This window comes from Haliotis rubra, unplaced genomic scaffold (assembly GCF_003918875.1).
Source record: "Haliotis rubra isolate DU_JTF1 unplaced genomic scaffold, ASM391887v1 Scf605, whole genome shotgun sequence".
Taxonomy (NCBI): domain Eukaryota; kingdom Metazoa; phylum Mollusca; class Gastropoda; order Lepetellida; family Haliotidae; genus Haliotis; species Haliotis rubra.
This window is the reverse complement of record NW_025767308.1, coordinates 595,245-667,333: the sequence shown is the minus strand read 5'-3', so window position 1 is coordinate 667,333 and position 72,089 is coordinate 595,245. Positions and strand designations below refer to the sequence as shown.

General features: G+C 39.4%; 1 protein-coding gene and 2 long non-coding RNA genes across 3 annotated transcripts in view; 1 reads left to right on the top strand and 2 right to left on the bottom strand.

Moving 5' to 3' along the window:
- Window positions 1-20,357: 20,357 nt before the first annotated feature.
- LOC124255674 lies at window positions 20,358-38,040 on the bottom strand. The gene is made up of 4 exons (XR_006892725.1): window positions 38,031-38,040; window positions 34,920-34,922; window positions 33,808-33,893; window positions 20,358-20,371 (listed from the first exon to the last, which is right to left on the bottom strand). It is a non-coding gene; the product is annotated as an uncharacterized LOC124255674 (long non-coding RNA).
- A 1,000-nt stretch (window positions 38,041-39,040) lies between these two features.
- On the bottom strand, window positions 39,041-46,370 carry LOC124255673 (glutamate receptor ionotropic, kainate glr-3-like). The gene is made up of 8 exons (XM_046689569.1): window positions 46,155-46,370; window positions 45,337-45,486; window positions 45,052-45,192; window positions 43,047-43,147; window positions 42,864-42,951; window positions 40,898-41,168; window positions 40,129-40,343; window positions 39,041-39,304 (listed from the first exon to the last, which is right to left on the bottom strand). The coding sequence occupies exons 1-8, from the start codon at window positions 46,368-46,370 to the stop codon at window positions 39,041-39,043; spliced, it is 1,446 nt and encodes a 481-aa protein (XP_046545525.1).
- A 22,762-nt stretch (window positions 46,371-69,132) lies between these two features.
- The window catches only part of LOC124255675, a 4,879-nt gene continuing 1,922 nt past the window's right edge, over window positions 69,133-72,089 (top strand). The window contains exons 1-2 of the long non-coding RNA XR_006892726.1: window positions 69,133-69,143; window positions 69,604-69,607. This is a non-coding gene — a long non-coding RNA (uncharacterized LOC124255675). The remainder of the gene's footprint in view (window positions 69,144-69,603; window positions 69,608-72,089) is intronic.

The window sequence follows — 72,089 nt, the reverse complement described above, 5'->3', positions numbered from 1 at the left end:
AAATTATATGGCCACTGCGCCCTGTTTCCATACATTATGATCTGGCTACATCCCCACCAAATCAGCTAGCCAATTTCATTGAAGGGTAATTAGTAATGGAGTTAGTTGTGGAAATGAACAGCTATATTGCTTCGAAAGAGATGATGGGGTACAGGCTGCCAGGAATGTAATAACCTCGATCTCTGGCATCGATTTTCCGTTGGATCGTTTAGGTATTCCATTTACCTCCTGAGTTTATTTACACCTTAATAGATCACCGGTTTTGAAGCTGCATTTGTGAATGGCATGGTTGAAAATAGCTGATTTAAGGTCTTTTTGTTTCTTAAGAAATAGCTACTGATGTTTGGCTCCTCCAAGATTAAAGGTATTGGGGACGTTTACCTTCCACGTTCAGTGACTTTTGCATTCTGGATTGAATGTGGTAGACAACGTTTACGGCGAGATCTTCTTGTAGCTGGTTTTGCCAGTGTTTGGTTCACCCCACATTGTGTAGATGTCTTTAGAGAGTCCATTTCCACGAGCTGCTTTTAGATTTGATACGGTATTAACATATCTCTAACTTTCCAGGGATAGCTTCTTGGCTCATTTCTGGATATAAAATGAGAAACTGCCGGAATTGGATTCAAATAGAAGGTACTGCAGGGATTACAAATGGAAAAATGCGTATAGAGGATTAGTAGAAGTCCATGACATGAAAACCCCCAAACCATTGACATTATGGAACGTTCGAAGTCTGGTCCTGACGGATATATGACCCTCACGATAGTCTTCTTCAGGGAGAACAGATCTATTATAATCAAAAGAGGTAAAACAGCATCTACGTGATGTGTACTGTATGTCTCGTGGGGACTCGTGTTTATCAAGTCACCATCGTCATCCATGACCCTGGATCTGAGCTGTTGAGCGGTTACTCTGGCATCACGTCTCATCTTACCACATGCTCCTGTTTCTGTAGGCTATCATCCATCTAAATTCTATGGTTCCCTCTCCCAAAATACACCCATCAAAACAATTGAACTCATCCAGTTCATCCATCAAAGATTATCCATGAAGGTCCGGGTTAGAGTCCAACCTCCAGTAACCCATGCTTGTGTAAGAGGCGACTAGCAGGATCGGAGACACGGTCAGGCTCTACTTTGGCAGTTGACACATGTCATCGGTTCCAAATTGCGCAGAGATCCCGATGCTCACATGCTGTTAATTACTGGATTATTAGTTCAGACTCGAAGATTATTTCCAGCCCGCCGCCATAAGCTGGATTATTGCTGAGTGCGGCGTAAACTAAACTCACTCATCCATCAAGATCGGCTGGTACACGTAGTGCTATCCTTCTAGCCTGGCAAAATTGGCATGGATTCCGGGCTTCTTTGACAAAGTCATTAGTGATTTCTCTTTGTACATTGATCGTATCTAATTGAAGCTTCGTGATTACATTATTATCTTTGTACCTTATCCTACCTTGTGTTGTGTAAACATGTTGCATATCTATGTAATCATTATCCATTTTGTCATGGCAATGTAATCGTTCCATTTGCCATATATGTATATGCAGATGGAAAAATATTATCCTGCTTACACCAGGTTTCTTGCAGCCAGGGACCTATATCTAATCCGCATTTTATTTGTCGCTGCGTCTCACAGGAAATTTGTTTGTAGCCACAGTTACTTTAAACACTACTTTCATTAACACACAAAGCCAACAATAAAATAAAGAATCTAGATAAGGTATGGTGAGTGGTATGGCTTTACGCCGGCAAAGCCCTTACGGAGGGACACCAGAAATGGACTTCACATATTGTACCCATGTGGGGAATCGACTCAGTGGCATAATTTGATTAAACATGGGTGCTGTAGTAAGAGCTGAGAATTATGATAACATGCTGTGTCAATAAAAGTACGCTGGTCATCCCCAAATGGGTAACACAGTACATCATCCTAATTCTCATACACACAATCAACAAAAGGTCTCTACTTTCAGAAACAGAGGAACACAGACGGTATCTTGTGTAACATCCGCCCACCCTGGACGACGTTTTGAGACCCTCGTCCTCATTGCAGTGCACAAAACAGTAAAATCCGGTGTTGTGGCAACCTGTTTCCATTCAAAGTAGCAGCGAACAATTATGTGTCGGTTGTTATTCAATTACATGTTGCATTTGTTAATGTTAATCAGCTGTTGTGAAAACATACTGCGTGTATATATACCTCTACATCTGGTTGTATTCACTTTTGGCTTTTATAACGATCTAGAATCTACATCTCAAGCGACGCGGCATGCAATAAATAAGAAGTTGTCATCCATAAGTTATGTATGTTTCATTTAGAGTTGCTCATGTGGAAGCTTTCGCCAGTTTAACATTCAAGTCTAGGTGATCTCTCTTGCGTGGTCTGCTGAACCTGGCAACGTGTCTCATGGACGACCCGGCATTAACCATACCTATAACTTGCCATCCCTTAGCTGACGTTAGTTGAGGTCGCATGGAGTGGTTTAAAGACAATAGGTATGCGTTTTAAGCTCAGTTATCTGGAAAGGTGATTGATAATCAATAATCGTGCATTTTTCATGACGCGAGGGGTTGCCAAAGTATTTCATACGCTCCACATTGGTAACCTGCAGCACGTGCATCATGATAGGTTATTGTTATTTTACAAGTAGTGTTCTCCTTTCCTTGTGTAGAATAAGGTCTATTTATTCACTGTCATTGCTGCAATACTCATCATTTACCTGATGAAGGAGCACGAATTAGCTCTGAAAAACGTTGAATAAGAATGAAGTTGTTATCCATAAAGGTGTCATGCATTATATTTTGTTCTGGGTTTGTTGTTAACGCCACAGTCCGGCAACATGTCCAGCTTTATGGCGGTAGTGTGTAAATAATGGAGTCAGACAATCCAGTGATCAAAGCATGAGCATCGATCTACACGAATTATGATACATGTGTCAATTAGGTCAGCCAGCCTGACCAACCGACAAGCATGGGTTGCTGAGGAGCATTTCTTCACGCGGGTGTTAATATGAAGAACAGCTAATATTTCCATCGTTTGCGGTTTGATTACGAACCATTTCTTATCGATTTTATTCTTTGCATTTTATCTCCGAAGACGCTAACCTCTACTTTGGTATTTTTCTACATGTCCGCACCATACTGGAAACCATCCCTGATGCAAAGAGGTAAACAGTCGAAGGTTAGTGACTGACTGAAATGTTGTAAAACGGAAGGCCCGCTTTGAATATGTTTCAGTCTAGGAGTTGCAATAAGCTTCAAGTGTTTTGATCTTGTGTTTGAGGAACAAAGGTCACCGTTAACCGCTAAGAACGCATGTGAATTAGAGGCAGTGGTAAAGGTCAAATTGGTCTTCACGAACCCGCGCTATCGTAACAGGATCGAATTGGTTAGGATCACTGACTGGTTGACACATATCATCGTTTGCCATTTGCGAAGATCGATGTTCATTGCTGTTAATCACTGGATCATGACTCAATTATTTTACAGACCGCCGCCACATAGCAGGAATATTTAGTGATTGCGGCATTAATGTACACCAATAATAATAATTTTGGCAGTTTAAATGGAAAAACTTACCGTAGGAAATGTTGCCTTCAATGATGAAAAATAACAAAGATTGTCTGAATAACCTGCCTCATCATGGTGCAGGACTCCCTGTCATGTATCCTCCACAGAGTGTTCAATAGAAGTCCCTGGGTATGAGCGCGATTTGAGCCAATGTCGTCTATACTTGAAGGAAGTCTATTACTTCTGTAAAATATTCCACTTTTATTTGTTGAACAAGTGCATTAATAAATCGATACTCGGATAATTTTACCAGATATGTGTAGAGTCCACAATGACAAAACAGATATAGTTTCTGAAAACAATGAAAATGGTTTGGATGTTTTTATTTCCACACGATTCGTATCAGCAATGCCAGAAAGTATATATAGTTCCACAAACAAAACAGTGTACATATGCTGCCGCCTAGAATTTCATTTCAAATGGATTTCTTGAGAACGCATGGGCTATGCATGTGACATATTAGTCCTAACTTTGCCTTCTTGCATTCGGAGAAATACATTCAAAGAGAAAATCACCTCTTTTTTACTCTTGTATATGCACTCGACAAAGACCAAATAAACGGCTAAGTGTGCGTGTGTTGAGACCTTAACCTGACGTGTAATGAAACAGTTAAATGCTCCTTGAGGTGTTAATCCCCAGTCCGTAAAACAATCATAGTTAATCACTGTTTTGCACTGGAGTAATACAGTATATTAACACACGCCCATAGAAAGTTGACATGTCGCTTCAATTGACATGTCATCACCAGTGAATAATCAATTCGAATGATGTAACATATTCCATTGGACATAAAGGTTTAAAAAGCTGATGAAAAATATGAGGTGATCGAGTGAGTATGGTTTTACGCCAGTTTAAAAGAAATATTCAACCATAGTCGAGGTAGGGGAACACAAAATTTAGCATCACAAATTGCACCCATGTGAGCGATCGAACGCAGAGATCTTCGGTGTGACGAACCACCAGAATGCCCCAACGCCCCCAAATTATGTAATTGTATTCATCAAACTATTGGATGACTGAAGATGACGCTTGACACAAGATTATGTTAAGCAATGCCCTCTAACAGTAGGTACTACTTATGTCTTTCACAATATTATCAAAATTATGACTGCGCAATAATGAATTACATACCTACTGATCCAACACAGCTAGCAAGAAGAAGACAAAGCAAACAGAGCTCAAGATCGGTGGAGGATAGAATCAACAAAGTAAACCACGGGATGGTGGATGTGTATGTAAAGCCACAAGCACACACAATGTTGCGTAACAGCCTTATCAATAATGCATTTGAAGCTCCTCATGTATAGCAATAGCTCAAGTTACATCATGGTCGATCTCTTTCCGGTGTCTGACCTCTGTTACCGAAGGCGGTCATAAAGTTAGAGTTCTGTCAGCTCATATGTCATGTTCAAAGTGCCACGTCGATAAAACTTCGTGGTTTCCGAAAGTAAAGCAACTTGATATCTGGTTGATAGACCACTTATTTGTCTTGTCACAGGACATATAATAGCAGCATTCACCACTCATTGATCATGCTCCCAAACTTTTCAATTTTAAACGAAATATCCATTAAACATATACCTTTTAATGAGAGTTTTGTTTAGGTTTTATGAACACATCTAACCACCGTTCTTCTACTTTCAAAATTCAGTAACACGTTACTGTGCTGTTTTGGTTCTTAAGTAAAAGATCATTATGTTACTTGAGTTATTATTAGTTTTGCAATTCACCACTCAGTAACTTGCACTGCTTAACCTCCTTCATTTTTGAACAAAACAACTGCTTAAAATGATATCCATCAAGCTGCATTTGGGTTTTAGGAACATGTCACACACTTTCAAAGGGTCCAGTCAACAGAATAAACACAGTTGCTGTTGTCTTCCTCTGATACAGAGAAAGATCATCTTGTTGCTGGTGAGCGAGTTTTTCAAGACACAGCACGATGATACTGAGTGCAGTCCAGCAGCACACGATGATGAAGCCGCCTCCGACCTGGTTTAGTGTGATTTGACTTCAATATTCGCTCTTCCGGACAATGTGTCAGGTTTCTCTTGATGCTCCACTTTTCCCAGAATCGATCCCAGAAGGCCGATCGCGCTCATCTGAGACATTCTTCCAGAAGAAAACATCGTCGAATCTCATTACATAGACTTGCATTTCAATTTACGCATATAGTACTTATTCGATTTTTGTGCATAATATATTTAAAATCCTATTCTACGAAATACGACCAAACAAAAGTATAACATAAATATGTATTATCGAGACACAGCTGAGGAAACAAAGGGGTGGGGTGGGGGTTTGGATCTAATAGAGGAAGTTTAACATATCGTTCGTTGAGAATCAATATCTTTTCATATTTAAAAAGAACTTCCGGATTTTAAAAGGCCAAAACAGCTCAAAAACGTTTTGTTCCTCAAAATATGGCAGTTGATATCGATTAAAAGGTATGTGTATGCACTTTTTTAAATGCCATTCCAAGACGTGAATTTGCATCAGAGTTCGTAAAGCATTAAAAAGGAGGTTATGGAATGTGGTATCATAACTTACATCTTCTCCATGTCGGCCTTTAGAGGGACCCTTTAGGCAATCAAATGCCTGCTGTATGAATAAAACTCTCTCACGCAGAATCTCTAATTTGCAGTCATCAGCCATGTACTCCTCTAGTTCTGATGTGTAATGCAAATACGCATATTTCTCGTTCCACTTTTGCAGATGCACCTTTTCTCGGAGGATTCAAAGGAAACTGGGTCGTTGGCCTCTATCTTTGACCATAGCCTTCCATACAAACTTGATGGGTCATTTTGATCCTGATGTGGTTAAAAACGAAAAGGACAGATTAAGGTGGAGAAAATCAACCAGATTAAAACACCAAGTGCCGCCATGTATCGACTCAGGGCTTTTATTGGTCATTGTTTTTAACAAAATAACCACATATAAAAAATTTAATAAATGTTCCCCGGATTTGCTTCATCTCACGAAACCATAACTGAGCTCCAAAAAACATAATGCTTTGCAGCCTATACATTTTGAAGAGAATTTTGAGCAGTGTCAAAGATATGCTGTCAGAAGTAAATGTACCGGAATATCCCTGGTATAGTCTGTTTTAATATTATATGCAAGTCGCAAATGTATCAGAACTGTTACCTGTTGTAAAGATGTTATCTCTTGCATCAAATTTGAGTGAATGAGTGATCTAACATTTAAAGTCACGTCGGAAATATATTTTAGCCATATTGTGACTGAGAAACCTACAGATTAATAAAAAGCAATCTTAACGATATGAAACCCTGTCAACAAAGGACAGTAAAATAACTAGAATACCAGAGCTTTAGATATAATAAAACTAGCAAGTTATCATAAAATGATATTTTCTAAAACAACACAAATGGGCTATATATCGCCAACAACTGAAAGTAGACCATCAAACTAGAGACCATGGAGACATCCAGTGCATGACCCCTAGCTGGATTTACACAGTCCCCTCAGCTGTTGGCGTCATTAAATAAAATGACTTAAATTCTATGATTAAAGTTCCTGGTAGCCTTAAATTTACTTTGAAGTACATGGTCTTACATTCACTTCCATGAGGACAATGATTTCACGGTACTTCAACCCCTACGAGGATACAGCCGCTAACAATTTGTTTTGAATTTACTCTACCCACTTTAAAATAACATACATCTATATACAAATGGCATCAACAGTTTCCAAACAATTCTATCTCTCTTTCAAAATTAATAATTAAAATGAAAATGAAAAAATCATCCTCAACTGTTTTACACACTGAAATACGTATCCCGTTTGATAGAACAAATAACAAGCAGGAGACATAAAATGCGGTAAAATGGCCTCTCGGGACTAGTGTCATTTCATGAAGATCTCTTAAAATTTCAGGTCGAACCAAACGCTTTTTCTAAATCGAAAACTATTGGTGATAGCATTCTTAATGAACGTTTTCAATCTAACTAAATAGTTCTCTTGTTGGCATTTAGCATTTTAATTAATTTATTCCGGAATTATGGACAGTTCCTCGCTTTCCAAGCTGTTTTACAATTATTGCTACACCTTGACTGTCATACATGTGGACTTGTAGAGGACCTTTGTATGCACTCATCAGGAATTTCATTTAAAACGTCAAAATATACCTGAATAGGATCGGCTGGCTACCCATCATTGGAGAAAAATTCGGCTTGTAGTTTAGAAGTGTATCTTGTTTTGAAATAAGGGTCAGTTGGCCTTAGAAAGATTCCGTCTTGTTGAAGGTGGAGTATCGGTGTATTTCTGAAAGGACAGGCTGGGAAGTGGTCACTTCCACCAAGGTTATTGTGGACTGCCCGTTCAAATTAATTGATTAGGTCATCGTCTGATCCACCGTCTGCTGGGCATAAACTTCAAAATAGAAGCTACATACTTAGAAGTCGAGTGAAATGTCATTTCGCCAAGACGTTTTACAAAAACAATTAATATAATACTCTGCAAAAAAGAAACGCACAGGTGATAATGAAATTTAAAATTTTACTTTTATTTTATTTCTATGCAAACAAAACCCGGTTACTTTAACCAAACATAATGTATACTTGTTCATATCCATTAAATAATCGCCCAAACACACCATTTCATGAAATATTGTTGTTTGATGATGGTTTTGTAAATATCATGAAATTTTTCACGTGTAAATGACACTTCGAACGATATGCACGTGAAAGTTGCTTCACCTATGCACCAGTGTGTAGGGTATATGAGGAAGGGCAGTTTAACGTGTTCAATTCACTTTCAACGCCAGTTTACTGACGAATTCAACATGCCACGACTTAGCGAAGCTGACCGGAACATCGCCATCGGACGTCTTGGAAGCTGGCGAATCTCAGTCATCAGTTGCAAGACACTTCCAGCATTTTATCCGCACAATAATTTCCCGTTTGTATGGAGGCGCTACAATCAATTGGGCTCGACCCGCGACCGACCTCGGAGTGGTAGACCACGGGTAACCAATGCTGCACAGGACCGCTACATCCGGGTGTTCCATTTACGTAACCGGGCCGTCCCAGCAACACAAACAGCAGAGAACGTCCCAGAAGTCTTCGCCGCGTCTCCGCCCATAGACCATCAGAAATCGCCTCAGACAGCACGGGATACGCCCTCGACGACCCTCACGTAGGATGCACACTACGACCTCATCATCGCCTGGCACGTGTTCGATGGTGCAGGAACGTCCATGAGATGGAATTGGAGACATTGGCAGCGAATTTGGTTCAGCGACGGAATCTCGTTTCCAACTTCAAAGACACGATGGTAGGACGAGGTCTATAGACGGAGAGAAACGAACGTTACGCCCGTAATTGTGTAGTTGAAGCCGGACAGATTTGGAGGGGGAAGTGTGATGGTATGGGGGGCCATTTCTTACAACGGGAGAAGTGACTTGGTGCACGTCCGTGGTAACCTGACTGCAATTCGTTACAGGGATGAAATTCTGCAACGTCATCTTTTACCTGTCATCAACCCTCAACGTCACGTTTTCCAACAGGACAACGCCAGACCGCACGTGGCTCGCATCACGATGGACTACCTGACGAATCAGAACATCACAGTTCTTCTCTGGCCTTCAAAATCCCCGATTTGAACCCAATAGAGCATTTGTGGGACCAGCTTGGGAAACGCGTTCGACGTCGTCAGCCTCAACCCCAAACGTTGCAACAACTGTCTCAAGCCTTGCAGGAGGAATGGAGGAGGATCCCCCAAGCACGGATTCAAAGACTGATCATGTCCATGGACAGGAGGTGCCAAGCTGTGTTGCAAGCTCGAGGTGGTCACAACAGGTACTGACCTCCACGCCATCTGTACGCCCGGTGCAATGGTTTCAGAGACAAATGATAGCTGCATGTTGTAAAGCTGACTCTTGACAACATCCATGTGAAATTTTACGTTCGTGCGATCATTAGTTAAAGTTTTATTTGGAAACAAAATAAAGTGTTTACATTCCTGAGTTTTCACCTGTGCGTTTCTTTTTTTGCAGAGTATATTTGAAAAAAAAGAACTGGTGCAACACTAAAACACACAGGGCGTGACGTAACAAGCAGACTGATAGAACCGGGGCCATTCCACCACCCTTGGTGTCTAGGTGCAATAAGGATCGAAGTCCTGTAATGGGCCAAGGCACGCTATTCCTGGAACCAGTGCCCCTCAAACACCAGAATTCCTTCCTCCCCGACACAGGCGCAACCCACGGCAAACTGGTTACCCAAATTGGTCGCCTTTTACGACCAGCAATTGGAGCCTAATGGACATATGTTGATCATGTAGTTTGCGTACAGAGGCATATTAATATTAAAGATTCCTATCATAAATAGTCGATTACTGATACTTTCATAGGCGGAATTTTGTTTTAAATGTGAAAACTGTTATTTTGGAGACGTTAATTTGGAATGTGTTTCTTCTTACAACTATTTCGGTGTCCTCCTATGGTTAAGTACTTCCAGACTGGTCGAACCGTATATGTCCTTCCGCACTTAAGACCAAGCACTTTTGTTGTTTAAAAGGTGCTCACAAAGATAAAAGAAATTTGTATTTGATGTTAAAATCACTGTTGTTTTATGAAGCTGAAATTGAAAAGATAATTCTGTAAGGTCGTCAACGCGCTTTTGTTATAAAAGGCAAGTGGAGAATACATATTATTATCCAGCATACAAGCATTATTCGATTCTAATGTTTTTCAAGACATTTCAGGCTAAAAATAGCACCAAATATTGTTACTAAAATTCGGCAGTTAAATATGCAGAAAGAAAATTCTTAATAATTTATACGAAACTATATATATATATGTCTGACTTTTGTATAATGATGAGCATCTATTCATGAAGGGGGTAATGGCATTGAAGGATTGCTAACAGTCCTATATTTTGTATTCTAAAATCAGTATTGAAAAATGTTCCACTGTACAGTATCCGCTATCGTTGTAACTCTTATAAATGATTCTATTTTGGAATGGGCAGATGTCATGATGTCCCACGAGACCAAAGATTATGTAGCCCCCTGCAACGCAGTTCTTATAAAAAAGACCGAATATCATTTTTCGGTTGGTATATAAAACATATAATAATCTTAGACGCCAAATATACATTTTGGGAAATACTACACCCATCCTACATTAAATAAGTTTATCGCCTTTGTGTCATCATGTCATGCTGGAACCATAAAATACCTTTCACTGCTCCTTTATATGCTATGAATGGTGGAAGCTAAATATACAATGGGAAGATGGCATAAAAAGGAAATATGTCAAAATAGGATGTCGATAGTTCGAGGATGAACAAATACATTACCGTGAAGCGAAAGGCACACATCTGATTTCATTAAATGTAGTCTCGTGTGATATTTTCCAGGGTTGTCATGGCGAGCATACGCTTTTTGTTACTGACTGGTCTCCACTATTAGCATCTTTTCGATGATTAGAACGTACTTAAATTACATATTAAAATGCAACATTCATAAAATCCACATACCTTGTGTTCCAATAAAGGCGAACCTGTCCTTCAATCCCCTAACCTGATATGGGCTTTTAGTGACTGAGATCCGATTATAAATCAGATCGGCAAAATTTCAGTCATAATGTGCCTAAAACTAGTTCTAAATTCATGATAAAATTACGATACATATCATGTAAAAAAACCCTGTCAACAAAAGGACAGTAAAATTACTAGATTATCACAGATTTGTTAAAAACTAGATCAAAGAAAATTAAAATCATATACTAACAATTAACGATACGAGATAAAGAGGAGTGTAGAGATCGCTAGCAACGAAAAGTTAGTCACCAGCTACTAGGGACCGTGGGGACTTGCAATAATTATGTTTCACGTCAGCTGCTAGCGATTGTAGGCAATTGTAGTAATTTTTCTAAAACTACACAAATATTTTACGATTTAAAACGATTCTTAATATCAATATTCTGTGATTAAAGTGGGCTTACATATCCTCTCAAGGGGAACATAATTTTACAGTTCTTCAACCCCAGGCAAGGGTGAGGGCTTTTAGTCAGAATAGCGGTAAGACACCTCAGTGCAAATAAAAAGAAAAACCCCGGTATTTAGAAGATTCAACACACCTTCAGTATATGAGAGTCCGATACCATGTTTTTGCATACCCACAGAATAATCACTGTCCAGTAGCCCCTCTAGGTCAGAGAGCGGTTTAACATCAGTCTGTGCAGACAGAGCAGCGACCAGGTTGGCACAGTAGACTGTGGTTATCACCATCAGCAACATCCACAACGACGTCATCAAAACCTTCCTGGTAGGTTTCTGGGATATTACTAAAAGCCTGCAAATTACATTAGGCATATTACTAAAATTGATTACTCTCATTGTTCATTTTGTCAAAATCATTTGAGTTTTCTACTTTGTACAGGACTACACAGGACAAACCTAAAGGAAAACTTCATTTCACGATCAAAGGGCATTTGTCACAAGTCAGTGAAGACATACTTACAGCAATATCTATCTTGTGAAAAGATAAGTTTTACTCAAATGTTTAATGAAAAAATCAATATGGGAAAAGGGTCACTGGAAACATGTATGTAAATATTTTGGTTAAGACATTTAGCCATGAAATTGCCATTCCAACAGGCATATTGTGCTCCTCGTCTTACTGATCTGTTTCTAAATGCATGTAAATCAAAATGAGATGTCTGATCGGAATGGAAGGGTTAAAAGAGGCAATTTGCTAGGAAGTTTACTTTAGCTTCAGGTATTTGAATGAACTAATATTTGATAATGGTCAAAATGTCATTTCCCTTTCACCCAAATTCACCTACCCTGAGTTTATTTCAAAAATATATATTCACTACTTTGTCATTTTAAAAGAAGAAGAAATAGCATCAAATTTAAAGGCAGGCAATTTGTTTGATCACATTTCACAGTTACAATTTATGATAGTTACATTTCACAGTTACAATTTATGATACAGATCAACTTCCCTCAGGTAGTTATCTATCAGATGAGCGCTAACTTGCGGGAGAACAGATTTTTGGGTTTGTTGCATCATAATGTGAGTCCCTTGCAGACGATAAGTCCACGCATTCAAGCAGAATAGCTTGATGGTGAAAAGCCTCATCGCAAAGAGACACATATGGGGGTCCATCCCCATCCGTTTTCAGCAGATAGTCATGAGTAAATCCGACTGTGGCCAATACGACTTCGTCGTAAAATTACCTCATCACGTCTTGACTGACAACCCAAGTAGGTATAACCAATTTTTGGTTTCAATTCATACAGTTTATTTCTTCCTGCTTGAGTGTCCCATCGTTTTTCATGAGGTCCCGAAATTATAGCTTTTGATAGTGGGTTTGAAATCACTGTACGGGATCAGCAGTGGAGATCAGGGCTTGTCCAAGAGCTGCTTTTGGTGTTACCTGCTATGCCGACGTGACCCGGCAACCAGCAGAGGACGATGTCACATTGGCCAGTAGAAAGGTCATTCCTAATATGTCCAGAATGATTGGGTGACTTGAAGTAACATTTTTTGAAGTGCTTGAAGGCAAGATAATGAATCTGTGAAAACGATGAAGTTTTGGGAATGATTCTGCTCTTTAATATAGGTAAAAATGAAAAGATGAGCTTTGGCCTGGGCAGTGAAAATGGAACTGTTGTTGGGAATCCTAGAGGAGACAGTCTTGGATCCAATGACTGTAGCACTGGCAACTTGGCCCTCATCCTTGGATCCGTCTGTGAAAATGGATCTATGGGTGTCATACTTAGAACGTAACTGGATGTATTCCTGCTGCAACACCAAAGGATTTGTTTCAGACTTTTTTGAATTTAGTGAGGGTAAGATCGACCTGTGGTTTCACCATCTGCCAGGGTGGTGGAGACATGGAAGTCAGTAAGGTGCTATGCTATTGAGATTAATTTTAGCTGCAGATATGTGTGTTTGAATTCTGATTCCAAGTTGTGGAACCAGGCTTGGCAGTTTAGGAAACAAGTTTTCATAGAGAGGGTTGAAAACACAATTGTACGTATGCTGGAGTTGGACTGATTTGAGCACAGTTTAGGGATATACTGCAGTGAAAGTTTAATGCGGCGTTGTTCAAGGGAAGGTTCGTTAGCCTCTGCATATAGACTGTCTACCGAAGAGGTCTGAAGGTTCCCAGGCAGAGCCTCAAGTCTTGGTGGTGGACAGAATCTAATTTTTTTAAATTGCTTTTGCAGGCTCCACCATAAACAATGGAGCCGTAGTCTAGTTTAGAGCGAACCAAAGATCTGTACAGAGTGAAGGAAGGGGTAATCTGATCCCTCCCCATTCTGTATTTGAAACGACTTTTAGTAGGTCCAGAGCCTTCAAAGCACTTGGTTTTCAAATATTTTATGTGTAGCAAGAATGTCAGGTGGCGGTCGAATATGAGACCAGGAATTTGGCCTCTTCTACTATCTTGATGGGAGTACCATCTAAAGATACGTCTGGATCCTTCTGTGGTTTGTATTTACGACAAAAGTGAATACAATTTGTTTTGGATTTTTGAAAACTTAAAAGCCATTTTCATTGGCCCATTTTGGGATTTTGTTAAAGGCAGAGTTATAGCTGCCTTTCTATTGCGATGCATGTTCTTACCACGACATGAAATATTGAAATCGTCAGGACGTAAGTAGAGGCTGTTAATTTTGATGCTAAAAGGGTGATGAGACAGGATGCTGCCTTGAGGGACGCCCTGATCTTGGTTGAAATAATCCGACAATGTGGAACCTACCCGTACTTGAAATTGTCTGTTTTTAAAAACTGAGATATGAACAGAGGTAATCTGCCCCTCAATCCAAATTCATGTAAAATCTTTTAATATACCATTTTTCCACGTTGTATCGTATGCTTTCTAAATCGAAGAAGATAGATACAGTATGTTGTTGTTGACGATAGAATTTTTGATGAAAAGAGTTCAGACGCACCAGATGGTCAATGGTACTTCGGTTTTTTAGGAAACCACATTGGAGGTTATTGGTCTCCAGGTACCAGATTAATCGATTGTTAACCATGCACTCCATGGTTTTACAAACACAACTAGTTAGTGATATAGGACGGTAGTTTGAGGGATCAGTATGATCCCGGCCAGTTTCTCAGTATAGGGATGATAATGGCGTTGTGCCACGAAGGAGGAAAGTTGCCGGTTGCGTCCAAATGTCATCAAATATACTGAGTCAAAAAAAGAAACTTCACAAAATATAATTTGAAAAAAATGAATAATTTTTCTCTGATGATACATCTATGGCATCCGAAATGGGATCCCTATCTTTCGACTCTACAGAAGAACAGTAGCTAAAACCACTCAACCCCATCCACTCGTCGTTCAAAATGACGTTAGTGCCGAATCAGGTTTTGCACGTGCAGTCGATCACGTGATCTTCGCATCAAAAGTTTTCTTCATATGCGTGTTTTGCATTGCCCTCAAGAATTGAAAGAAACCACTTTTAAACCACAGTTTCTAACGCGGCAAATGCCATACGATTGTCAAATGTTGCAACGTTGAACGTGCCGTTGGCATCGTTGCCAGCGGAGAAGATCAGTTATTGACGATCGCAAAGCAATAGGATGCAGGCCGTGCCATTACTGTATGACTTTGCGAGGATCGTCTACAACAGACTATAATTCACTTCGAGGATCGCCAAGGATCGTAGGTCGTCCGCGTGTGACGTCACGAGTTACTGACGAAGACAAATCAAATCGTCACCACGTATCTACGTGACAGATTTCTGCCGGCTACACGAAACCCAGGGCGGAGATGTTTAAAGGTCGACTGTCCTCACAGATCATTCTTGGGAAATCGTTTGCGGGTCGCCAATCTCCATTCTGATATGTCCATATCGTGCATTAATATTGACGCCGATTTCTATTAACTTCAACGTCGCTGTGGGCCCAACGTCACTCGATGAACCCAAAGAGGAACTGGAATCTGAGATTCGTCTTTAGCGATGAAACAAGGTTTCCCCTCAGATTCTATGGACGGCAGCGCATGATCTGGGGGCGACGCATTTTGTCCCAATGTTGTATCATAGGAATGAGTCGACAGATTCAGGGGCGGAAGTTGCATGCGTAGGGTGGATTTCACCAGAATGACACCGCGTTCCCGACTCCTGGTCATCCGGTAGAAAACTCACAACAGCTGCAGCTTACTTCCTGACCAGATGTCACCCAATGAACTCGTTCAACTTTCAGCGGCACTGGCCCAGGTCCGTTGTGTCTGCGGCATTAGATAATGTTTCGGCGCATACCGTGATGTTGACACGAAATTTCCTTCAAAACGCTGGAATCTCACCGCGTCATGGACGGGCCATCGAGGTCCCTCGACCTTTAATCAATAGAGAGCACGTTTGGCATGCATTTGGGAGGGCTTCGTGGTCTTAAGAACTCAACCTCAGAATTTGCAGGAACTTGGCGCTGCTCTCGGTAAAAGTAATGGCGCAGAATCCCCAGAATCCCTAACAGCATTGGAGGGCAGGTCTATTAGGCTGACGATGTTTGGCAGTGGTGAATGAGTGCGGGGGCGGCCATACACTGATATTGAACTGAAATTTCGCGATTTTATTCTTGTGACTTTGCAGGCATTCTGTATACCACATGTTTTGGAACGTCGACGCTGTAGCCCTAATGGAACTGATTATGGCACTATCAGTATTATCGGTACATCACACAGATCTCAGCCTGATGAAACAATAACAATTTAACCATCTTGGCCTTCCCGTCTCGAACTGGTTTTTCGGTGCCCTGGAAGGAAGAATGTGAGAAGTTCACTTTTTTGACTCAGTATATATGGCTATATTTGGCGAGTTTCGAAAACTTGAATCAGGAAGTGTTTCCAGAAGCTGATAATGAAATATCATCAGCTCCTGCTGTAGTGTCGTGAGCCTGCCCAGGGGCGTGCGTAGTTCATGGAGAAAACGTTTCATTGTAATCATCCCATTACGCATTATCAGAGTTAAAATTGGGCGGAGTTTTCTTTTCCCTGTTGGGATTTTGCATTCGGTAATTTTGGTTACTAGTTTGACGAGGAGGCTTTGGTTTTGCCCAAGTTTCGCAAGTTCGTTTGTTGCTATTTCAACTTTTATTGGCGGTTTAAAGAAGTCCGCCATCTTGCGAGATAACGACACCAGGAATTTGGATCCTTTGCCTTAATCTTTTGAATCATGTTTCCACACCTTGGACATGGTGTGCGGGAAGTTGATTTTGGACACATATTTCCTCGATTGCGGCGTTTGGTTTACGTTTGAAAATGTATGCACAGCGTAAGTTTTAAACGTTTCAGGGTTATTTACATTAGCTTCCTAACGATATTTTCGCGCTGTACCTATTTTTCTAAGCTTGTTTGGTTGCGTATCGAAACTTCCTACGGCTTTACTGCATGGTTTACAAAGGGACTTAGCAGTCGACTAAAATGCCGTATGCAGTATATCAGAGAGCCTAGTTCCATGGGATCAGTCTATTCCTGAAGTTGTCCGGTATGAACTGGCGTCCAGTTTGGAATAGCCGGAACATCTAGCCGTAGTAAGTTCCAGTCTGTTGAAATCAGCCCATTCGCTGCAAGTATTCAACGAAGGTCGAATAGTTGAAGCAGTGCTCGCTTCCACAAAGGTCATCGTGGACTGACCATTCAAACCTGTTTGATTAGATTAGAATCCGTAAGTGATAGATCAAGTGCAGAAGGTATGACGTTCCAGTGGCGGGATGGAGATAAGTGTTTGATCCATCGTTGAAGATACATAGATCATTATTGCAGGAAAATCTTCAGAGACCTTTTCACTTATTATTTGTGTCAGTACTCCCCATAGGGTTATGGCCCGTCTGGTCCATGCCCATGTATCGAGTTGGGAGTTCTGAATATCTCATAGGTGGACAGTTGAGGAGGGAGGAAGATAGGAGGAGCATAGTGTAAAACCCTATGGCTATGTTCAGAGTCACGCGGACAGCAACTTGGTTTGTAGGTTGGTGTTATGCGGGAACAGGGCTATGGAAGATGCGCTGCCTCGCCACCAGGATAGGAAGTACTGCCTCCCTAGCGCTTAATTACACCGGGAGGAGAAAATGGAAATGGTAGGAACTGTACCGACGGATGTCAAATTCCCCATCTCAGTCCTTTTAAGGTACTAAGGTTTCTTTGGAGGCAAGAATCGCTGGATGGTTTGAAGTCTTGAATCAATAACTGTAATTCATTATAATTATTCTTAAGTCCTCTGCAATTCCGATTTGGATCATGTTTTCGTGGATTCATGGTGTTTCCACTGAGTGACATGTCACGTGAAACGTGAGAAAGCGTTTGATGAACTCCTATTGGTGTCTGGTCGAGATGGAGTTACCTCAATACCCAGAGGGCCAAAGGAGTTATGGACCTCAACGGGACCTCTTGAAGGAGAAGAAGCCTTTGGTTTTGTGTTTCCGGCAGTTGCACTCGGGTTGCTTTAATCCTCCTACCCTCTTTTCCTTTTTCCCTTTGTGTGTGCAGTTTCTGTTTCACTGGTTTTGGCATTTGTTCTGGTGTTTGTGATTCAGAAGTTTTTGACTTTGGCGCTGGACATGGAGGGCTGAGATGGGCTGAGCGGTGTGTTGAGTTGAGTTGGCTGAGAAGACAGCTTGACCCATGTCAGGTTAGGTTTGAGCACATGAGATAGTTTCTGAAGTAGTGATAGAAGGACGGGGAGACAGCAGAAGAGTAGGTGATGGTTGAAGGGGCTGCAGTTAAACTTGCAACCCTCTTCTTAGCTTCATGAAAGAGATATTTTCTTTGGTGCTTGATCTTTAGGATCTCGGATTCGCATACTTCGCCACACTGGACAAAAACTTGGAAAGAGGGCCATATGGTTACCACCGCAGTTTGTGCACTTCACTTACTTAGTGCACAGTCGTTTCCCCATGCTTGTCACCACAGCGGTAACAAACAGCAGAGGAACGACAGGACTTGGATCCATGTCCAAACCTTTGGCAGTTGTAGCACCGGAGTGGATTGGGGACATACACCACCACACACAAATGTTACAATAACCAGCTCTAATCGAGTCAGGAATCTTTGCTCGCGCGAACGTAAAGAGATAGGTGTTTGTTGGTTGAACAACACCGTCCTTTTAAAGTGAATCGTTTTACGGCTCGTAGACGGACTGCTGAGAGAGTTCCTCGACAGTTTGTCTTGTCAAGTCGCCATCAGACAGGCATCGAGCCTGTCCCGTACAATGCCTCTACACGAGTTAAAGTGTTTTGTGCGCTGAGACAGCGACCCTGATATTGACAAATTCCCCTGTATTTTGAGGAGATTCAAGGATTGTTGTTTCCGAGCACATTCTATCAGGAGAGAACCAGATCGGAGCTTTGTAACATTGGCAACATCTCCGCAGATACCAGCGGACATACCTTTGGAGATTGCAAATGGGTTCAACTGCAAAGGTTGCTTGTGCACAAGCTTCAATGATCAGGAAGCGTGGGCCAGTAGTCAGCAACCTGAAGGGCGTACTCTCGTCAGATGAGGAGTTGCACGGAATCCATGTGTTTTCGTTTTGAACCGGGGTGTTGGGAAGCCATGTAATGTAATGTGTTCGGATTCTGCTCTGCCGCCACACACCGTGGAGGTTAACAAGGACGATCTTATATTGCAGCGGATCTCCAAGAAGCTGCAAAGACCGGGGATAAGGGTGTTATACTCCGCGCGAATTTGATATGTAAAAATGCCAGTAGCTGCCTACCAGATTAAAGGGTCATCAGATGGTTCTGTCCATGATGACAATCAATCGAGACGTTACCCGAAATCGGAGGTCAGCATCACCAGATTGGCCCATGAGTCACCGTCTTCTATGCATGGGGTCTGCGAGGCTAATTTGTTTTGGTTGAATATAAGTTAACATTTTGAAGCATGGCCCGGAAGTGTTATGTCATACCAACTTTTGTATGTAGACATTCCATGCACACAGGGCAAGGCGTGGACTAGCCGAATGGTAGAAAACGGGCCTATTCCTACCACCCGTGTCCTAGGGCAAAGTTAGGGTCGAAGCGGTGTGTTGGATTATTGAACACTATTGCCGGTTCCGGTCATCCTCAACCAGCAGACTCCCTTCCACTGCCGACACAGGGATGCAACCCACGGCAAACGGTTGCCCAATTTGGTCGCCTCTTACGACCAGCAATGGGGGTGTTGTGGACCTATTCGACCCCGTGTCCACACGGGGCGAAGAGCCAATGAGGTTACCCAGCACCCATCACGAGGAGGTTGCTCTTCAAGGGTGCCAAATATACTAGAGCAAAGGATACTACTAACAACTACTCTAGCCTGTCAATATTTGAACATACAGGTTGAGCTTGACCAAACAAATACCCTGTATTTGAAAACGTTATTTACCTTTTTCAGATATACATAAAAGTCCCCGGAAGTTCTTCAAGAGTATCCTTGACCTGTCAGTTATCATAATTTCACTTATACATACCCTGCTTAAACAGGGATCCAGTGACTTCCCAGCAAGCATGGAACAGATTCTGTTTCACTTTCATTGAAAAACATAGACCCACATCTTCAGACTCTGCAGGCGTTTTGTTCAAGAAGATATCCACACTTTCGAAGAGAGCAAAGAGAAGTGGGCAAAGTCCGGCAATCAGAAACAGAACGAGGTACACGTTGGGTCTGAGTGGAAGTGACAAAAGATAAAGAGAGCTACTTCCTTTGTTTGTCATGCCTCTTATACACAACACCAATGTACTCCGTGCTGATTGGTGGATATATATAGTCTATGAGCTTTGAACGGCCTTCATTTATTGTCAAGTCACAAGCAGCAAGTGGTCCACTTCCTGCAAAAGCACAAACACAATTAGGCATTGTAATATATAGATCCTTTCTTTCACACATGTTCAGCCTGAGGCCTACTATTGGTAGTACAACCCAGAATGGTTAAATTGGTGCGTTACATAATGAATATACTAGGCTTTATCCCTACAAGTTCAGACAGATCAAGTCTGGCCAATATGACACATGACCAAGCTTCCATCTATACAAGTGTGGATACTTTCTTTCCTGCCTCTTACAACTAACAAAGAGGTGATTTATTTTGTTTAATCTGTCTTCAGACAACTAGAAACCAGTACTCCACCAAATGGTATAATATAGTCTGTATGTCCAAATTACCGTTCTGTTTAGCTGCCCCACAATTCCATCATAGGTGTTGTTGACAGGGAGTCCCTACCGACTGATCCTGTGGTTCTGTGATACTGTAACTGTAAATAGAACTGTTATAAATGGGGACTACACTACATGGTCCCGGCGGAAATAAACTCACCCTTTATTAGTGGGTGAACTATGAAATAAACTGTTGACAGAATGTATTATAACAGACAGATCCTCACCTGAAATTAAGAACATCGACGATAGTGTCTTAAGATATCTATTGCATATCCTGTGTACCGTGTCGTTCCATTTTTGACGGACTTCTAGCAATGTAGATCGTTGACTGTAACCGAAAACAGTGCAGCATAAAGTGTGTACATTTTGTCTGAAGTAAAAAGGCATTCTTGGCAGACAAGTTTGGCGCAATAACATTCCGTGTGAGGTAACATCAAAATGGAAAACATTTTCTCATTCAAATATCTAAGTAAAAGCTTATTATGATACATGGTGATCAATGTGTAAAGTGAGTCATTAATGCATGTTTGTCTATACATCGCTATAGAAAGAAACATAAAATATAATTTTGGTCATTAATGGACATTGTTACCCTCATCAAGAACTGTCACCAATAGATGTCGGTTGTTGTAACCATAGGCAACATTAGGAAAGTAGCATGACATGGTGGTTCCTGAAGTACAATCAGCCACTGGTACCAGCTCGGTTTTAGTAGAATGACGTCTTAAGGTGAAAACGTTGCGTATCCAACACTAGATACGATATTGTGAAAAAACACATACAAGTATAACATATATAGACGTTATTACACGAGCAAGTGTGTCATTCGAGTTATACGAAACGAGTATGACATTTTGTATACATACATCATTGTGAATGAGTTTCCGAAAAATTGAAACATCCAGAGTCTCCTTCAACAACGAAGGCAAAGTCAGTCCCATTAACCCACAGGGCGATCGTTTCACCTTTACTGACAATCCATATGAAATCCTAACGGCACAACACCTATCGATTAATCGGCAATGCGTAAGAGAATCGTGACTGTAAATGTGTGTGAACCTAGGAGGGCTATGGTGAAAGCCGTTTATCAGCGAACCCCATCAACACATTCCATCATAATCAGTACAACTTGTTGGATGTCATGATGTTGCAAAATCAAAATAGCAGGATGACACATTTCTGTTACATTGTTGCATACATATTCCCATGGTATCACGATGGTAACTATGTCATTGCTAAAGTGAAAGGACCTTGACTGACCCATAAGGCAAAAGGATCATGCTTACAACCAACAGAAAATCGTAACAGATCTAATAATAACTGCCTGCTTAGATACACACCTTTAAGGTGATGAAGTACAACCACATTTTCCAAGTACAGGGTCTGCAGCTCAGGGACATTGGTTCCTTGATGAAGAAGCAGCCACTTGGAATGATGTCGAAAATCGGTCATCCCCTTTGTCTTTGCATCAAAAGTATCTACCTACAAGACAGAGTCAGGTAATTTTTCAATGACATGATACATGGCAATGTAGGTTTGCATGAATGAAGTGCATATATACTAGCGGGATAAAAGTAACATAACATAAAATTGCATAAAATAAAAAAGTTATTTCAAAATAACCCATATCAAACATATGGCAAAGCATGTCATGTATCGCGCGTGGACATGCACAATGAACCTACTCCCTTTTTTCAAGCTTTTGGGTACCTGAAGGTCAGACACCTTATATTGAAAATTGAAGAACGACTGACTTTTCTTTATCCTCTGATTTTTGTGGAAATCACGTCAATTTCAACCCTAATCTGAGCTGCATGCGCCATGCCACGGCTTACAGAAAATCAGCGCATCAGCGCCTTGGGTATGCTAGAGACTGGAATGGTCCAAAATGAAGTTGCCAGACAGTGTCCATCAAAACGCAATTTCATCTCCACTGAGACGTTTTCAACATGATGGGAATACGAGATTTGCCTCGACCTGCCGTCCACGCGTGACGTCACGTCTGCAAAACAACCACACTCGGCTAACCAATCTAAGGAATCGATTTCCGACTGCCAGTTTGACTGCTCGGACTATTCCTTGGCATTCGTCCAGTCAGTTCCAGGACTGTACGGAACCGACTGAGGAAGCACAGCATCCGGTCCCGGCGGCCTGCAACGTCACCGACAGGCACGCCTTGTCTGATACAGGCGGTATACGGCACAGGAGACAGGATTGAAATGGTGTTTTGTTCATCAAGAGAAAGGGTAAATACTCACCATCGTGATTAAGCTCGGTCATATGCCCTTGACTCTCAGAAGCAACCACATGTATGTCAGGGAAGAGAGCCTCGTGGATTGTCTGTAAAGTATTATTTGCGTCCACGACACTGAGGTCAAACACAAGAAACTGAGGACTGTAGTTGGTGAATGACTGGCCAGGTACTTGAACAGTCTTCCTGCAAATGATTGACAAAACGTACACAGTATATCTATGTTGATTTGGTACGTTCGTTGATAGTGCAAACGAATGTTCTAATTATTTGATTGTTGTTTTAATGACATGTTTTCATTTCATGTTATGTAATCTCATTGTTGGTCGTTCACGAAACTGGAAACAGACGATTAATACATCCTTTGATTGAAATGCATTCGAAATGCATTAGTCAAGTACATTTGTACTTTGGTGTGCCCAGATAAACAGTTACGAGGAACCCCAGGTTTTTACACTGACTGACTGACTGAGTTTTGGTTTTACGCCTCTTTTAGCAATATTCCAGCAACATCACGGCGGGGGACACCAGAAATGGGCTTCACACATTGTACCCATGTGGGGATTCGAACCCGGGTCCTCGGCGTGACGAGCCAACGCTTTAACCACTAGGCTACCCCACCGCCCCCCGGGTTTTTACAAGGCGACTTAATTACCGTTCTTTCCATGAAGTAAAATAGCAACTTTTTTCCACTGAAGTCTTTGCAGGAAATGATGAAAGGGTTCACCGTTCTCTGGAGTCATAATTGTTGAAAGACCTGAGACAATGAGAGATTCAGCAGTTAATTTTGAGGTATCTATGTAGCATATCTTACTGCATATGTTCTGCTATTATGATCACAACGAACTTTATACAGTCAAGTTCTTACTGATCATTTAGGTACTTTAATCATACACTCAGTTTTCCAACATTAATTGTAGAAACATCTGACGGTCGACTCGTTTCATTCCAAGATTGACCGTGTCGGGGTCTGCCACAATCTACATTTGCCTTTTATCTTGTTAACATATATTTTCTGTAATCGCCCACGTGAGCGGTGATTACTAACACTTGTAATCACCACAGGTTCATGAACAGTATTTAAAATGTCCTCATTGTGACGATGTTCTTCATTTGGTGAGTTCGTGCATTACTGACTATATTGTGATGATGCTAACTGAATCAATTATCAAAGATTGTGGTACAGACGTTTTTGGTTATTCATACACTCCTGTTAGGCTATGGTCCCTAAGTATGGTGATCTACCTTCAGTTGTTGGCGATCTATAGCCTATTTTATATTATGTGTTGTCCAAATTGTGCTATTAGTTTTAACTTCACATGCTAGTTTTAAATTCGAACTGTGACAGTCTAGTTGTTTTACTGTCCTTTGACGACAGGGTTTTATAATATATACATATTTTCCATATATTCGTCAAATTTGTTCTTGTGACGATATGACTGAAACATTGCTGATGTGACGTTAAGTTACCACACCTCACTCACTCCTGTGAGGACAACCCTATTCTGTGATAAGCTGGTTGTTTTTAGGCAAATGGATACTCAAGTCTACCGTCCTACTCATACTTCCTAAACTGTGTTGAATTCTCCATCATAAGGGATAGATATTTCAATGTGAAAACAGTTAAGGATATTTTACAAATGTTAATTTTCATTTAATTATTGGTTTATTTGATGGATTTTGATTAATGTGTTTTGTAAATAGATATATTTTAAAAGATTGGTAGTTTAGATTAGTAACTTAGATTATTAGTGGCTGTACCCTCAAAGGGGTTAAAGTATTGTAAAATTATTGTCCTCCTGAGAGGGTGCAGTAAGTCCCAAAACTTTCAAAGTAAAATATATGTTTACCACATTTATTTTAACTGTTGGCTAACTTTTCCTACAATCGCCAGCGGCTGGAAGGAATGGTGTAAATCTAGCTGGGGTCCATGCAGGTAGCAAAAGTAATGTAAGTCCCCAAGGTTCCCAGTATGGTGATCTTCCTTCAGTTGTTGGCGATCTGTAGCCCGTTTTTTACTGCTTCATCATGCTTCTTTAAATGGAATGTTTTAGCTTTGCTCGCTAGTTTTATAATCATATCTGTGATTCTCTAATATTTTCACAGTCCATCGTCGACAGATGTTAATCTTCCGAATGTTTTCACATTTTATTGTATTAATTGTTTTCTTCGCGATATATCTGAGGTATTGCCGATGTGACGTTAAATGTTAACTCACTCACTCACTCATTCTACCTAAACATGAAATCGAAGGTTAAAATTGAAAGCATATGGATGCATGACCCGTTTTCATCACTTTCGTGAAGTATCACCCCTCTGTCAGACCACAAAGACCCGACTTTCTGTCCATCATTGTCCAATCACATCCATGAATGAGAACCGTGTACCAGTTACTGTGGCAACTCAGCCAACTCAACTCAACACAAATGAGCCCATCTCAGCCACTCCATCTCCAACGCCAAAAGTCAAAACCTCTGAATCACAAACACCAGAACAAATGCCAAAACCAGAAACAGAAACTGCGCGCAGAAAACGGGGAAAAAAGAGGGTAGGGAGACTAAAGCAACTTGAACAACCGCCAAACACAAAACCAAACGCCACCTCTCCCTCAGAGGTCCCCATCGAGGTCCATAACTCCTTTGGCCCTCTGGGTATTGAGGTAACTCCATCTCGACCAGACACCAATAGGAGTTCATCAAACGCTTTCTCACGTTCACGTGACATGTCACCAGTGGAAGCACCATGAATCCACAAAACATGATCCAATGGAATTGCAGAGGACTTAAGAATAATTATAATGAATTACAGTTATTGATTCAAGACTTCAAACCATCCGCGTTTTGTCTCCAAGAAACCTACCTAAAAGGACTGATAAATTTGACATCCGTCGGTACAGTTCCTACCACTCCTTTTCTCCTCCCGGTGTAAAAGCAACAGGAGGCACTTCTATCCTGGTGAGGCAGCGCATCCTCCATAGCCCTGTTCCACTTAACACCAACCTACAAACTGTTGCTGTCCGCATGACTCTGAACATAGGGTTTACACTATGTTCCCTCTATCTCCCTCCGACCTCAACTGTTCGCCTAACAGATCTTCAGAACTGGGGGAGTACTGATACAAATAGTAAGGGAAAGGTCCTTGAAGAGTTTCTCTCCAATAACGATGTATGCATCTTCAACGATGGATCAAACACCTACCTCCATCCTGCCACTGGATCATACTCTGCCCTCGATCTACCACTTACAGATTCTTATCTTTTAAATGAGTTTGAATGGTCGGTCCTTGACGACCTTTGTGGAAGTGACCACTTCCCAACAATTCTTACTCCTATCAACCCCACGGATGAACCACCATCAACATGATGGAATTCTACTAAGGCCAACTGGCCTTTATTCCAAACCCTATGTTCAGAAAAACTTAAGCCAGACAACTTCAGGAATGTTCCTGACGCCATGGAACTATTTTCAGACGTCCTTAATGCCATCGGAGACAAAACTATTCCTAAGTCTTCTGCAAACCCGGACATACGCAAACCATGGTTTGATACAAACTGGAAACAAGCTAGGAAAAATAGGAAGAAGGCGGGAAAATATCTCCGACAACATCCTACAGTGCATAACCTGAATGCTGTTAAAATGACAAATGCCAGGGCAAAACGTACCTTCAAACAAACTAAACGCCGGTCATGGAGGAAATATGTGTCCAAAATCAACTCCCGCACACCCATGTCCAAGGTGTGGAACGTGATTCAAAAGATTAAGGGTATAGGGTCAAAATCAGGAGTTCACCACCTGAAAGATGGTGACTCTCTCCTAACAAATAAAGTTGAAATTGCAAACAAACTTGGCGAAACTCTGGCAAACCACTCCGCCTCATCAAATTATAACCCTCAGTTCCAGAAATACCAAACCCAACAAGGATTGAGGGGTAGACTACCTCAATTCATATCTCAGTTTTTAAACAACAGACAATTTCAAGTTCGGGTGGGTTCCACACTGTCTGACTATTTCCACCAAAATCAGGGCGTCCCCCAAGGCAGCATCCTGTCTGTCACCCTTTTTAGCATAAAAATTAACAGCCTCACTAACGTTCTGAACAGTTGCGTTGATGGGTCCCTTTTCGTGGATGACTTCAATATTTCATGTCGTGGTAAGAACATGCACACAATAGGAAGTCAGCTACAACTCTGCCTTAACAAAATCCCAAATGGGCCAATGAAAATGGTTTTAAGTTTTCAAAATCCAAAACAAATTGTATTCACTTTTGTCGTAAATAAAAACCACACAAGGATCCGGACCTAACTTCAGATGGTACTCCCATCAAGGTAGTAGAAGCGGCCAAATTCCTTTGACTCATATTCGACTGCCACCTGACATTCTTACCACACATAAAATATTTAAAAACAAAGTGCTTGAAGGCTCTAGACTTGCTAAAAGTAGTCTCAAATACAGAGTGGGGAGGGGATCAGACCACCCTCCTTCACTTGTACAGATCATTAGTTCGCAGTAAACTAGATTATTGCTCCATTGTCTACGGTGGAGCCTGCAAAAGCAATTTAGAAAAATTAGACTCTATCCACCACCAAGGGCTGAGGCTCTGCCTAGGAGCTTTTAGGACCTCTCCGGTAGACAGTCTATATGCCGAGGCCAATGAACCTTCCCTCGAACACTGCCGCATTAAACTCTCACTGCAGTATATCACTAAATTACGTTCAAATGAGTCCAATCCAGCATACAATTGTGTTTACAACCCGCTCTATGAAAACTTGTTTCCTAAACTGCCAAGCCTGGTTCCACCACTTGGAATCAGGATCAAACCACACATATCTGCAGCTCAAATTGATCTCAACATCATTGCACCTTACGGACTTCTGTCCTCACCACCATGGCAAATGGTGAAACCACAGGTCGATCTTACCCTCACCAAACTCAAAAAGTCTGAAACAAATCCTTTGGTGTTCCAACAGGAATATAACCAGTTACGTTCGAAGTATAACACCCACAGATCCATTTTCACAGACGGATCCAAGGACGATGGCCAAGTTGCCAGCGCTACAGTCATTGGATCCAAGACTGTCTCCTCTAGGATCCCCGACAACAGTTCCATTTTCACCGCTGAAGCCAAAGCTATCTTCTCAGCTTTGACCTACATTAAACAGCAAAAACATTCCAAAAACTTCATCGTTCTTACAGATTCATTATCCTGCCTTCAAGCACTTCAAAATGTGACTTCAAGTCACCCAATCATCCTGGACATATTAGAACGACCTTTCTACTGGCCAATGTGACATCGTCCTCTGCTGGTTGCCGGGTCACGTCGGCATAGCAGGTAACACCAAGGCCGATGCTGCAGCAAAAGCAGCTCTTGACAAGCCCCTATCTCCACTGCTAATCCCATACAGTGATTTCAAACCCACTATCAAAAGCTATACTCGGGACCTAATGCAAAAAAAGGTGGGACACTCAAGTAGGAAGAAACAAACTCCATGAATTGAAGCCAACAATCGGTTATACATACTTGGGTCGTCAGTCAAGACGTGATGAGGTAATTTGACGACGATGTCGTATTGGCCACAGTCGATTTACACATGACTATCTGCTGAAAACGGATGGGGATGGACCCCCCATGTGTGTCTCTTGCGATGAGGGTTCACCATCAAGCATATTCTGCTTGAATGCGTGGACTTATCGTCTGCAAGGGACTCACATTATGATGCAACAAACCTAAAAGATCTGTTCTCCCGCGTGAGCGCTCATCTCATAGTCAACTACCTGAGGGAAGTTGATCTGTATCATAAATTGTAAGTGCGAAATGTAACAACCATAAATTGTAACTATGAAATTTGACTAACAAATTGCCTCCCTTTAAATTTGATGCTATGACTTTCTCTGCTTTTAAATGACAAAGTAATCAATATATGTCTTTGAAATAAAACTCATTCCGAGTATTTACTTACAATGTTTACTAATGCAAACTTGTTCTCGTCACTATATGGCTGGAATAATGCCGATGTGACGTAAAGCCCAACTGAACTCAACTCTACTGTGGCAACACGCCTCCATCATCCCACAGTCTCCGCTCCACCATCGCCCATCCAATACCATGGATGGGAGCTGGAATATCAGAATTGGCAATGTGTGCCCTTTTCTAAATGTCAGCTGACCCTTGCAATGTGTTCCGCAATACTCTTTTGATAGTGAGGATGTGTTCCTATATTAACATTGCAAGGGGGACAGGGGACACCATTTTTTAACACAGCGTAAAATTTCAGTCGTTGGGAGTGTGAATCATTGACATTTTGCTCACGAAGTTCCACACCCCTTTCCCGCTGTGAAGATGTGTTTCCAGGCCCCGGGATCATGACAAAATCGTACGTCTAAAATTTGCTTAGCACAAAAAATCTTAAGTCTAAAACATTTTGCTTAGCTAAGATTTTAGATAAGACTGAATCATGAAACTCTCTCAGCAAAATCTTAGCTAAGACTAAGACTAAGACAGTTACCATCGTAATTTTAGAATGATGTAATCATGTCCGGTCACTCTTAATTAATTGAGGAGAATAGTATAGTAGCAGGCACCTGCTGAAATGTTCCAAACAAGTCAACTGACGCTTTTATCCCTTTAATGGTGTCTTTACGGTTGGGATGTTTTCGAAAATACACCAACACGAACACCTAAGTGCGCTCTCTGCCATATTGCATTGGATAGTGTTTACAAAATCACGTTTCGCGAAGGCCGGTACTGAGACGCTATGTATATTTCATATTCAGCTGCGACAAATGCATCACTGAATTCCTCATTCATTTTAGTACCAAATAAGAAATAGTCTTTGTCACTAAAACTAAGTGTCTAGGTGATATGAAGCGAAAGATATTGGGCATGAAAACTAACGCTGTGCGCGAAAGACAGCACTTGTTGAAATGTAAACAAAGAAAAATTCAGACTTCACACTTCACAAAATTCTCAAATTTCAGACACCCATTCGTCTATTCGTAGCATGCATAGGTTAATACTTTAAGAACATACATGGAAATAGTATCGAAGCAAGAAATAGCAAATTAATAATAGATACAATACAGTAATTTGATATGTTTATATGAAATTGTCCAAGTTTCTGTGCAGCGTGACGCTATGACTGACGGAAGACCTCGCAGAACGATAACGGTAATGATCGGCATATCTGCCTTCTTCTCTTACTGGACAAAAAATAACATATACCATATAACAATACACAGATAGTCAGATTCTTTCTGATTACTTTCATCACACATTTATGTACAAACGATCCCCGAATCAAGGGAAAGGTCCTCGCAAAATCCTGTGTACCCCTGTCAGCGAAGCCGCCATTTTGTAAGAAATCGGTCAACTGTAGTGATGTCATACGTCAACATTGTTACTAGTACATATTTGGCACTTTCTTTGAGGTGAAGGTAGGTTGAAAAAGCGTAAACACAATTGCCATGTCCCACCGATTACACTTTCAGTGTTATAATGTATATTTTGAGTATCATTCAGACACTTTTTCATGAAACTAATTTCATTATCTACATTTAGCCTTGTTCTATATCATATCCGTGGATATAGGGTATACGGTTTATATTTTTGGAAGGTTTTTGTTTGTTTGATAATAGTACACCACATTTTAAACCCTTAAACAAGTATTAGAAGAACAAACGTAGGCATATACTGCAACATGTACTTTAGTTCCTATCATGTGCAATATTCGCAATTCGGACCAATATTACAGTTTCATATGAACACGTTAATGAACAGCGATTTAATTTAACCTTACAAGTAAAACTGACATTATTAATGAGAATGATTTAAATATTTTATGAAATGTACATGCACACATATTTAAAGGAATTGTCTTGTTCATTGAAGTTGGTTATTTCGTTTTATTGACAAAACAGTGATTGGTCAGGTGCGTGTTTGTTAAAAACATTTTACGATTCACTTTCATTGTTTTCGCTAATATAATCAGTTCATATTCGAAAAAATATATCGTAATGACAGTATATCAAACTGTAACTATATTTCTACGAAAACTGTAAACAAAATATAGACGATGTCATGTCTTACATTGGACAAACTTTAGATCATTATTCTGATAGTTCCATACAAAAAGAGCTATGTTTTTGCATCTTTATTGTATACTTATGACGAGAAAAGCCACATAGTGATAAACAAAGAAAAGTCTTATCCTGAAAAATATATATTTAGTTGTTGCGAAATATTCTTTTTCATTTACGTTAAATTGATGCCAAACAGGTTGTTCATATTAAGATACACACTCAAACCAGATCTATTCAGGACATTATTTAAATGGTAAAATCAGTCTTTTTAAGTTCTGTCGAAGGGTGTTAAATTCTGACATAGAAACCGAAACCTTTTATACAATTCATGGAAATTAGGTTAATATATACTAATCAGCATACCAATGTCGTCTTTTTCCGACGTCGCAAAATACATAAAACAAGCAATGACGTCAACTACAATGTTGTAATCTTTCCAGTAATTCAATACGTTTGAAGATATGGCTAGTACTGGGTTAATAATGATGCAAAATTAGTCAAAATACATCTACACAAACAAGAGAATATGTGAATCAAAGAACTAATTGACATATCAGATAGGGCCATCGAAATCGCTATTACGTGCTTTCTCATGTGGTACATTGTCATCTTTACTTATAAATTATGAAACTACCAAAACGTATCCGCTCACATTGGGGAACTTTGTACTGAATAGTATGGTTCACCGTGAAAAAAACATAACGAAAACATAGCGTCCATATCCACAACAAATTCTCTCCAAGTGATCTGAGTTACATTGACCTAGTGCTAAGCATATATACTTATGTCGTTCAGAAATCAGGCTGCACTTTCTTCGCTCACACTTTCCGTAACGATGCCAAATTAAAAAAAATATATACATCCCCCTTCTTCATGTTCCATTCCTGCTTGACAACGGTACAAGAATCTGTATCAAAACGTCGCACTCACGAATAGAAGAAATTGTTATCCATAAAGTTTGTTCTATATTGTACTTCCCAAGTTCTACTAAAATGCCACTCAAAGAAGTTCTTTGCCAAATGGTAGGTTTAGTCACCTGACGCTGGCAGATTTTATAAGAAATACTCGCCATTTCCGAATACTCCGATGTTAATTTTAACAATCCATTCTAATATTAGGCAGTTTTAAAAGGAAAAAAACTTACCATGAGACATTCTGTCTTCAGTAATGAAAGTTAAAACGATGGTCAGAATAACCCGCCTCATCATGGCACAGGACTCCCTGTCATGCCTCCTCCACAGAGAGAGTGTTCACTATGTCCCTGGGTGTGAGCGAGGTTGAACTTAATGGCATCTAAATTTGAGACGAAGACTCTTACTTCTGTAAATATTTCACTGTCGCATTCTTTACCTTTCTGTTCATCGTGTGTGTTTATAGATCAATACTCGAAACTGTTCATGGTCTATGCACGTGGCACCGTATTTTCCGTTATGTACACTAGTGCTAAACACACATACAACACATATATTCGAAAACAGTCCTGCATTTGTTTTTTATAAAACTGTATGTTTTGATAACTTTTTATATTTCGTAATAATACTCACCTCTTATTGGGCCTATTTATTATTGAATATACACTCGACTATGCCAAAGTTTTGTCTTACTAGAGATAGGGCCCAATTTATTTGTAATCCCAAGTCACGTTTTCAGTGATATTTAAGTCTGCCACAGTGAAGTTCAATAAACAGTTAAGTATGCGTGTGTTGATATATCAAGCTGACGCAATCCAGCAATTACATGTTCCATGGTATTAATGCCCAGCCCGTCTCTCTGCATCAATCAATAGTTAATCACCGTTTTGCTTTGGGATAACACAGAATACTAACATTCGCTCATGGGAGTTGGTATGTCCCTCCGAATTGATGTGCTATAATAAGTCTAAATATTTGATTCCACTGGAAATGAAATTAACAGAATGTGTAGAAAAAACACTGCATACAATATTCGAAAATAAGCAACTTGATTTTCTGGTTCACAGATCACTTATTTGTCTTGTTTGTTCACAGGTCATCATATGGCCGGAAAACCCCTGTATGGGCTGAAAATACTTACAGTTGCCAAAGCATATTGTATGAATGGTGCTGTCGATAGGAAACACTTTTTGCAAACATTTGACGTCATCACTGATTTTCAGTAGTTTATTCATATTTTTCATATACTTATATTAAACGAATCACTGAGTGGTTGAGGGATCGGATATCCCCCATGTGTGATTCTCCACCTTACAATGTGTGTGGTTCGTATGCTGTGCCTGCGCAATGATACAGCTGGACTACTGCTGAAAGCAGCGTTAGTACTTTCCGTTTGGATCATACCAGTGAAGATCCGGGTTAGAATTGATTTTCAGTAACCCATGCTTGTCGTAAGAGGCGACTAACGGCATCGGGTAGTCAAGCTCGCTGACTTATTTGACACATGTTATCGTATCCCAATTGCGGAGATCGATGCTCATGCTGTTGATCACTGGATTGTCTGGTTCAGACTGGATTATTAACAGACCGCAACCATATAGCTGGAACAATGCTGAGTGAGGCGTATATCTAAACTCGAAACTGTTTGGATCTACTAACCAATACTTGCGTCCACTGAAAATAATCAAATTTCAAAGACACGCATAACCCAAACTGCCTGTTTGGCGGCAGAAAGATTTGCATTTTCACCTCCTTCTAGTAGTGGTGTGGTTTTATTACGGTTGGTATTTTAATTTATATTTAGATTCGGCTACAGTTGCTAATATCTGAAGGGATGGTGTAAATCCAAAATGGATCCATGGGGAACAAAGTGTTCTTTTGGTCCTCACGGTCCTTAGTATGGTGATCTACCTTCAGTTGTTAGCAGTCTACAGCCTGTTTATATTGGTTTGTCTTTTGTGATTGAAATGTGTTAGATTAATTAGTAGTTTTACATTTATAACTGTGTCCTCAGGGACTTCAGGGTCACCTGTTACCCCCTCTCCGCAGGCTATGGCTGATGGATAGGGAAGCGGCAGACTCATCCAATACAACAGGTGATTATGATATTTCCTATGATATTGGTCACCTTTCAATACTTATTTGGAACGTAGATGCATTAATGTCCAAAATACATGATCACGGATTTCTTCATTTTCTAAAGACATTTCACATAATATGTATTTAAGAGACGTTAATTGACAGAATTATCGACATCCCGTAACTATCGGCTTGTTTATGCTGCTAACGCTCATACACTAGCCAGTGAGCGTAGATTATCAGGCGGTGTTTATATGTTTATACATGTAAACTTGAATATCGACAACGCTGAGGGCATTAAGACAAATAAATCCCTTATAGAATCGGATAAAGATGTCCTCTTAATAGGGATGTATGTTTTCCCCTCTGGCTCTTCCGTTTACAATTCAGGAGAACGGGTGTCCGGCGTGGAAAAACTCGACCAGTGGTTGACACACACATCGTCGAGGTAATAATAGGTGGGGAGGTGCTGGGTGTGGTGTCATCGACTATTTCATATCATCTGTAAATATTCACGATCTTTGTAAATAGGTTCTAGTGCACTCGAGAATTGAATCAAAACATTTACAGTTAGTCTGAAGTTCAGCTGTAAATATGCAAAACCTGTACAATACTCAAGATCAATGTAATAGTAGCCATTTTATAGATACACATGGAACGATAGACATGCCAGCGAGTTCCTAGATTTACTTAATACCTATTTGTAAATTCTTTAACTGAATTGATAAGTGTCGATGTAGAGTCATCATTTAATTCTTGCGCCAGAAATCTTTTAAATGCTGCAGAAGTGTTTAGAAAAAACCCAAACAAGTCAAATAACCAGATTTTTTTATAATAATAATTGTCGGCATGCAAAACGAGAGGCAAGACGTGAACTTAGATGTTATAGAAGTACCAAACCATCTACCAGTAAACAACGTTATTGTGCATTGCGTAATATATATAAGAACGAATGGAGAAAAGCTAAATATCTGTAATAAACGTGAAAAGAGTTCCAAGTAATGTTCATCAATCAACAACCCATCTGCATTCTAGAAAGAACTTCGAAGTATCTCTGCTAAAAGACAAGCTCATGTCTCAATCATTTAGAGAGGGGTAAAGCAGCTGGACACGACGGAGTTATAATTGAATCATCGTAAAATCATCATGCCTTTCCGTGTGAAATTGTTTAATATGCTTTTGACAAGAGTATTTTTCCAAATGCCTGGAGTAAAGCTATCATAGTCCCTCTTCATAAAAAGGGCGATCGAAGCAACCAAGACAATTATAGAGGAATATCCTTTCTATGGGTACTAGGGGTAGTTAAGTGAACTATAAACATCTGTCTTGAATATTACGAACTGGTCTAATATAAGAGGCAAGATACCAGAGAGTCAGGCAGGGTATAGACGGGGATAGTCAACTGTAGACCGTATTTGTACTTTAAATGGAATTATAGAAAAGTGTCTCCTTAAGAAGAAAGGGATAGTATCAATATGCACCGGATACCCAGGATGCTGACATCAGGGATACTGGGGTGTTATATATACTCCAGAGAATATTACATGAATAGTAATATTTATGTAACAATTTCAAGCCAGACTGGTTCGACCCTTGACAAGATCAGTGATCATACCGTCTGATGAATCCTCAACACTTTTTTCCAATGTAATCTGTTATAATATTACAAATATGTCGAGTATTCACTGGCGATGACATGCCAATGCAAAGGAACATACAAGCATCCAATGGGCGGATGTTAAATATTTGTAATACTAGTATTCCAATGTAAAGCGGTGACTAACTATTGATTGATGCACTGATACTGGCTAGGTATTTACCCCGAGGAGCATAATTATATCACCACATACATAACAGACTGACAGGCTGAAATTGATCCCCCAAAACATGGATTATTGATTCACAACTTCGTCTCGAGTGTCTCAGGTGAATTTCCTGAAATGCCATGTACCGTATAGCGGCTCGTGGGTTAGTGGCTGATTTGTGTACTGCGGACGATACAACAGAGAATGTCGTGCGCGATGATGAGGCAGTATATTTTGACAATCTTTGTTATTGTCATCATTGAAGCCGGAATATCTCATGGTAAGTTCTTCTCTTCAAAACTGCCTAAATATTCAATGATAATTCGGGGATGGCAAGTATTTCGTTTAAAATCTGTCAGTATTAGGTGACTAAATATGACATTTTGGGTACTTCATATAAGACATCATATTAAATACACCAATCTTCATCTAGGGACGGCTCAGGGCCAAGTTGACTTTGGTTACCTTCACTAAATGTTAAATCGGCATGTTAACCTGCATGTTAAGCTTGTCAGCGAGATATCTCAAGAACCATTCGCTAGAGTTTCTTCATATTTCACACCAAACTCCTCACCATATCTTAATAGCTCAAGCTTCATCGTGCTAGATCTACATACGGTGCTTAACCTGCAGTACAAGGCGGTAAGAAAATTAGGTTCTATTTAGTTCAAATATCAGTGAGTGAGTGAATTTAGTTTTACGCCGCTTTTACCATTATTCCTGCAATATTACGGCGGGGGACACAACATGTGAACTGGGGCGGTGGGGTAGCCTAGTAGTTAAAGCGTTTGCTCGTCACGCAGAAGACCCGGGTTCGATTCCCCACATGGGCACAATGTGTGAAGCCCATTTTTGTTGCTCCCAGCCGTGTTATTGCTTGAAATGTCAGAATTTCTGCTTTGCAAAATTGACACTTGGAGTCTTTGTGCTTCTTATTGACCTTGCTCCTGTTAGATTTACAAATCTGCCGATCGATCTCAAGCTTTGACCTGCTCCATTTCCGCTCTGCTGGACGCTTTCACATTTGGCACTGTTCAGTGTACCACGGACAGTCTGACAGTCTGACAGCCTGGAGAAAACGTCATATTTTATCAATATAGTTTAAACACCATTTTTTCGATAAAACTCAGAGACTCGATGCGGTGTGTCACATTACTTAAACTTGTCCATGAGCTGTAATTAGTACTACGCTCCTTGTATATTACATAAGCAGACGGGTTGAAATTGAACTGTCGGTTGGTTCGACATGTCGCGATGTGATCATCGCTCTAATGCACCTAAGAGATTATCAAGTGGACTGCACAGGTGGTGAAAGTTGTATTTGTGTTGAATCGGTTGTATCCTGTTGAATTGTTTCGCGTTTTGCTCTCCGATTGTATGTCATGTGTGATTGAGGAAGCTAGCGTATTGTTACTTTGAAATTAAGGTGAACTTTATATTGTTCCATGGTCGCAGTGTTGTGTGTACATACGCTCATATATAATATCTAAACTGATAGTTAAAAATCCGACCGTTTGTAAACATAGTCACTGTGAACGAAAATTATTTCATACTTCAAAACGAATTGGAACAGTAACATTTTTTATATTATCATTTACAGCTTAAAAACATTGAATGAGATAAATACTGTGTGATGAAATGGGTGACAATGGCATAAATGACGTTTTAATGACATATGTAATTGGGGGAAATATATACCATAGATCACGGTAGATTTATGTCTAATATGTAAAGATTGGGTATTTCTAAGGAACTGAAATAGGTGCACAGCAAATATTAATGAGCTTTTTTAATCTGAGATCTATTTGGACGATAGCAAGTTACTAAAACACAACTTTACCCAACTTCAAAAAATTGTTCATTCACAAACTGCTCATGCTCAAGCAGATCCCGTTTATACTGCAATAACAATATGGAGATATATAACGAAACTTTACCACTTTAGCGATAGCAAATTCCCATGTATTGCATAGAGCGGCGATGATTGGATGATGATTGAATAGTTGATTGAGTCCATCACTTGGACGATTGAGTGGATATCGACTTTGTCATGCTGTTCAATTAGCATGCAATCAACCTGTTTACAACTTGTTTATCTTACTTTCCGGCTGGCCCAATCCAACGGTGTGAAACTTCCTAAATTACCTGCAGGTAAATTACCTGTTGTTATTGTTATCCTGCTCTGCTTGTCACTACATGTATAAACTTCTAGTTACCTGGTTGTAGTCACTTTTATCTTGATAACCGTGTAAGAATAAACATAGGAACGCCCCTCTTTGCATCAACTAGAAATTGGTATAGGTGAGGTCGTACTGTAAGAATAGTGTGACCATCAAGGGATGAACATGCAGACGTCATTCATGATATTTCACGTATGCATCAATTGCATAACACTGTCGCTCATCACAAACCTAAACGGCTGGTCCCTTATGGCAGGTGTTAATTAGAGAATGTATAGCCCTATTATTATGTCACACACAAGAAGCATTATGTATTCGTACAATGTGAACTCAAATAGAGCAAATAATGCTTAAAATTAGAGGCATTGAAACAGGGGATCCTTGAGAACCGTGAAAACTGATAGAAGTAGCGGAAAAATCCATCCTAAAGTTATATAAAAGAGTACAAGCTTTGTAAATATCATCTTTTTTGTAAAAATGAATTTTACAAATTGTAATTGTTTGTAAATTATCTTTTTTATACTTGTGTACTTTATTGTTTCCTTCTGAAACTCTGTGGGGTACAAGCAAACTCATCTTGTTACTAGGTATATAAGTTTTTCAAGGCACAGCACAATGATACTGAGTGCAGTCCCAGCACACACGACGATGAAGCCACCTCCAATCTGGTTTAGTGTGATTGACTTCAATGTTCTGTTTGGTGGACAATGTGTCAGGTTTCTCTTGACGATCCACTTTCCCCATAATTGATCAAGCAGCCCGATCGCACTCATCTGAGACATTCTGTCATAATACAATAACTGATATGAAAGCTTATATAAATATTGATATATACTTTGAAACCCCGACACAATTCCCATTTTCACTTAACAATTACTTGTGCACGACGCCTTCAAACAATCAAACTACAGCGTAAATGAGTTCTTTTCAGACACATCCGATGAAGGTACATCGGATGGAAGTTTAACATATCATTTGCCGATAATCAATTTTCATATCCTCTTACACCATGTTCAGAAAGGTTGTTCTGGATAACTTACATCTTATCTATGTCGGCTTTCAGAGGGGACCCTTTGGGCAATCCAAATGCTTGTTGTGTGAAAAACAGCCTCTCTCCCAGTTTCTGTAATTGGCAGTCATCAGCCATGTGCTTCTCTAGTTCTGATGTATAATGCACAAAAGCGTATTTCTCACGTCTGACCCGTTTTAGATGGTTTTCAAGAGAGGATTCCAAGAACACCGGGTCGTTGGCTTTGATTGTTGACCACAGTCTTCCGTACAAACTTGATGGGTCTCTTGTCTGATAGATAAGACGAAAAGTGACGATGAACAAATGTACAGCAACAATTCCCCCTGCTCAATCCATATTTGAACACTACAGATAGCCTACAGAGGCACATTGATGTTCTTAAAGATTATTGGCATATATATTCGATTAGTTATACTTTATAAAATAGACTTCAAGGTTCTAAGGTTCAAAGTTTGTAAATATGAAACAGGGATCATTGAAATGTAAGTAAAATTGGATTGTGTGGCTATTTACAACTATTTGGATCAAGCCTGCTCAAACACTTCACATTGATCTGACCATGTGTGCGATTCGGCAGTTCTTGGTTCTTTTGTATTATATCACTTACGTGCGTTAACCAAATCAATTATAATGTATATTTGCAAGATATTTGGTGCTTAAGTAGCTCCTGTCTTGGTATATGAACTAAAATTGAAGAGATCTATCAGGTAGCTCATACAAACACTAATCATGTCGTAAGAGGCAAGGGCAGACAAATTTCAGCAGACAAGCGTTGAATTACGTACTAAAGTTCTAATATGTTTTTTCAAGATAGTTCATACTAAAACAGCACCAATAATTATATATTCACATTCAGTCTAGGGTTAGAATAAATAGAAAGAAATTGCAGCAACGATTGTAATAAATGAAACGACTCAAAAAGTTCATAGTCCTAAGAAATCCAAAATTGAAGATTCCAAAATCACAGTCAAAGAGTGATGATAACAAGTGTTCAGGAAAATGTGATCCTGCCCAATGGGGAACTCATCGTCGAATCGTCAAACATCACAGCATGAATAAAGAACAAAATCCGTAGCTAGTATAAAGCAAAATACCTTCAGTATATGACTATTGATACCGGTTGGTCGCATACCAACAGAATAATTACTATTCAGTAGCCCTTGTAGGTCAGAGAACAGCTTAACATCCTTCTGTGCAGACAGAGCAGCGACCAGGTTGGCACAGTAGACTGTAGTTACAACCATCAGCAGCATCCACAATGACGTCATCAAAATCTTCCCCGAGACATTTGTAGGATATCTACTAAAGCCTGCAAAATACATTTTGGCATTTAACTAAAGATTGATTGGCTCGATGATGTCTGGCTGTATACTACAGGAGTGGTAGTTAGAGAGTCTGCTCATCACGCGGAAGTCCCGGGTTCGATTCCCCACAGTGTGTGAAGCCAAGTTCTGGTGCCTCGATCCCGCTGTAATCATACTGGACTATTGCTAAAAGCAGTGTAAAACCATACTTACAGTTCAGTTCTGTCAAAACATTTGAGTGTTAAATTTGTACACAGCTACTCAGGACAAACCTCACGGAAAGTTTATATCTTGATCCAGGGGGCATTTGTCACTAAAAAGGCTCTGCTAAGATACATTTACATCTCTAGCACATTTAGGACAATTTACCAAAATTGAAAGCATATGTTTACTCATAGGTTTACTGAGAAAGAAATGCGTAAAGGAGTCACAATCCGTTACCTGTCATTCATCGTGAATCTCATCTTATACATACCCTGTTTAAACACTGATCCAGTGACTTCCCAGCAAGAATGAAACAGATTCTGTTTCACATTCATCAAATAACACAGACTCACACCTTGAGACTCTGCAGGCGTTTGGCGCAAGAAAATATCCGCACTTTCGAACAGAGCAAAAAGCAGTGGGCATAGTCCGGCCATTAGAAACAGAACGAGGTACACGTTGGGTCTGAGTGGGAGCGCCAAAAGATACAGAGAGCCACTTCGTTGTGTGTCATGCTTCTTATACAAAACATCAATGTACTCGGTGCTGATTGGCGGATATATGTAGTCTATGAACTCAGAGCGGTCATCGTTCATTATCAAGTCACAAGCAGCAAGGTCCACCTCCTGCAAAAGTACACAGTAGTGTCAAATACATTCTCCTTGATTGGTAGATATATGTAGTCCATGAATTGAGAGCGAAGACTATACTCAGCAATACCTACGGCTTCATCATGACAGTTTGAAATATTCAAGTTCAATCTGTAAACAATGGCTTGAACATGTACCACTATCGGGGCATTATGACAGGTGATCAGGCATCTCACCATGTAAGTGATCCTGTCTAGCTATTTAATGCGGCACTCTTATATGACGCTGAACTCCACCTTGCACGGGAATGCCCTGAGCGCATACAACAGTTAGATGGTTGTCCGTAATTTTGGAACAGATTGGTCTTTAGACCAAGTTTAATAGCAGACAAGGAAGATGAGCATATGAGGTGAAGGAACATAGAGTTCCATGGCACACCACAGCACGTTGGAATGATCAGACACCGAATGTCTTTGATAATTCACGGCAACCCGTATAAAGGTACAGAAAGGAAGAATTTGCTAGATTCAGTTTCTGAAGGCTGACACACCACTCTGAGTTGGAAGACTTGGATGGGAGAAAGTCGTAGCCAGAGAAGTGATATGAATACCGGCTGGATGTGTTCCTTTGGCTAAGTCTTATGAACTAGCCTTGCAGATGTATTCTGCAAGTATTGCAGTCACAGAAGACGTGGTTGCAGTTATCCAGGCGAGAAAGAATAAGTGGTTCGTAGTAGGAAGATGACAAATACAAGTGACAAATACAAGTTCTGCAAAGGTACCTAATGTCATCTTCCATGTTAGGGGCGAGGCCAACACCTTTATTGAACTGTGATATTGGAAAGGATTCCTGACCAATTGTTAGACTGTTGACACAACATTTCGGAGAGGAGTAGAACATATACATAGCTACCACAGTCTTAACTTACGTGAGCGAGTGAGTTAAGATTTAAAGTCACATCGGCAATATTTCAGCCATATCGTGACTAAAACTAGTTCTAAATTCATAATACATACATATAATATATAAAACCCTGTCAACGAAGGACAGTAAAACCACTAGATTATCACATATTGAGTTAAACCTAGCTAGCATATATCTTTAAGAGTAGAAACTTGTTTTTGGACAATACAGTGTAAAAAAGGGCTATAGACTTAACTTAGGTTTGACAATGTTATCCTATATCCCTGGCTTCACAGTAGGACAGAACATACACCATGTTCGCCATCAATGTCATTATCCAGATTAAGACAAGGGAATAAAACATTATATCCTATGGTGTCAAATGTGGCTGAAAGATCAAGTAGCTCCAACACTGCATATTTATCTTTACCAACAGGAGATTGTTTTTCACAGAATGCAAGGCTGTTTCTGTGCTATGGGCAGTCTGGTATGCTGATTGGTATCACATCACATACACACAGCCCCTTAGATGCTTGCCTTATTCTCGACTTGCCGTCTTAGAAAGAGGTGTCTGAGCATTATCTAATATGTGTTCAAACAATCTGACAAACAGCAATCCACCAAATATAGTAACCGAAGTGTCAAATTGTTGCGTCATCATATGAATATACTCAGCAATACCTACGTTTTCGTCATTTCAGTTTGAGACTATTCACGTTTAATGTGGTAAACCGTGGCTTGAACATGTACCAGCATGTAATGTGTGGTTAAAACGACGTCACAAAACAGCAATCCAGCAAATGGCATGGTATAGTTTGTCCCAATTACCGTTCTGTTTAGCTGCCCCACAATTCCATTATAGGTGTTGTTGACAGGGAGTCCCCACGACTGATCCTGTGGTTCAGTGATACTGTAACTGAAAGGAGAAATGTTTTATAAGGAAACTACAGTACGTGGAAACTACCGAAATGCACTCACTGGCTGAATGTAATGGATCTGACAGTTTCTCACCTAAAATTAAGAACATCGGCAATTATTTCCAAGATATCTATTGCATATCCTTTATACTGCGTCTTCCCATTGTTGATGGACTTCATAGTGTAGACCGTTGTCTGTAAGAGAATTAAAACAGTACAGCTCAAAGTCTGTAGTGTTGTCTGAGATGAACAAGCATTCTTTCATACGAGTTTTCCAGTATTAACATTCTGTGTCAAAATATATCAAAAGTATCACTACAAATATAAGCAATGCACATATTAAAATCATTGCATTGCATAGCACCTTTCCTTTGGACGATGAAGGCCGAAATTGAAATTAGTCCTAACCAGTTATTTTTTTTAAATAACACAATCCAAACAGTAAGCTGGTAGTTGAACAATACAATAAAATGGTTGTTTGAATTTGATCATCAATTGTGTTATTTTCTGGACAAATACTATGCGTAAAACATAATTTTATTGTTACCTGCTCTGTAAGAACGGTCACCAGTAGATGTCGGTTGTTGTAACCATAGGCAACATTAGGAAAATAGCATGATGTGCTGGTTCGTGAGGTACAATCAGCCACTGCAACCAGCTCGGTTTTCGTAGAATGACGTCTTAAGGTGAAAGCGTTGTGTATCCAGCACTAGGAAATCACATGCAGGTATAACATATTACATGAATGCGTCTGCACATACGTATTTTGTAATAACAAAATGGGGACGGTCTAAACTGTCAGCTACAAAAGGGTGACTGAAAAGTTCTGAGCTGAACCTCGATCCATGTTTGGCACTCTTTCGCCCGTGTACATGTTCAATACGCTAAATGCATTTAAACCATATGCAATACTAGAAGGAGCCATTATTTCTGCATTCACCAAAGTGTCAGTGTCAGACCTATCCACCTTCCTGTAGTAATTTTAAGAGGTTGGCAGTTCAATAGAAGACTTTCAGCAGGACTTCCAACTGTCAGCACTAAGGAAACAGGTTATAAAATGCCACGACGAGGACTCTCAGCACGTCACGCATACGGTACAAGAGGCATCTCTCGTGAGTATTGCGAATTTTCTAAGGAATGAACTTATTTCAACACGCGAGGCTCTTTGACAGTTCAGCCATGATCAGAAACGCTACAGGTGTGTCTTCTCACGGGAGATATACATTATTTTGAGACAGATCGAACTAGTTTCGTCTGAAAATAACTGAAGAGTATATGGTTCAACACAAGTTGGTACATCCCGTGTCTCATTCAACACAGAAAACAAAGACTGTTCAATCAACTGGTAGGACGATGACTTCAGCTATGCTGAAAATCCATTGAAATGTTATAATAATAAGAGTACATTTATAGTGCCTCAGGGACATACTCTAATTACATACAATCTGATTATTATTACCTCGGATAACCCAAGCTGCTTGTGAGGGGTTAGAAGGTTAATAGTCACATGCCTTATCCTACCGGGTACCAGTTTTCTGCTGGGTGAACAGAGGCAAAATTTTGAAAAACTCACTTGGCTAAGGTGAGAACACATACGTCCCATGTGCTTCGTTGTGGGGCAGGACTGAAGTCCAAGAAATTCAAGCAGCCAAACACGTCACACGTCCAAGGACCCTCCGCGCTCAACGCTGCTTAACTACAATTTACTTGTGACCTGAGCTCTAAACACAGGACCACACGCCACCTAATAACCTCCCTATAAAGTAATGGGTAAGATCACCATGGATTTGCGTGGGGCAGAAGGTATGTGAACCCTGGAGGGTTGTGTTGGAAACTGATTATCACCAAACCCCATCAATGCATGTCATTATAACTAGGCCAACTTTGAATATATCACTTGCATTAGCTCCGATACGACATGGTATTGCAAAATAAAAATTGTAGGAGGACACAGTTCTATTGTTATTGTTGTAAATATTTCAATCGTATCACAATAGTAACTATTTCTAAAGCACAAACACCCAAGACAACAGAGTCATGCTGACAACCGACCGAGAATGGTCACATATCTAATCATAACTGCCCATTTAGATACACACCTTATGGTGACTAAGTACAACCACATTTTCCAAGTTCTGGGTCGACAGCGTAGTGACAATGGTTCCTTGCGGAAGAAGCAGCCACTTTGAATGATGTCGAAAATCGGTCATTCCCTTTGTATTTGCATCAAATGAATCAACCTGAATAACAGAGTCAGTTATTATTCGACACGACGTTTGGCAAATTTGCTTCTGACATGACATACATGACGTTGGTTAGCATAAATGAAGTACATAGAGGACAGTTTATCTATTCTGACGTCAAGTAAAAGGATAAATACTAACCATTTTCATCAGCTCGGTCATGTGCCCTTGACTCATAGAAACAACCACGTGTATTTCAGGGAAGAGAGCCTTGTGGATTGTCTGTAAAGTTTTCTTTGTGTCGACGACACTGAGGTCAAACACAAGAATCTGGTGGCTGTTGGTCAATGACTGGGCAAGAGCATGTACTGAACAGTCGTTCTCTGCAAACAACCAAAGCATTCACTATATATCACTATGGCGAAAATACGCTGCTGATACACGTGTTGATAGTCTGACATATGTTTTAAGTATATTCTTGTTCTGATAATATCTTTCATTTTGTTTTGTTCAGTGGTCAATGCAAAACCTCACTAAAGCATGGACCAAGTTAACAATATTTTAATATTATCTTACTTTCGCCCGTTCGTGTATTTAAACAGGTGATACGTCAGAAATTGCATTACACAAATGTTTTTACAGAAAACCATATTTCACAAATCGATGCAATTACCGGTTTGTCCATGAAGTAAAATGGCAACCTTATTCCACTGAAGTCTTTGCAACAAATCTCGAAACGGTTCTCCGTTCTCTGGGGTTGTAATTGTTGTAAGACCTGAGAAAATGAGAGCATCAAGCAGTTAAAGATTGGAGTATGTTCATATCTTAAAAATAAGCAAATAGCTCTGCAATGTAGAAATTGCATCTATAGGACTGTAGTGAGTGAGTTAATTTTCAGCCTTACATCGGTAATTATTTCATCCATAGCGTGAGCAGAACAACTTTTATATATATATATATTTTTGGGCCTGTACTGGTTTGACGTCACCTTGTCCCACAACATGACCTAAATAAGTTACTGTGGCTTTCACAAATTCACTCTTGGTCAAGTTGATAGTGAATTTGGCTTGTGTTAGAGAGTCAAACAACATCCAAATGGTCTTCATCTGCTGATCCCACTCGTCAGTAGCCACGATGACGTCATCAATGTATGCGTCACACTGGTTAAGTCTTCCTGTGATTGTGTTGATAAGTCTTTGAAAGGTAGCTGGCGCATTTTTCAATCCAAAAGGCATCACATTATATTGATATAAGCCTTCTGGTGTAACCAAAGCTGATACTTGTTTTGCCCTATCTGTTAACGGGATCTGCCAGTATCCCTTCAATAAATCAAATTTGCTTACATATCTAGCTTTTCCTATCAATACAATCATCAATTCAAGGCATTGGATAGGAATCAGATTTAGAGAGAGCATTGACTCGTTTGTAGTTATTGTATAGTCGATCACCTCCCCCAGCCTTAACTACAAGTATACATGGAGAACTCCAATCACTATTGCTGGGTTCGATGATGTTATTGTCCAACATGTATTGAATCTCAGTTCTAAGCTGAGCTAATTTGATTGGGTTCATACGATAAGCATGTTGCTTGACAGGAGTTGCCTCCCCTACATCTATGTCATGCTAGATAAAAACTGTCCTAGATGGTACATCTTGAAATAAATGTGAATATACGTGAATTGACTCCTCCAGTTCTATTTTCTTTTCACAAGTTACATGTGATAACTTAGCATCTAGATTGTTTAAGACATCAGAGTTATTAAGCTTCACATCAGGTTCTTTGCTCTTTGTACAAGAGTCTCTAGCCATCATTCTCAGTTATTTCTACTATGTCTATTGTGCTTATACTCACAGTCTTTGGTACACTTTCAGTATACCTACCATAGTATGGTTTCGTCATTCTTTTGGCCTTCCTCTGGAGTTTCTATTTCATAATCTGTGTGATATGGGCCATAGAACCTAGCTCTAAATGGATGTCCTGGTATTGGTAGAAGGATGAGTACTTTGTCACCTGCTACAAACTCTCTATGTTCTGCTTTTGTATCATACCAGGAACTTTAATGGTCCTCGAACTGTACTCGGGTTCGATCCCTGACCGCGTCATACCAAAAGACGTTAAAATATGGTACTTGTTGGTCCCTGCCTGGCGCTCGGCATTAATGGGTACAACAGGGACTGGTCAGCACGGAATCAGTATAATGTGTCTGAGTGTATACAGTGAGGGTATACACTTAACTCTTCTCTCTCCTCCTGCTTGGCACACGGTATCTCACTAACCTTAGGTATATCAGCTACAACCTTATCTTCTGCAATATCATTGTCCATGATAAGTGATACAACTGGTACTGGCAACGTTGACATGATGCCAACCCTAACAGATCATGTCACTAAAACTTCAAATGGACTTCATGAAGTGGTACCTTAATGTAACCCCCGATTCCCCGCATAAGGACACTGGTTCCTGTGAACGTTTTCTCAGAAAATGGTAGATCATTTTTAAGCATAAGAGTCTGGAGGGCTCCAGTATCTCTCATGATATCTACAGGTTTTTTGAGACGGACCTATCACCTACTAAGGACACTAATCCTTTCGACATAAAAGAAGAATAACCTTTTTCAAAGCGGACCTTGTCTACCTGCACATCCTCAACATCCACTTCAGACAACTGATGTGATATCACCGAGGCAAGAGCATGTGGCAACTGTTCACCCTGAGATTTGTTCTTCAGTTTCCAACATGCACTTAACAAATATCCCTTTTTCTTACAATACGAACAAACTGGCCCTAAACTCATCAATCCTGCTGACGGGTTTCCCTGTGGAGAACTAAGTGCCCTACTTGTCATCTCATTATTGTTAGGACCTTTAACTGAAGGCTGAGACATTCCATCACCTGTAGCATTACCACATGTAACATTTGACCTGGGAAAACTACTCCGTGAAGCCTTTGACTGACTAGCAGAACCAAACTTCCCTCTACTATGGTAATCTGCACTTCGCAGTGAAGCCTTATGTGTAAGTGCATACATAGCCATCTGCTAGAGTAGCTGCTTGCTCTAATGTTTCAGCCTTTTGTTCATCCAAATAAGTTTTAATGTCACATGGAAAACACCTTTTTAACTCCTCAACCAGCATAAGTTGTTTCAATTTCTCATAATCCTTGTTTATCTCTTTGGATGAACACCATCTATCAAGCATCATAACCTTGTTTCTAGGAAACTAAACGTAAGTCTGCCCTTCGTGCTTTCTACAGTTTCTAAACTTTTGTCCATAAGCCTCGGGAACTAACTCATAAGCTTTCAGCATGACACTCTTAGCCACCTGATAATCAGAGCTCTGATCAATGGACAGAGCTGCATAAACCTCCTGGGCTTTGCCTACTAGAACACCCTGAGCAAGTGTAGTCCACGAATCTTCAGGCCATTTCAGATTTGTGGCTAACTTTTCAAAACGCAAAAAGAACTTATCAACCTCATTTTCATGAAACGGGGGAATACGTTTCACAAATTTTGCCACATCAAATCCCTTTTTCTTCTCATTACTTAGTTTCTGCTGTTTTATCTTCAGCTCTAACTCCAGCTTCTGAATATCTAATTGCCTGGATCTCAATTCCCTTTCTGTCTGCTCTTTCTCTTTTTTGGACCTCTAATTCCATTAAGATGATTTTTTCACTCTTGACTATTGATTTAGGTTCAAGACTCTCATCTAAAATATGTTCATCCACTAACACCACACGAAATGACTGTACTACCCAAATTTTCTAACGTTAGTAAATAAACGTTTCATCCGGCGGCCATATGAACAACGTTTGAAATCTACGTATCATCTGGCCGTCAGATTTACACACGTTTAAAGGGGTGTTAAAATAAGCGAACACTCAACTCTGCATTTACATGTATTTCACAGGTGTGTAAATCTGGCCATTGTTTTCATGTGTTTTCTACCATGTGTAACATATGTAAATGCAGTGATTGTAGCACATGCATTTCAATACCTTTGAAATTTCGTATGACCATGGTTAGGTTTGTCATATATTAAGTACATGCGTAAATGGTTGGTAATGGGTAAATATAGTGTTACAAGATTAACACTACTTTAACATGTATTTCAATAGTTCTGTAATGTAACTGTCACATCGGGTTCGTTAGCGCGTCGGACCACGCCATAAGGTAACCCCCTATTACCCCTACATGCCACTACCCCTACAGCTTATAACAACATAGTTTATGGTCTGTTGCACTGTTAATCCACTTCCTGTTACCTATCCCACACAATGGACTAATCCACTTAAGAGACATAACAACTAAAAGGTTGAGATAATGATTTTAATGAAAAGTGATAATCATTTGTCATCATCAAGATTTTAATAAGAATTAACAATAATTCGTCATCATGATTCTTTGATGGACATTAACAATTACTTGTTAACATTCAATGTTAACATAGTCATTTGTGTCAAGTGTTTCAGTCTATGAACATTCACTGTTTCAATCTATCCCAGCTTAAGCAGATAGCCGACGGCGTCCAAGAACTGAAGAGGTGATTTCTGTCCAAGCTCAAGCTGCTCCTTGAGTCTACACAGGCGATTGTCAATCTCCCTGAAGACTCGCTTTCTGCTTCGTGTCGCAGCACCAAAGTCTATTTGTGAAATCTTCACCCTCTCAGCATGTTCAATTCTCCTAATGACTTCTACAAATCTGTATATGTTCGGATGCCTGTGTGGAATTTCACGGTTCAGTCGGTTGTGAAAACCTTCTAGATTGTTGTTTGTCCTCGGCCCAGTTGTCAGGTTGTGGTTCCACAGGGAAAGTAGAAATCTGGCTGTGTCGTCGACCCAGGTTGTCACGATGTAATCGTTGAAGTCGACTGCTCCTGGGACGTCTGGAGTGTCGACCATGGCTTCTACCCACGTGTCCTGGACCGTGTTGTGAGGGAGTAGAGGTAGCCCAGCTGCTCTCCTGATCTACTTGGTGACTTCGGGGTTTTCTTTGTAGGCAACAGCCAGTCCAAGATCCTGAACCATCCTCCAAATGGCTTGACAGAAATGGAAGAAACAACCCTTCACGACTGCAGTTGGAAATTCAGTCTCTAAGGCATGGATTGCTGCTAACTCGAAGTTTATCTTTCATCATGAAACTAAAACAACTTTTAGCTAATCCCAAATTTCCTTGACACAAAACACTAAAGAACAGTTTAATCCCTCCCTTGATCTCATCTGTATACTCTATGCACTAATCTCTCTTTGGGTCAGTTCATTATGCCAGACAGGTAAATGCCGTGTGTTGTTTTAACTAATTGTAGGGGTACTGGGCTGTAGGGGTAGTGGCATGTAGGGGTTATGGGATACAACCCGCCATAATGTACGGAGTTAATTAGAAACACATGGTGAAGTGATACCCATGACTGAGCACCACTTTTAACGTGCGTATCTTTCTTGACATACACATGATGTCTGAGCGATATGTATGTTATGGAGTGTGTGTGCATGTGTGTGAGAAGGAGAGGGTGTGGGATGGGGCACCACACAAAATGACTGTATTGACCAAATTTCCTAACGTTAGTAAATAAACGTGTCATATTATTCCTCGAAATGAAACTCATTTTTTCCAGTATGGTTACTGTTTGCAGAAAATTCGTATTTTAGTTTAACTGAGATTTTCCGTGAAGAAAATGAGTAATATTTAAGATGCAAATACATTAACCATATGTTAACATCTAGCATGGCATGTATAATTATTTGTTACAGAAAAATAACAATATATTTAGGAACAAATTATTAATTTAGCTCTCACTGTAATATTGAAGTTGAAGTTGTTCACCCAAAATTGTTATTCTTCCTTACTGCTCCACATTCTAAATGCCTCACAGAAGTTAATTATTATTCCTTAGTTACATTCAACCCTGGAGTTTGCCCATTCATTTTTGTATTTGTTTTACACAGATACATATGTCTTTACTATAAACTATATCTGAACAACATGTGTATGTGATAATGTGTAAACGCCCACTATTGATGACGATGATTTGCCTATTTGAATGGCGGGTCCTACAGGTAGAGTAGGACCTTTCGCGAACACTTGGTGTTATCATTGATTTTATTGATCCATTCATTTACTTTCCACCGCTTTTTCTCCTTGAAAACAAACGGATTATGTTTCTGAGGATAGTCAAAACTGGGCATTTACAGTAATTCCTTGGGATATCACAACATATTAGTTACGTATGCTTCGGCAACACTTAAACAAGAAAAAAACAATAAAAGCATCAGAATCAAACTAACTATTTACTTACCGTGTGTTATGTTTGTTTTCATTTCTAAGTATTCAATAATGAAAATGGGTAAGACATGTATGCTCTGGTAAGATGCCAGTCATAGGATGATTTGAATGGTGACTAACGATGTGTGGTCTGAGAAGTGAATGAAAATAGTTAATATGATGCTCACCTCTATGTGATACTGCCAATTAGTCTTCAGAATCAGTTCTTCGGAAGTACTTACACAGTTTCACCATTCGCGGCCTCTTCGTCCGTGCTGACCTTGACCTCAAGCTCGTTATTTATCAGTTTTGCAGCACTGCTTTCAACGGATATTATGTGTTAAGTGAATCAGTAAAACACCACAATCAGTACCAAGGACAATAGTATATAAATCAAGTTAGACAAATCGTTGGTGTTTACATAACGACGCACGATATTAAGTAGACCATATGTATCTAAACCATAACAACTAAAGCCAGCCCACATGTCATTTTGGGGGTGTCTTCCAACATTTCCAGTGCACAGTCCCTCGTCTTCTGGTTTTCACTCGGGACTTGTGTTCAGTTTAAACAGAACATCAATCATTTGTTTGATCACTCAACCGTGTTAGTGTCAGTTCAGGTGAACTGTGTTCACCAGCTCAGGGGTAAGTAAAAAGTGTATCACCTGTTGTTTTAAGAGATAAGCACGGTCCAGTGACCCGGTGCCTTTAAACAATACCTGCTCGCAAACTGGGGGGAGGACCACTGGGGGCACCCCCATGCTAATGGGTCATTCAATGGAAAACGGAATTTCAGCTTTCGCTCTTAAGAATTTTTATTTTTTATTTTATGCATTGTTGTATGTCTTCATGTAAACTACTTTGGTTTGTATGATTGGTATATTGCATAAGCAGATAGGTTTGGACAGGAATTTTCCATAAAAGTTACTGTGACATTACAACTTTAAATCAAAATGTCTTTACCGCAACGGCTGCAAAAATACTGTTTTTTAGAAAATCTAGTCTTAAAAACAGCTACGAAATGGAAAGAGTTGTTAAGCATCACATACAAATGTATGTGATTGTTTATAACTATATTTGTGCAATAAATTGTCATTCTTCTAAATTGTTTTGTTATAGTTTTTAACATGAATGTAAACACAATAATTAAGACAACAATGGTTCTTATCTCAAACAGTTATCATAAAAGGATAAAACCCTCCCATAAGTTAGAATGCTTCAAAGAAATAATTTGTTGTATAATCATAAATAATTCATAAAAGGTGTTTGCATGCCTACGTGAGGCAGCTAGTTTGCGTGATCTGGACTTTTCTCCACGAAAAATTCAACTGGATTTCTAGATTATACATAATGAATATTTCAGTATTTGATACTCATTATTTACGGTAACGTGGATTAGCTGATAGCGCAATGCCGGGAGAGCCAAATTCATACGACCACTCAACCATGCCCATTGCCGGTTGAGCCACACCATTTTGAACTCTGTTTTTCTCAAATGTGGCTTTCCCGTGCTATACCGCCCCGCCCCGCCCCAACCCAACCCACCCTTTCACACATCCAACCCTAAGCATCCCACTGTCCATTGGCTAATCAGCGGATATTTTTATGTCAACGATCAGATAGGTTAATCTCATTTGCATTCAATTATATATGAAGTGTATCAGGTTCTTGAGAGGCATTTAGAAGTGTATCGGTGGCGGTTTAATTGTCTTATCAACATACAATACAAGACTGTCCAGTGTCACAATGGAGAGTCAATCTCCAGCTTTGCCGATGATGTCTTCGCCTGGTTCTGGTCTGTCGATTCCACAGACACCATCCAGAACAATGTCTCATTCCGCGGCACCAACTACACCCCGCAGCGGAGTGTCATCTCCAGTACTGTGGGAGACACCTACTTCCTCCTTACGGAATGTCATTAATGATCCACAAGTTACGAGTAAGTATATTTTTGTTCATACAAAACCATTAATGTCATTATGCATTCATTATCTGCTCCTACATAATATAACACACTGCAATTGCATTGTATGTTTCATAGGTCCTGTTCACGGAAAACCATATTGTGTTCCCGTGTACCCCTCCTTTATGTCGAGCTTATATGAGAAAACATTCGTGTCATCAACTGACGTGAATCGCTAAAATCGGCACCCATGAAGGGCCACCTCCTCGTGGTGGGTGCTGGGTCACGCTAAGCGCCCTTCAACCCCCCGTTGTGGACCCGGGGGGATATTTGGTCCACCAACCTGTTGGCCGTGGGTTGCGCCCCTGTGTCGGTGGAGGAAGGGATTCTGGTGGTTGAGGGCACTGGTTCCAGGAACAGTGTTCCTTTGCCCAACACACCACTTCGGCCCTGACTTCACCTAGACGGGTGGTTGAATGGGCCCGGTTCAACCAATCGGCTGGTCATGCCAAGCCCTGTGTGTTTGAAATTGTACTGAATATATCTATAACTACTTCATTAACGTTTCAAAGAACTGTCTTGGCATTAATTTCTTTCAAAATTACTATTTTGCAAAATGTTCAATATAGATTTATTATTTTGCCTTGAGTCTTCAATGCCCAGAAGGCGATGGCTCATGGGCCAATCTGGTAGAATATGTCTTTTTCAAGATATTTTTTCTACTTGAGTATATCCATCTGGTATCCTTGGTGCCATCTGTTGGAGATCCACAGATGTAAGGCATCGTCCTTGTTGTCACTCCATGGTGGGTGGGGAGCCAGATGGATGAAACATACTTACTACTAACATGGCACCCCCCTTACAAAAAACGTTCACATGAACCTGAAGATTCCTTCTCATCAGAGGATGAAGGGGCTTCAACGCCTCAACTGAATCCAGAGAACTGGTCTAGATTTCTGGTCATGTCTGCCATAGATGGAAATCCCCTCAAGTTGAATCCTTTTGCCATAGCAAAGGGTATTGAAGGTTTAGTTGGAGAGGTGAAGGCAGTTAAAAAGCTCCGTTCTGGATGCCTTTTGATTGATTGTAGAAAACAAATACAATCAAAAATTCTTCTTTCAACGAAAACACTAGCTAATGTTCCTGTTCAGGTTTCCCCTCACAGGACATTGAACTTCAGTAAAGGCATTGTCCGTGATGCCATACGTTGCCTCTCGGACATGTCTGAAACAGAAATTCTGTCAGAATTGACATCACAAGGAGTCACTGATGTAAAACGTTTTACATTCAAAAGAAACAATGACATTGTAAACACCAACACCTATTTGTTTATATTTGGTCTCCCAAATCGTCCAGAATCACTTAAAGCTGGCTATTGTAACCTGAGGGTGAATGCTTTCATCCCTAATCCCTTGAGATGTTACAATTGTCAGAAATACGGTCATGGATCAAAATCCTGTCGAAATCCTGCTGCTTGCCATCGATGTGGTGGAACTTGCGAGGATAGCAAATTATGTGATAAATCTGCTTCTTGTGTTAACTGTTCGGGTAACCATCCCTCCTCTTCCAAGGAATGTCCCTCGTGGAAATTGCAGTCTAAAATCTCACAAGTCAAGCATGACCGTAATATAAGCTTTCTAGAAGCGAAGAGAATCGTTCTTGCGCAAGAACAACCAGGGCCAACATTTGCACATGTTGCATCAGCTCCACTTGCGGTATCAAAGCCCCAAAATATCTCCCTTAAAACCATAGCTTGCCAGACCGATTACACATGGGCGAAGACAACTGCCCCTACATTATTATCTGCTGCAGTCACAGTGACGCCTTCAAAAGAGACCTCTAGCTCACAAACGGTTGCTACATCACAAACAGTTCTTCATTCTCAGGAATCTTGTGATAGGGATTCGTCTTTCTGTGAGACACAGCCGTCATCACAACCAGCTCAGCAGTCTACATCAGAAACAACTGTGAAACATATTGCGAAAAATAGACCTAAATCTAAAACTGACACTTCAAAAAGGAACCAAAGTGGTAGAACCCCTAAAGGGGCTAAGAATCAGGTCCAGCTGTTTAATAAGTTTGGATCACTTGATGAGATGGATGTGTCAGACACCAGCCATTGTCGGACACATAGCTTGTCACCTTCACGAAAGGTGAGGGGTCGATCACCTGTTCATCCGCCTAAGTGATAACTTCGTCACCTTTAATACAATGGAATTGTAGAGGACTGAGAACAAATTTTAACGATCTAACACTATTAGTCCAGGACGTTAACCCGTCAGCATTCTGCTTACAGGAAACTTACTTAAAGCAGACTGATAATTTTGATATACGTCATTATAATGCCTATCATTGTTTTTCTCCTCCAGGCGACAGGGCCACTGGAGGATCATCTATACTGGTAAAGCACCATGTAATACATAGCCCAGTTACACTTAAAACAAATCTTCAAGCAGTAGCAGTACGACTTACTTTGCACGTCGCATTTACTTTGTGCTCTTTATACATTTCACCTTCGTCATCTCTTCAATTGGCTGATCTGCAAGATCTTTATGATCAGTTACCTAAACCCTGTTTAATCATGGGGGATTTAAATGGCCACAACCCACTCTGGGGTGGCACTCATACAAACACCAAAGGTAAATTACTGGAGGATTTCATTTCACATAATGATTTATGCATTTATAATGACGGCTCAACTACGTATTTACATCCTGGCACAGGAACATATTCAGCTCTTGATTTGTCTATTACTGATTCTAACCTATTGAGTGAATTTGAATGGTCAGTCCACGACGACCTCTGTGGAAGTGACCATTTCCCAACAATACTGACACCTGTGAATCCATCTGATGTTCCTCCATCTTCAAGATGGAATTTTAAAAAGGCTAACTGGCCTTTATATGAAGCTCTCTGTGCTGACAAACTCAAACCTGAACTTTTAATGATATTCCTGATGCCATGAAAGGTTTTTCAGATGAACTAAATAACATAGCTGACGAATGTATCCCAAAGTCCTCTGCAATTCCTCACGTACGAAAACCATGGTTTACCAATGACTGTAAACAGGCAAGGAAGGCACGGAAGAAAGCCGAGCACTATTTCCGTCGCCATCCCATGGTCCACAATTTGGACAAATTTAAAATTTTAAACGCCAAAGCACGACGTACTTTCAAGCAAAGTAAACGTCAATCTTGGCGAAACTATATATCGAAAATTAATTCGCGCACACCTATATCAAAGGTGTGGAATATGATCCAGAAAATCAAGGGTAAGGGGTCTAAATCTAGCATCCACCATCTACAAGATGGGAACAAATTATTGACTAGTAAATCAGATATTGCAAATAAACTTGGTGAGACGTTGGCCAAACATTCTTCCTCAGCAAATTATGTACCTGAATTCCAAAAATATCAAAAACAGCAAGAAAAGAAAGCTATTAATTTCAATTCAGATAATGGGGAAGACTACAATGAAACCTTTTCGATACATGAGCTTCATACTGCTCTTGATCAGGCTCACGATACTGCTTCTGGAGCTGATAACATACATTATCAACTCCTGAAGCACTTGCCAGAGTCATGTTTGGAGACACTGTTACATATTTTTGATGACATTTGGACAACTGGACATTTCCCTTCGTCGTGGCGTGATGCTATTATTGTTCCCATACCTAAACCTGGACGTGATCATACTGATCCCTCTAATTATAGACCAATTTCACTGACAAGCTGCGTTTGCAAAACCATGGAACGTATGATCAACAATAGGCTTGTTTGGTACTTGGAAACCAATAACCTTATAACTAATATACAATGTGGTTTCCGTAAAAACCGTAGTACCATCGATCATTTAGTACGTTTAGAGTCTTTTGTAAAAGATGCCATAATTAATAAACAACATGCAGTGTCGATCTTTTTCGACTTAGAAAAAGCATACGACACGACATGGAAACATGGGATTTTAAAAGATTTACATGACTTTGGATTACGAGGCCGTTTGCCTCTATTTATATCCAACTTTTTAAATGACCGGCAATTTCAAGTCCGAGTGGGTTCAACCCTGTCTGACCATTACAATCAGGATCAGGGTGTCCCGCAAGGCAGTATTTTGTCTGTCACCTTGTTTAGTATCAAGATAAACAGTTTATCCAAGGTTTTAAACGATTCAATTGATGGATCACTTTTTGTGGATGATTTTAATATTTCTTGTCGTGGTAAAAATATGCATACTATTGAACGGCAATTGCAGTTGTGTTTAAATAAAATAAATAAATGGTGTCTTGAAAACGGCTTTAAATTTTCCAAGTCCAAAACTAATTGTCTACACTTTTGTAGAAAATATAAGCCGCATAAAGATCCAGAATTATCTTTAAATGGCACTCCCATCAAAGTTGTTAAGGAGGCCAAATTCTTAGGTCTAATTTTCGACTCCCATTTAACCTTTTTGCCGCATATTAAATCACTTAAAGCCAAATGCCTGAAGGCACTCGATTTGTTGAAAGTTGTTTCCAACTCAAAGTGGGAAGGGGATCAAACTACCCTCCTTCACTTATACCGATCATTGGTACGATCTAAACTTGATTATGGTTCGATCGTATATGGCGGAGCCTGTAAAAGCAACCTTCAACTACTTGATTCTGTTCACCACCAAGGTCTAAGACTCTGTCTTGGATCATTTAGAACTTCTCCAGTTGATAGTCTCTATGTTGAGGCAGATGAGCCTTCTCTTTCCCAACGCCGTATTAAATTATCTTTACAATATATTACCAAACTATATTCTAACGAGTCTAACCCTGCATTTAACTGTGTCTTCACTCCTCTTTATGAGGATTTGTATAACAAAAAGCCTTCTCTTGTTCCGCCTCTTGGGCACAGAATTAAACCATTCCTTTCTGCTGCTGGCATTGAGCTGGAGAATATTTCTCCTTCTCGTCTTTTTTCTTCTCCTCCTTGGCAATTGGTGAGGCCAGACGTTGACTTAACATTAACCACATTTAAAAAATCAGAAACTAATGATTTACAGTATAAACAAGAATTTAGTCAATTAAGAAATAAATATAATACCTATAAATCCTTATATACAGATGGATCCAAGGATGGTGGAGCGGTTGCTTGTGCCACTGTCATTGGGTCCAAAACAATATCTTCCAGACTACCCAATGACGGTTCAATTTTCACAGCAGAAGCAAATGCAATACTAACAGCTCTTAAATATATTAATAAACACCGTAAATATAAACAATGTATCATCTTTTCAGATTCTCTTTCGTGTCTTCAGGCTATTAAAAATCTTTCTTGCAAACATCCACTTTTATTAGAAATTATTGAATTGTACAATGAACTTGCTACTGGCCAATGCGACATCGTCTTTTGTTGGTTACCCAGCCACGTTGGCATTTCTGGGAACACAATGGCTGATATTGCTGCTAAGGCAGCACTCAACAAATCTGCGACACCACTTCTGATCCCATACTCTGATTACAAAGCTGCTATAGGATCTTATATCCGTGATCTGATGCAAAAGAAGTGGGACACCCAAGTAGGTATCAATAAATTACATGAAATAAAACCCTATATCGGTTACACTTACTTGGGTTGTCAGTCCAGATTTGAAGAGGTCATTATGCGACGATGTCGTATTGGCCACACTAGATATACGCATGAGTACCTAATAAAAGGTGAGGATCCTCCGTTTTGTATCCCTTGTGATGAACGAATCACGGTCAAGCATGTCTTGCTTGACTGTGTTGAGTACTCCATCACAAGGGATATCTATTTCAAATCCCGAACTATGAAGGATCTTTTTACTAATATAAGTCCTCATTTAATTATTGCTTTTTTAAAAGAATTAACTCTGTTAACAGATTTGTAAATAGCTAAATATTTTATGATTGGAAGTTTGAATTAGTAACATAGATTGTAAGTGGCTGTATCCTCGAGGGGGGTTAAAGTACTGTAAAATTATTGTCCTCCTGAGAGGGTACGTAAGTCCCAAAACATTCAAAGTAAATTTCAACTTTCCGTTTTTTAATCGTAGAATATTTGTAATTTTAATGTATGGCTAGATATGTCTTAATTGCTAACGGCTGAGGGGATGATATAAATCCAGCTAGGGCCCATGCAGGAAGCAAATGTACTGTAAGTCCCCATGGTCCCTAGTATGGTGATCTACCTTCAGTTGTTAGCGATCTATAGCCAATTTTTAGATTGTGTTGTCCCCTATGGTTAAAATGTTTTAGATTCAATTACTAGTTTTACAAATATATATCTGTGATACTCTAGTTGCTTTACTGTCCTTCGATGACAGGTTTTATAGTATATACATATTCCATTACAATGTAAAATGTTCTCGTCACGATATGGCTGAAATATTGCCGATGTGACGTTAAATATTAACTCACTCACTCACTCACTCTTCTAAAATCACAAACGCTATGTTTAATTGGATATATAATGACAAGTATTCATCCTAATGTTTTATAATTCAGCCTTATTCATAGTCAAGTTGGAACACAGACTGTCGGCTTTGCCTGTATCAATTAGGGCTCGAGATAGCCAAAGATTTAAGTGATGAAATATTAACATTTACGTACATATTTTCGAAGAAAACTTACATACAAATATTATATATTTGCAGCCATATTTGATTTACGGTGCTTTGCAGCATAACAAAGAAACATTGCTACATTTCTGATGACAATTGTTTTAGGTAATCAATATATTGAAATTTGACAAAGAAGTGTATGTATAAAACTTGGCAGGGATATATTAAGAACTGTATGCAGTACACAGTACAAGGAAATGATACTTGTTTTCAATATAATATCCATTATCACACATGTTGCATAACATGTGATATCTAGGCTTATTTGTGTATCTACCTGTCTCAATATTTAATTGATGGGAACACAACGAAACTGTCCAAGAGCATACTAATGTTAATGACACTAAGATATGGTTCCATAGATAGATTACACTTGAAAACAGAAAATGAGTAAGTTTTAGGACTTGATGATGACGAGTTATGCCATTCTTGATGGGATGTATTGAGCTCTGATCATAAATTCAGACAGGAAGGAATTTAAACAACTAATGTACTGTCCTTCCCATACATATCCAAATCACATATTGTAAAGCAATAACTTTTGACACCCAATTTGTTTTACCACGGCTCGCATCTAACAATAATAAGTTATAGCACTGTCTGGACAGACGAGATACTGGCATCTTCAACAATTTATACCAATATTTAATACAACGTTTGTAAGCATAAGCATAGACAGGATATCTGCCACACTCACCCCGAAGGATGTAATTTGGGAGAGATATTTTAGCACTAAGCAGATATTTACAAGACAAAGTTTGAACTTTCTCAATTGGTGAACTAATCTTACAATCCACCCCCCAGACTTCAGCACCATAGAGTAGAATTGGTAACACTTTTGAACAAAAAATCCTGAAAATGATGTCACCGCGAATAGGTTTTTACTTCGATGGTGACCTAATGACTATAGAGGGCCTTTTTAGATTGTAGAATGGAAGTATCAAAATGTTTATGCCACGACAAGCTTTGAGAAAAAAAACCACCCAAATACTTATACCATGGGACACAATCTATTCTCATACCACTCAAAAACCACTTTTCATATTTAGAAAGCTTACCTCCATTTCTAAAGACAACCATTTTGGATGTATCTAGATTAACGTAAAGGTCATACTCAATATTTAAAAACTATATATGCCCGATTTCGGTGCTGTAATTTTAAACGAGCAGTTGAAATGGGCAGATACACTGATGTTGCATATAATGAAAGGCATTGCCTGTTTTGTAAATTAAATGGTATCTTTGTTGTTGAAGATGAATGGCATGTGTTTTATATCTGTGATGCATATTCTCGTATCAGAAATAAGTACATATCAAAATATTTTAGTAAATGTCCATCAATTATTAATTTTATATCAATATTACAGAGTGAAAATGTTAATATTATCAAGGATGTATGTCTATTTTTATACTTTGTTGACAAGAAACACAAATCTAAATGAAATATATATGTGCTCTACTTATCATCAATTTATGTACATGTATTTTGGGCCGGAGGCCTGTTACTGAAATAAAATTCTGTTCTGTTCTGTTCTGTTCTGTAAAGGTCATACTCAATACAATACTTTTCCAAAACATCAATACGCTTTTGTAGGCCATAGGTAGTACTATGTCATCAGCGAACAGCAGAAGAAATACTTGTGTTAGTTCTGGATGCATCTGTATACCAGGATAGCAAGAAGACTCAATTTCACTAGCCAAATCATCTATAAAAACGCCCTTCTCATTTAATACAGACCATACAATTTTTAGGGGTGGGTATTGCAGAGAATTTTCATATTGCGATATATTGCGATGCGGAAGCATATATTGCGATATGTATTGCAATATATTGCAAGGATTATTTTTTTAACAAAAACTACTTAAAATCGAGTTAATGTTTGATTATAAAGCAAAAACACAATAAAATCACTATGATTGATTACCTTTTATAAAAACTTTTAATCTTTACAAAATAAATATGTAAGTAACATTTGGCACTAATGAAACAGGGAAAGGAACAATTCAAAAAACGGAAATATCCGAAGATTTCCGAGTGTTAAGAAGTTTTCCGAATGCATGTCAAAATACCGTTTTTTGATCAGCGTATCGCAATACGTATCGTTTTCATGTCTGAACCGGTAAATACCGGTAAAACAGTTATATTGCGCAGCCCTAATAATTTTGCCCTATTCACCAAAACAAACGCTTTTGAAAAATCTCTAGAAAATGCATATAGTATTCTCTAGCTTTTTGGTATGTTACTTTCTTCTATAGATTTGAACGAGCGAGAAATAGCAGTGAAAGTGAATGTGGACGACCTATGCAGACTAGCAGGCCCAAGGCAGAGGAAGAATGGTTCCACTATCAGTAGAGGTACTGTCGTTATTTCGCTTAATGTTACGTCGCATTTTGGTAGTGTTTTAAAGCGGCATTAATATAAGCTATTTAGTCTTGTTTGCCAATTTTCGTTCATTTTGATTGGAATAAAACGTGTTTAAAGCGAATGTTCAGCGTAAAATGGCATACCATGCTGCAACTAAACTAATGTGTGTGTGTGTGTGAGAGAGAGAGAGAGAGAGAGAGAGAGAGAGAGAGAGAGAGAGAGAGAGAGAGAGAGAGAGAGAGAGAGAGAGAGAGAGAGAGAGAGAGCTATATGTTTTTTTTTAAATTTAACAAACAAATTCTTTATTCTTTAGTCATCTGTCCATTATGCAGTAAGGGAACTTGCCGAGTCTGATGAACCAACCAAATGGGATTTTACGCTGAGGTAAAATTGTATACTTCAGTCTGTACAATTGCTTTAAAATATGTTTAATAATGTCGTATAAAGTTATAATTAGAACATTATAAACATAGACCATAAGAAAATCATTTTGTTTTCAGATTTGATCATCCTATTAACCGAGAAGTAACAAAAAGAGCGAAACAACGTATCAACAGCCGGGAGGAGCAGCATGTCAACGACAAATATTTTAAACGTGCGTTTACGACCTGACAAGAAATAAGCATTGATAGTAGTAATGCTGCAAACACAACTGATGTAAACAATGAACATGTCTTTCCATAACTGATTAATTGATGAAACATTTGTTAATGATCTATAACCATGGTTATTCAAATGTGCACTAAAATGATAACACACAACGGTCCAAATGTAAGTGACGTTTACTTCCTTAAATTACCCGTGAAGGTCCTGGTTAGAATGAACCTTCAGTAACCCCTGCTTGTCGTAAGAGGCGGCTAACGAGTTCGGGTGGTCAGGTTCACTGGCTTTGTTGACACATGTCATCGGTTCCCAATTGCGCAGATCGATGCTCATACTGTTGATCACGGGATTGTCTGGTCCAGACTCGATTATTTATAGCCCAGCGCCATATAGCTGGAATATTGCTGAGTGCGGCGTAACACTAAACTCACTCACTCACTTCCTTAAATAAGCAATGGATATAATTGAAAATACAAAAACATATTTGCAGAGGCAGCCGTGACCTTCTTTCATTCCTTAAAGTCGACTTTTAAGAAGAAGGAGAAAGGGGTGTTGCAGGACTGCAGGAAAAAGCAAAAAAAGACAGCAGAGGAAAGCAAACGTAAGTTGCAATATATACCAACAGAACAATGATGTTTGTTGACTGCATTTGCATTTTAGTATACTAGAATGCAGTTTTTGTGTTTGTTTGAATCCATTTAACAAAACTTCGACAAATTACATGAGGAGCTTTTTAATTGAACTACTGATTCTGATAGTACCTCCATAAAAGACACTTCGAGGTTAAAACTAGGTCAATATTAATGAAACCAGTGCTTATTTAAAAGGGACACGGAATTATTGTCGATTAAGTTTTGCACGGTTGCGCCTTGTCGTTTGTTACGTCCCATAACTGTTGCAAATCTTGGGATCATGTTTTAGTGCCTCTGCGTTATTGTTTCATTTCATACCCAAGTTTGGATACCACTACCCCCAACACTTTGAGCAAATTAGAATAAGACAGATGTAGTAAAGTATATTTGTCGGAAGTGGTTTATCTGAAATGACAAATAGGGATATTACAGATATTTTTGTCACGCATAAAAAATGGTAACCTCTCGTAGCTGCATTATTATAATATCATGGTTTTCTTGCAGAAACGGAACCGCAGGCGAACGGCTCTCCACCTGTTCGAAGGGAAAATGCCAACGGACGAGGTGTCCAAATTACAGAGATTCCTGCTAACAACTGAGTATATCTCGAGTAAGGAGGACTTCTCGGAAGAAGATGAAAACGAGACAGCCAAACATCTTCTTTTAAGACCGTTGCCTTGGCGATCAGAGTTTGTTGATCGCCACTTCATACGTCTAGATGGACACTCAAGGCGGATTGCTAAAAGGCATGGCGGGCCTGCATTCCTTGAAAGAACATATGGCATGCCCAGTAAACGGAATCCCCCATCAGATGCCTCCAACTATGCCTTACGGACATAAAACACCGCATTCAGGCTTTAAAGGTCTCATATGTAGCACAATTAAATCATTGGATGTGACATTGTTTGTTATCGTTTATTTTTGCGTTATTGAAACAGATGAGGACAAGCTCAGTGTTACTGTATGAAGTTAGATCAAGCCTGTATGTCAAATTTAACGCTATAGGTAGTCTTTGAAAGTATATTACTTGAACATAGAGCTACTTGTAAAGGAGAATCAGTGAGACGGGTGATACAAGGCCTGTGGAAAAGCTAGTCCTGCTTATTCAGGGTTACTATATTTACAGTAACAGCTGAGCGGAATGGGTAATAACATGGTTTAACCACTATGAGGCTATTAAAAAGGGTCACGTGTTCTGCAATAATATTCCAATTATGTACTCCCAGAATTGCAGTTTGCACAGCAGTTCGAGCTGCATAGACATTGCAATTACGAGTCGGATAGTTTGGGGTATTTGCATGTGCTCTAACAGAAATATGGGACTATTCTGTCGGGATATCTAGGGACACCTGCGAGGACAAAGGGGATCTCGCTTTGTTTACCACTGTGCTTTTTTATCCCCCGATACAGACAGTGCACACAAGACGTAACTGATACTGGTAGGAAGCGCAAATGCAACATGAAAAGGCGTGCTAGCTCGCATAATACTGCTTTTTTTGCTACACCCGCTAGGTGATAAGATTAATGAGGTCACATGAACGTTGATTTCAAACGTATCCAAATATGTGAAAATGAAGTAACATGAAACAAGTATTTCAAAACTTGGAAACATATGGCCATCTTGCCTGAGCACAGGTCACATGAACATGTATGAACCGTTCATATACATAGCCCTAAAAACCGGTATGATACATAAATATCTAAGGCATGTAAACATTTGCAAACTGTATTTGAAACGACTTTTAGTAAGTCCAGAGCCCTCAAGCACTTGGTTTTCAAATATTTTCTGTGTGGTAAGAATGTCAGGTGACGGTCGAATATGAGTCCCAGGAATTTGGCCTCTTCTACTACCTTGATGGGAGTACCATCAAAAGATAAGTCTGGATCCTTGTGTGGTTTTTATTTACGATAAAAGTGAATACACTTTGTTTTGGATTTTGAAACTTAAAGCCATTTTCATTGTTGTAGCTGCCTTTCTATTGCGTGCATGTTCTTACCAGCAATACCCTTTGAGACTGCAAATGGTTCATTAGCAAAGGTTGCTTGTCACAAGCTTCGATGTAGAAAAACGTGGGCAGTAATTGGATCAAATTGGCGTACTCTCGTCAGACGACGAATTGTCAGAGTCCACATGTCTTCGTTTTGAACTGAGTTATTGGGAAGCCATGTCGTAAGGAATGTGGTTCGGCATCCCCTCTCCCCACCCACCATGGAGTGTTAACAAGGACGATCTTATATTGCAGCGGATCTCCAAGCTGCAAAGACCGGGGATAAGGGGGTGCTATACTATTGATAAAAACAAACTTCGACAATATATAAATGCCTGTCGACAAAACACATTAAAAGAACTAGAAGATTTACATTTAAAACTATCCATAAAACAGAAAGTTTATACACAAGAAACGATATAAAATATGAGCTATAAGATCGCAAGCAACTGGATGAAGGTTGAAATGCTCACCACACTAGAGAGTCGAGACAATTGTGGACAGTGAGTGCGTGAGCTAAAATTATCACATAGGCAATATTTCAACCATATCGTGACTAGAATAAGTCATGCGTTAATATATAATGTATTATATTACAAAATCTTTCGTCAGAGGATTATAAAAAGTCTTCTTAACGAGGAACATACAATACAAATCATCAGAGTGAGAATCTTCGTTAACGCTTGTATCCACTGATCAATTTTTTGTTTTAAACATATTTTATTCACGAAAAGGATTAGGAACATGTTCTCCAACTTAAACTACCTTCTCCTTGATATGTACATAGGTAATTTAGATTTCCGCAAATAAAGATGACAGATAGTGGACAAGAAAGTAGAATAAGTAAAAAGAGATAGAGCTAATACAGAATAATATCAATATGCTATGCAAATCGTATTGTCTCACTAATGAACGATTGCACTAACTTGAATACTTTTGCATTTTCACATGATGATAGGTCTGCACGTCCTTCTAACAAACGGTTAAGGTCGACTGAAATACCTGCTGTTGAACAAATGCGCTTAACTGATAACATGAAGTTAACTCTTTCTTGTTTGTACAATGGACATTCAAACATATAATAATACGAGTTCTCAATAAAATCACCACATATACAAATAGCATCAGTTTTCAATCCAACTCTGTACAAATCAAAGTTCAAACAACTAACAGAATAACGCTACTTGGTATGAATAATACTTAATCTTCTTTTACCACACGAATAATACTGAGGTGTATATGTATGGTTATCAGTTATACATGATTTAAAAGTTGAAACACTTTTTGGATTACGAACGGTGGTTTGTAAATTGTTCCAGGAGCATATTGTAGATGGAAAGAAGGATTCTTTTGAATGTTTAAGTCTTGGAATAGGAATCGATATATTTAGAGAACTGCTCCGATTTTACTTTGATTTAGAACCAACATTTAAGGGAAGCAGTTCTTTTAGGTATGCAGGAGCCATTTCATTTTGAAATTTATACATCAAATATAGTTTTCGTTTTTTATGACGATCTTGCAATGTTTCCCATCCAGTTTCAAAATAAAGAAATTCACGTGATGTATATTTTGGTAAACCAGTAACTATTCTCGCTGCTTGTAATTGAATCTGTTCTAACTTATTCATTTGTTCAATAGTACACCCGTCCCAGATTTCACATGCGTATTCAAGATGCGGCCGAATAAACATGGTATAGATCTCATTAAGAGTATCCCTACACAATACATATTTTACTAGTCGCATGGAGGTAACCATGGAGTGTCAACAAGGACGATCTTATATTGCAGCGGATCTCCTAGCTGCAAAGACCGGGGATAAGGGGGTGCTATACTATTGATAAAAACAAACTTCGACAATATATAAATGCCTGTCGACAAAACACATTAAAAGAACTAGAAGATTTACATTTAAAACTATCCATAAATCAGAATGTTTATACACAAGAAACGATATAAAATATGAGCTATAAGATCGCAAGCAACCGGATGAAGGTTGAAATGCTCACCACACTAGAGAGTCGAGACAATTTGGGACAGTGAGTGCGTGAGCTAAAATTATCACATAGGCAATATTTCAACCATATCGTGACTAGAATAAGTCATGCGTTAATATATAATGTATTATATTACAAAATCTTCGCCAAAGGATTATAAAAAGTCTTCTTAACGAGGAACATACAATAAAAATCATCAGAGTAAGAATCTTCGTTAACGCTTGTATCCACAGTTTCAAAATAAAGAAATTCACGTGATGTATATTTTGGTAAACCAGTAACTATTCTCGCTGCGTGTAATTGAATCTGTTCTAACTTATTCATTTGTTCAATAGTACACCCGTCCCAGATTTCACATGCGTATTCAAGATGCGGCCGAATAAACATGGTATAGATCTCATTAAGAGTATCCCTACACAATACATATTTTACTAGTCGCATGGAGGTAACCATTTGTGAAACTTTTTGTATCATATTTTGAATATGTCCAGCCCATGTTCCATTGTGGGTAAGGTTAAATTATCAACAATTTTAATTTCAACACCATCAAAGTAAAGATGTGGTATATTGATATCATTTTTCATCGAGAATAGGACAGCTTTCGTCTTTTCTGGATTGTACTTAATTAGCCATCTTTTACCCCAAATATTTAACTTACATAAATTAGAACATAAGCTACTCTCTTTTCAATTTTGAGGTCCTTTATCGTTGATTTAAGACCGCTAAATTAAACATTTAGCGGTCTTAAATCAACGATAAAGGACCGCAAAATTGAAAACAGAGTAGCTTTATCTTCATTTTAGCACGACTGATAAGCGTTTTAAAACTGAACTGTTTGGCACGCAAGAACACAAGGCGCGAAGGGGCCTAATTCCTGGAAATCGCTTGGAATCGTCCCGTTGAGGGATAGGTTGTGAAATGAACAAAATAAGACATTTTCAACAACATAAATGCTGTATTTCAGGAACCAGTATGCTTGCATTTGTAACAAGTAGCATACATGAATAACAAAAATACAGTTTATACTGTGAGCAAGTACAATAACAAAATTCTTCTTCAAACCATTCGCTTTTCACTTCAAAGACACCAAAGATGCTGCCGAGAGAGAAATTGCCGATGTCCGACATGTTTATTTACAAACAATGGTCAACGAGTTCGTTGTATTCATACGCGGTGAACGGTCACTTTAATTAGAGGTCTTAAGCTGCCATTTAAGTACGGTTTTGATGAGCTCTCACAGATTTAATCGTCCTTCATCGTCCATAAGTTAAAAATGCCCCCCTATAATTGACCCACTAGATGCTTATTCCGGTCTCCTTCTTAGAGTGAGTGAGTGTAGCTTTACGCAGCTTTTAGCAATATTACAGCAATATCACCGCGGGAGACACTTTCCTCTATGAGATTTATCATGAAAACCGTACACTCCACGAATGTTTATACTTTTAAAGGGGGACAGGTCTAGAGCAATTGCCGTGGACTGGTTATTGCTTTTTATCCCGTGAGTACCCGGATGATATCCAAGAATTCTTGACTGGTGCGTGACCTCTGCTGCGCCACCCGCATTGATAGTTTAAGTATAGACTGATCAGCAAAGATGAAATAAAATACAAATATTAACGTTTTGTGTCCCCCAGTCTCAAATCAACTTCTGACGCGTCTGTGTAACAATAATAAAAAGGTCAATGCGAAGGCTTCTAATCAAAAGTAAGTCAAAATCCCTAAATTTTGCTCTAATTTTTCACACACAAAATAACAAACAAACGTCACGAATTTTAAAGTTTAGCAACATCATCAACCCAAATTATGGTCGTGCTTTTATAAAAAATATCCCCAAATGATTAAAATCATTCCAAATGTAGAAAGTGTTCTGACAAAAATAACATCTTCTGAATACAAGAAATTCAACGGCAGGTAATCCCCTATATAACGTCATTTTGTATTACAATAACAAAAGAACCCTAATTGTCAGATTTGGACACCTGATATATGCAATTTCTATAAGAAATCAATATTTAGGTAGTCTAAAGAGAAGAACTTACCATGAGAAATTCCGGCTTCAATAATAATAATAACAAAGATTGTCATAATATACTGCCTCGTCATCGCGCAGGACTTATAGTGATGTATCCTCAACAGAGAACGTGTTCGCTATGTCCCTGGATATAAGCGAGAATGAGTCTATGGCGTATAAAGTGCAGACTAAATCTATAATTACTGTAAATAGTTCATTTTCAAATTCTTTGCTTTGCTGTACAGAGCATGTTCTTTTATAGATCGATATTCGGATCATTTTCCCTGATAAGAATCAAAATGCCAAACTAATTAACTGAATATGGTTTGGGTATCAGGCACCTAATCTCCAGCACCCAAATGAGCCACTAACCACTCAGTATATGGTATTCGAAATACTCTGCATCATTCCAACGCAATACGGTAATTACCTATTGATTGGCGGAGTGATGCGGTCAATGTACATATCCACAGGAGCATGTATTTGCTAATTACTTCAGTTCAATTATGGAGAACCTCTTTGTACCTCTTTGTAAACAAACCATTGCTAGTCTATATAACAAACTACATTAGGTTTGTCATTGCGATTCAACACTTACATGGAGTATCGACCTAAAAACGCACACGCTCAACAGCTAAGCAACGAATTTGAAAGAGAAGTATTTACAGAAGTAATAGATCTTTTCTCCAATTTAGACGCTGTTAGATCATACCCATTTAAATATTGAACACTCTTTTGAGGACACAGGATAGGGAGTCCTTCGCTAATGCATCATGACATATCGGAGTCTCTCTGTGTTTGGAATACCTTACAGGGAGCAATTCACCATAATGAGGGAGTTAATCCTGACAATATGTATTGTATTTGTCATTGAAGCCAAACTTTCTTAGGCTTTGTCTTTGTGAAACTGTCATGACATGATTATGTCTTTACAATGAAAATGAGAGTATTAGGGAATGCAAGTGTAATATCTGCCAACATATGCTGTTGTTAAGGCGACTAAACATTAACTTGTTTTTGTGAGTATTTTTATACAAAGGAACAATATTTGAGGATAGACCGCCATTGAATTGATTGTGATGATGTCGGGGCAATATTGATTTAACTGATGTAACATGTATTGTGTGACTACAGATCAATCGTTTCATAAAAGTCCAATTACAGGTGCTTCAATTGTCGCCTATACCCGGAAGCAGTCGCATATTTCTCCTCTCCAAATACATTAACAGGTTACCTCTTTCAATGAAGTATCAGATCAATTTCAAATTTGTTGACTTACAACTGCCTCCATTCCAGTTTGGTTTTTAGCCGGGTAGATGAATACGTGCCTCATCGAAACACTTCAAGGTTTCCCAATTTCCAGACTCAGTCTGAAGCCCTTTGGCGACAGAGCCCTTGCCTGTATAGATCCTGCTCTCACACAATCTCTTCTTCACTGGATTCTTTCAAGTCAGGACTCAAACATACCCCGTCAGAAATACTCTTGTATTCTAGTGATATCTGTACACCGCCTCTCTGCCAAAAGAGTATTGTGGAACACATTGCCAATCCTGATAATCCAGCTCCCATCCATGCTATTGGAGGGACGATGAGTGAGTGAGTGAGTCACATCGGCAATATTTCAGCCATATCGTGACTAAAAACAAGTTATAATTTCAAAGTAAATACAGGTAAATTATAAAACTCAACGAAGGACAGTAAAATAACTAGTTTATCACAGATTTCAATTTAAAACTAGTAATGAAATATAAAACATTTTAGTTATATATGACAATACAACGTAAAACAGGCTATAGTTTGCCAACGACTGAAGGTAGAACACCATACTAGGCACCATGGGGTAGGGGCGATGATGGAAGGGAGGCTGTGGCATGATGGAGACGTGCTGCCACAGTAACTGGTAGACCCTGGTCCTGGATGGACGATGGTGGACGTCAAACTGGAGTCGCTTTGGTTGTGGGTGAGTGAGTTACAATTTATAGTCACAATGGCAATATTTCAGCCATATCGTGATTAAAACAAGTTATCATTTTATAATAAATAAAGTGCAATTGTAAAAAATCTGTCGGCGAAGAACAGTAAAAGCAAGTAGAATATCACAGATATAAATGTAAAACTGGTAATTAAATCTGAAACATTTTAACTATACAGTACAACACAATATATAAACAGGCTATAGATTGCAAACAACTAAAAGTAGATCACCATATTACAGACCATGGGGACTTGCAGTACATTTGCTTCCTGCATGGACCCTAGCTGGATTTGCACCATCCCTTTAGCTGTCAGTAATTGTCGACCAATCTGGACATGACAATAACAAAGATACTACCGTTAAAAACTGGTAGCTATAAAACTACTTTGAGAGACCTCTAAGGGGGTCAATAATTTTGAGGTACTCCAGCCCCCGCCGAGGGCACTGCCACGAACAATCTCACTTAATAGCCATATCCTACCGATTAACAAAACATTTATCCATATATACATCGCAATGTATTAATTAAATTCCTTTAAAAAGCTAATGATTAAACTAGAAGTAATACTATTAAAAAGTTCCTTCATTGATGATGATGTGAAGTATGTATCCCTTGTGA

Excerpts from the sequence above, each read along its gene's own strand:
- LOC124255673 (XM_046689569.1), bottom strand. The coding sequence starts at position 46,370 with ATGCCTTTTGGATTGAAAAATGCGCCAGCTACCTTTCAAAGACTTATC. Across the intron at positions 45,487-46,154 it reads GTGAATTTGTGAAAGCCACA|TCATTGACCAACAGCCACCA; the intron begins GTAACTTATTTA and ends GCTCTTGCCCAG. Across the intron at positions 39,305-40,128 it reads TCAATAGTCATATACTGAAG|ACAAGAGACCCATCAAGTTT; the intron begins GTATTTTGCTTT and ends CTTATCTATCAG.